General features: G+C 36.3%; 1 protein-coding gene across 1 annotated transcript; it reads left to right on the top strand.

The window, feature by feature from the left end:
- Positions 1–28,689: 28,689 nt before the first annotated feature.
- Positions 28,690–59,290, top strand: LOC125663050 (zinc metalloproteinase nas-17-like). Its single transcript, XM_048895368.2, has 16 exons — positions 28,690–29,226; positions 30,770–30,859; positions 33,664–33,761; positions 34,155–34,277; positions 34,529–34,598; positions 43,605–43,796; positions 44,200–44,326; positions 44,720–44,839; positions 48,137–48,231; positions 48,942–49,063; positions 50,252–50,397; positions 51,857–51,954; positions 52,819–52,942; positions 54,743–54,939; positions 57,371–57,443; positions 59,188–59,290. Exons 1-16 carry the CDS (start codon positions 29,086–29,088, stop codon positions 59,190–59,192), a joined length of 1,821 nt encoding a protein of 606 aa, XP_048751325.1. The 5' UTR covers positions 28,690–29,085; the 3' UTR covers positions 59,193–59,290.
- The last annotated feature ends 12,799 nt before the right edge of the window (positions 59,291–72,089 follow it).

Raw genomic sequence — 72,089 nt, forward strand, 5'->3', positions numbered from 1 at the left:
ATTCGTGAATATGCTGACGTAATATGGGATAATATTTCTACTGAACTAGGTCATAAAATCGAACATCTTAATCAAGAAGCAGCCAGAATCATAAGTGGGGGTACAAAACTTACAAATATACTTAATCTTTACAAAGAATTGGGTTGGGAACCACTTGAAAGCAGAAGGAAAAAACATAAAATTATCCAATTTCACAAAATGGTCCACGTCCTAGTTCCCGAGTACTTATGTAATCTTGTTCCTCACAAAATATATGAATCCCACTCGTATAACACAAGACAAGCTGACAATATTTCACAAACCAAATGTAAAACCACGCAATACAAAAATTAATTTCAGCCCAGTAGTATCTCTCTGTGGAATAGTCTTCCTAACGATGTGAAAAACAACCCCTCAATATCAAATCTAAAAAGGCATTTGAACATAAATATTAAATCCCCTCCGCAATACTTTCTCACAGGTTCACGACAAGCTCAGATTTTACATGCACGTCTACGAATGAATTCCAGTTCATTAAAGTATCATTTATTCCAAAAAAATATTGTCGACAGTCCCTTATGCTTATGTGGTGAATTAGAAGACAGCAAACATTATTTCTTAGAATGCCCATTGTACCATCAACTCAGGGCCAGGCATCTTTTAAATCTAACACAATTGTGTAACATTAACACAAATACTCTGCTTTTTGGAAATTAACACTTATCAGTATCTGTAAACATAACTATATTTCAATCAGTACATAAATTTATTACACAAAGTAAAAGATTTGCTGTACCCTATAAAACCTTATATATCAGCAATACTTTCGCTTGCATTCTAATATTTGCCTTTTGTATATGTTCTAAATATGTTGAAATATTCACACAACCCCATCACACATTATCATCACCATTGTTTTATCATTATTTTGTATGTACATGTAAATGACGAATCGCATATGTAGGTTATTGCCATAACCATAACACGATTCTGATTTATTAATGTAAAATAGGAGACGGATTTATATAAGTGCTATCACTTGTTTCCGAATCCTGTTAATTTTGCATCTGTTTGTATGTTTCATGTAATGCTTCATTTAATAAATATAGGTGAAACCAAATGACAAAATCTTTTGATTTCTTGAATTACTTTAATTTGGAGAACTTAATTTTTTCCAAAAACCCTTAAAATTTGCATCAATTTACTAAATTCAGTTTATTAAAAATGATAGAAATAGTACAAATGACTTAAATAGGAGACACATTCCAAGCCCTATAAAATCTGTAAAATCCAGGAGCTTCCGGGGGCTTCGCACCCTGGACCCACAGACTCCCTGCCTCATAAAGCCCCCCCCCCCCCCTAAACCGCAATTCCTGGATCCGCCCCTGTAGTCCGCTTGCATAAACATATATTATGAAGGTTAAATCGAAGAATTATCCAATAAATCCAATGATTTAGTATATGTAGCTTGTATTTATTTTATTTTTGACTGAGAGGGAGATAGACAGCTAAGCACGTAACATCGTTTTAGAAGGGACTCATTCATTAGTCCTAGCCCGAACCAGCCGAAAAATTTAACATGTAAAGAAAACAATATGGGAAATAAAAAAAATATCAGAATGAAAGGGAGTGGATAATTAATCAGAAAGAAATTGTACTTTCAAGATTTATACTGAACGTATTAAACTCCCCGTATCTGCATACATTCATGAATATTATAATCAATGATTACCAATGCTCTCTCTCTCTCTCTCTCTCTCTCTCTCTCTCTCTCTGTTGCTTTCATTATCTAATGCATCTAAATTTTAAAATGATTTCATAAAGCAATTAAAGATTTTAATAATCGATAGCGTATATGAATAAAAGCAAACAATCGTTAAGGCATTTCTGTTAAATTGATATTAGTCTTTTTTTCATGAACTAGTTGCATTTGACACCGATGTTTTACATCCTTAAATATTGATTACAGGCACATAGAATCGGAGAATGTAGGACAGAAAGTCACAGGACAAAAAGTCATGGACGAAATTACCATGGACAAAAAGTCACAATAAGAAATTTTATTAAAGTCACAGGACAAAAAGTCAGTTTTATAAGACAAAAAGTCACAATTAGAATTGTATGAAATTAGAACAAAATGTCACAAACATATTGATTTTTGATACATATTTGAAAACATATCTGTTCTTTTTGTAAAGTTTAAGAAAATATAGTTTAATTCTTATTGTATCCTTGTCATTCCAGTTGAGGAACGCAAGTTAGTTTTGTATAACCTGGTTTGGTATGTGGACACACCCCCTTGACAACCAGATGTCGGAACTATTTTTTCCCTCTCTGAATTTACATCACAGCACTGTTTTCAGCCTTCTATGGAATAGAAAGTCAACGTGCACAATAAGATACTTCGGTTTGATACACATGTTGTTTTCTCGTTGTCAATATTAGCATCTACTTGTACGCAAATCACTGTTGTAAAACTTCTTTCTCTGTATGTATGGTCGAATAATACATTAAAACAAAGATATTATATTCGAATTAATGTTTTGCCAAGTAAGCATTACCCTGTTCATTTTGAAATACATTTCTCACTGGGGAAAAGTAGGGGGTGGGGGTGGGTGCGTTGTTTCATTTTCAACAAAACAAACAAAAATCCATACGTGACATTTTATCACATGACGTCAGACACATTGACATGTGGATTGCGATTTGTTACTTGCTTACATATTTTCTTGTGTCGGATTTACTATTAGCGACAACATTGCATACAAGGGTAAGGTTTCATGTAGTAGAAGTTTTCACAGAGTTGAATGTCGTAAATTATTGCATTTTCTGATATTGGAAGATTTATTTTGAGTAGGCCTAAACAATGCAATTTCCCGTATTTTCTCAGTGTCGGAGATGAGCGATTTCAAAGTCGATCTCTGTCTCTAAAGGGCAGCGAAATACGCATTGCATGGATAGTCTACACATATTTTCGATCATGATAAACTTCACTTTTGGTGTACAATATTTTGATAAATGGCTAGGTTCCGTAGAACTAAGATTAAAGATGGCGACCTTCGGTTTCACATCTAGACGCTTCGTGTCGCTGTTGCTAAGTGAATCATTGCGCGGCTTAGTCGACTTGTATTTTTCCGAGTTTATGTACATTTTGATACACAAAGGTTAGCATCTTTGTCTTTTGCATTAAATTATAAGGAATGACTTTAATTCTGGGGCAAGTTATACGAGTATAACCTGGTTTGGGTCAGTTTGCGCTTTTTTATAATCCGCTTCGTGGATTATAAAGCGTATATACGAATATAACCTGGTTTGGGTCAGTTTACGCTTTTTTATAATCCGCTTCGCTGACCCAAAACCAGGTTATGCTCGTATAACTTGCCCCAGAATTAAAGTCATTCCTTAAATATATGCAAAATTTATATTTTCTATGATATACTTTTGATACTTTCATAAAATTTCTTATTGTGACTCTTTGTCCATGGTCATTTTGTCCGTTGACTTTTTGTCCTGTGACTTTCTGTCCTACATTCGATGTATGACTATAACAATGACCTGTGTATAACTTGTACATTCCATGCAAATTTGAAGGGGTTTTCGCCTCAGTAGAACAATTGGGGCTCAGCTAATCCGTGTATTTGAAATCAACAGAAGTGCTTGGCTTCTTGCGGAAAGTGTGAAATACATTGGGTCGGCGCAAAATAAGTCAAAACCCAAACTAGCTAACCGTAATTTAGTTATACTGTGACAAAGACCCTAGAAATTTGCATGGTATATACATGTACTCATTATACAAAAATCATTGCATTATCCAGACACTCCCGATGAAATTGTTTTTTTTATCAAAACCTCTATCAAAGTACATTGAACATATTAAGTCTTGGTCAAATGTATTTTTAAAAATAAATCATTCAATGGTTTGTATTTTTGCTTCTATTAATTATGTAATGAATTAATTCCAATTTGTTAATCATCGCCAATGCTCCAATTTCTATATTGGATCAAGTTATATTTGTCAAGATGCATATTAACACAATATGATGGAAGTAATTATGGTAAAAGACGCATTTGTCAGAGAGAGAGAGAGAGAGAGAGAGAGAGAGAGAGAGAGAAACACATCGGTAATTATTAAATATCCCTATTACATGTTGTACATGTATGCTTTTCTGAAAATACTAATTCGCATTGAAAACAGGAATTGCCCGCATCATTTAAACATAGAATTTAAGAATATTTTAATGAAGAAAGAAGACTAAAAGAAAAAAATTTCAAAACCAGGTTTTCTCAAAAACATAATATATAGTGTTTGGTATCGTTGGAATTGGCTCAAAATGCTGAAAAACAATGTAAGTATCAGGGGGGAAACATGGAATTTTTCCTTTTCTTAAATCATGTTTTTAAGAAATTGTGTTATTATTAATGTGAAGTATGGACATTCTAGGTAGGGGAGCACATTTTATTTTATTATTTTCTTAATGAAAGTACGGAGTCTTCTAAAGGTTTGTTTCAAAGTAAAGATATTTTTAACTTTTATTTGTTTAGGTGATAGCAATTTTATTCTTTGCTCATATTTCATCACAGTTGAGTACATAATGAAATTCATCTCCAATGTAAACATGTATGAAAATACGGATGTATATTTAATTGCTGTTTTAAAATCAAAATTAAGGATGATCTCCCTCACGCATAGCTCTTATCCTTAAATTAATCAAATGACGCAAATTGTAAGGGCTTTTGGAAAAATGTAAGTTCTCCCAATAAAAGGAAATAATTCAATGAATCAAAAGATTTTGTCATTTAACAAGGAGGGGGGACTCATGTATGAAACAAGTGCCTGTGGTTCATGACCCTTCTTTTATTTGGTGAAATTGTGCTGCACGTGCCGCACGTTAAACAATGTCCTGACGAGTGGTGGGAATAAAACAGATGTTTATATACAGGATGTCGAGAATTTGGGCGTTTCATAAAAAGGTGTGAACGTCTGCAGGGAAGTCTACATACGGATATGTACCGAAAACACCAACGTATCTACAGGAATTTAATTTTCTAAATATAAATGGGGGGGGGGCATGCATGCTGGCCAAGCGAAAAGTTTTTTTGGGTGAATCATTTCGGAAATTATTTCTTTGTTTTATCACACAGAGGTACACGGAGATCCTCCGTGGACTTCAATGTCTAGCTCGCGCGGAAAAAATAGGACTTCAAAGGTGCCGACAATTTTAAAGGTTCACCGTGTTTGGGGCAAATTTGTTCCACTGTGTTGTGTCGTAGGCATGCTTGCAGAAGGTCTGAAGTTGAAAATAGTTGGAACTGCATCTGAACGAAGTTTCAATATCTTACAACAACAACACCCCCCCCCCCTTGTGATTTTATTTTTAGAGTGTACGATACTGGTCCCCATTACCCCCCGTAAAATGACTGTCACATAACCATTGTGTTAGCTAAGATCCGCCGTTGCTAGTGTATGCATCAAGTTGGTATCTTTTTACGTCTCCAATGACCTTTCATGAAAGATGTAGATTTAAAAATGAAATACAGCCCAACTGACTATGCCACAAAGGGGAGTCACCCTTTGTCGGTTCATATAAAAGAAGAAACCTGATACCATATAGATCATTCTTTATAATATTCTGATATTTTTCATGCTGTACAGTAATTAGAAACATGGGGAGTTTGTCTTGATGTGGAAAAAAATTACCGAAACGTGCCGACTTGTTGTGTGATCTTCATTGTCGGCTGCTGCACACACGGTCTGTATGTCGCCGTATATCTTCATTGTCGTCTGTTCCATACACGGTCTTCAATGACGCCAGATTCATGTCGTTGTCTCTCTGACGCTCTCCGTGCGCTTTGGATAAGACATTAAAGGTAGAGGAGAGTGACCTGCGTGTAAATACGGAACCGGAGCGAACCTTTGGATCCGCCATATTCCGCGCACTTTGCGTCCTTCACAACGCAGCGCGATCATTAAATTCAAGAATGAAAACCGAAATCATATTTTTTAAAAATCGAAACATTCAGCGATAATTTAAAATGTTTTATTAATTCGAAAGTTTTATAAGAAATATTTAATTTATAGTTTACGTTTTTTCATTCGTTTAATGTTATATGATGATATATTTTCACACCCACTTAGCTGTTTTTAGATTTCAAAGGGAATACAAGTAGTGTTTTGTATATATTTACTCTAAGCGTTCATGAATATATGCCCATATTTTTGAAACACAAGGATATTTCCTTTTAAAAATTGGTATAAACATATTAGGGTGACATAATATGCACAATTTGGGAAAAGTTTTCTAAGTTGCTAGAACTTGTAACTAATTCTTTTGAATATTTATACAATAAAATATGTTCAAATCAAACTTTGGGATCGATTCATGAACGAAAAATGGAATTTTGTCTAATTTTACGTGGAAACATACATACTCGCAATAAAGTACATTTTCACACACTTTAATGTAAAATTAGGGTTTTAAAGTTATACGAGTTCTGAAGAGCATCATTAGCGCTAATTCATGTGTACGATGATAGGAGGTCCATGCACGTTGTATTCTTAACTAGACGTGATAATTGGGGTTTAAAACCACAAAAATATTATGGTAACCTGTAGTTGACCTTTTTTTCTATATACCAACCCATTTGGTCTGTATATTACGACCTTGAACCAATAGTTATGATAATTATATTTTTCTAGTGTTTACAGTTTGATGCAAAAGATTAACAGATTGGTTGATGAAACAAGCAAATACATGTCTAAGGGATCTCAACAAGTCCCTTCCTACATGTGAGACACCAAAAGTTCGACCTGTTCGCCAGCCCGAGACCAACAAATGATCAGGAGAATCGATATCGATAAATTCATTCGTTGTGTAGGGAAACAAATCGTGTTTGTTTGTGAGAAACAAGACCTTCACCCATTATAGACCTGGTATAAAACCTAAAATTTGAAATATGAATTTATGATATCAATAGAAAACTGTTTTATGAACGAGGTAGTAGTCCTACATCTCACGATACCCACCTCTGTACGTGATGATGGTTTAGACGAAGAGTTGGATGTTGTAAAATAATATTTGGAGAAAGCAAAAGGATGATAACTCTTGGTTTCTTTTATTTCTCACTGTCTAATATCTCTGAATATTCTAAATCTTTCGAAATTTGCATTTTGATATATTTCAATAATAATTCTAAGCAATGCTTTAACAGTTTGTCTTTTATCACCAGAAGGACGGATAAATCTGGTACAGGATCATATTAACATGGTAAATGGTCCATTTGGACAATTGAGTTAATATACTGCGAACACCGATGATCTTGCTAAAACTTCCTATAATAATATGTCCTTTGTTACCAACATGAAAGCAAATACCCCTCAGAAAGCTAGTGATACCCTCACAGACGTTAGGCTTTAAATCAGTCCAATTAAAAATTCCAATAATTATAGGATTTGTACATTTTGTAACCTAAATGAGTTAGAAGACGAATTTCATTTTCTTTTAAAATGTCCTTTTTATAACGGTTTAAGAATTTAAGAATATATCAAAAAAAATTATTACAAGAAACCCAGTGTCTTCAAATTAATAATTTAAAACTTCTTAGTGTAAATAATACAAAAGATCTCAATAATTTAGGAAAGTTCCTACAACAGGCTACAAAGTTTCGATCTTCATGTAATTTATGAATTCTGTACTTACTTCGACATATCATTCACGTGTATTGTAATATGTATGTTGAAATGCATTGCTTTTATATCCTAAAAATTGTATCTGTATGTCTACTCACCCTCTACTATCTTATTTGTATATATTTTGTATTTATAACCGATGAGCTGTATAGCTTAAGGAAATAAGAATCTGAATATTCCCGGCACTTTCAGTTTTAATTAATTATCCAGTAATCAGCATTCCCGGGACTCGGGAGTCTTAATAAATTATCCAGTAGTTAGTATTCTTGGGACTCGCATTCTTAATTATCCAGTGATCAACACTCACGGAGCACGCGGTCTTAATTATCCAGTAATTAATATTTCCGAGACACACCGTCTTACTTAATTATCCAGTGATCTATTCTAGTCATTGTTTACTCTTATAAACCAATAAGTACAGGGTATAGAAATGTCTTCAAAATAATTGATACACACATTTTATTTTGGTCATGGAAAAGCGTGCAAAGGAGAAGATGATGAACAGTGATCAATCTTATAACTTTTATAAGCAATACAAAATAGAGAGTTGAGCAAACACGGACCCCTGGACACACCAGAGGAGGAGTAAGCATCCCCTGTCGACCGACAATACAATGTATATGGAAACAAAATATACAATGCACAAATTATTCGGGAGGACAATTTTCTCCTCCTCCTCTGGGATTCTATTCAGAAGCAAGTTATATTTCTTTGACCTGTTCTGCATGTCCAGAATTTGATCTTTAAATTCTTGAATTTCAATTTCGGATTTTAATACGCCCGTCAAAGACGGGACGTATTATGGTATGGCGTCGTCCGTCCGGACCTTGTGGGCAGGATACAGACCGATCCGTAATCTCCAGGATTTTACAATTTTCTACATTTGATCACCATGATCAGAGAATGCCTATTGTTTTTGAAGGTCAGACGTCATGGACGTAGTATCATTTAGTAGGAAACCCTTGTGGGCAGGATACAAACCCAACCGGAAACTCTAGGATATTACAACTTCGTATATTTGATCACCATGCTGAGAGGAAGATGCCTATTGTTTTTCAAAGTCAGAAGTCAAAGGTCAAGGTCGTATTATTACTTAGTAGGAAAACCTTGTATGCAGGATACAAACCGTACCATAATATCCAGGATATTGCATCTTGGTACATTCAATCACCATTATAAGAGGAAGACTCTTATTGTTTTTCAAAGTTATAGCTAAAAGGTCAAGGTCGCAGTATCACTTAGTTGGAAAAACTTGTAGGCAAGATACTAACCGAACCGTAAGCTCCAAATTATTGAAATTTAGTACATTTAATCATCATGATGAGAGGAAGATGCCTATTATTTTTCAAGGTCAAGGTCACAGTATCACATAGCAACCAAACATTGTAGGCAGTATACAAACCGAACAGTTGGGGCTAGGACCATCAAACTTTGTACACATACACTTTATGCCAAGTGGAGGATCTCTATTTCTATTGCTTCTTATTGTTAAAGGTCAAGGTCATAGTGGCAGGATGGAGACCGATTCGTCGGGGGCAAGGACCATTAAACTTGGTACACATACACCTTATGCCAAGTGAAAATGTTACATAGAGACTACATGATTTGTCTTGTTTGTTCGATGCAAAGAAAGTATGTCACACCATGATGATTGCTGATACTACTTGAAGCCAAGTTCTACAAATCATGCTGTAAGAAAAACGCCCTATATTAGCTTTCATGGGCGTATTATGTACCGTTGACGGTACTCTTCTTCTAATTCATCGTCAACCATTGTTTGTTTGGTTGAAACACGCTGACAATCTCAGTCATCAGATACTATTCAACGTGTGAGTTTTAAACACGGACGGCCTTGTATCTATTTCATTCATTAAAGCCAATACATTCTGCATAAGACTCTGTATCTCCGTATCGTACACTATGAGAGGTGAAAATATATCTGATCAATCTCACCTCTCCTCTCAGGAATACAATAGAGAGTTGGGCAAACACTTGGACCCTTGGATACACCAGAGGTGGGAATACAGGATACAAAATACCCATGTATTCTTGTAACACATTACTTAAGCCACAGAGTGTTCAACTTCACCTTTCTTGTTTTTCTTATTAACCGCCGCCATGTGTTTTTAATCAGATAAATTACAGGTGATCCAATTTTTTAAATATTAAGATAATCCTACGCGATCAATATTTCAACCAGCACAGTACCACAAATAACTTCCGACATAAGAAAAACATAATCCGATACTATGAACACTACTCACCATTAACATTCCTGGGACTCTCAGTTTTACGTCTTTAATAATTACCCAGTCATCAACATTTCCGGTATTTGCCATCTTAATTAATTATCCAGTAATTAAAATTCGGGGGACTCACTGTTTTGATTTACTATCCAGTGATCAACAATCCGGAGACTCGCTGTCTTGATTAAGTATTCAGTGACCAACATTCTCGGAACTCCATTGACAGTTAACTAAGCTTTGTCTGGGAGCCATTACCCAAAGGATCACTTATTTTCTGAGTGAACCCTGCCATGTAGCCATTCCATGTGCCACAATCTACATGGGGCGGATCCAGGAAATACGAACGGGGAGGGGTTAAAGACTTAAGATGACACCTTTGTTTCCCCAAAATAGCACGATTGCAGACCTCTAAATCGCTTAGAAATGTTCAACCAAAGAGGTGGTGCAAAACCTGTATTTCTTCCTGATCCGCCACCAATATTCATTAAAGAAACCCATGTAACCAATAAGTTAGCCATATATAAAGTATTAATTGCACAACACCGGTTTTAATAAGTCCTATTTTCTATAACCCTGGCTTGAAACAGATCCGTGTTAAACTCGCGCTTTGAATTAAGATGGACTCACTCTGGAATATCGCCGTCATACTAAAGAAAGGCAAGTGGTTATAATAATTCAACTAGAGGCGGAACAAGTGGCCCATATGCCTTATCGGTCACTTGAGGGTTGAGTTGAAAGTATCGCTAGTCCCAAGGACTTCGAAATTTATTTTTTAAAAATCACCGTTTTGTGTATCTAAGTTTACTTCTAATAGTCGGCAGCATCATATGGTAAGATTTATTCTTAAAACACAAATGCTCCCGAAATTGTCCATACTGATAGAAGAATTTATGTAACAGGGGATGCTTACTCCTCCTAGGCACATGATCCCACCTCTGGTGTGTCCAGGGGTCCGTGTTTGACCAACTATCTATTTGGTATTGCTTATAGGAGTTATGAGATTGATCACTGTTCGTTATCTTCACCTTGCATGTAGTATAATAATATATATTGTATTTTATAACACTATATAACTATTTTGGACCCGCTCTTGATATCAAATTTCAAAAGAATTACAAGGGTCGTTATCAAGGAGTTAAAAATGTTAGATGACGATGGCCAGTAGTTGTAGGTCATCTGAATGTCGCCTTATAATGTAAACAAAAATAGCCACACTTTAATGATCACGCACAATATATATTGCAGTCAGTAATATGTTGCAGAATTGGGCATGCTGCTGGTCATGTGATTACTTACTTTGTGTTAAGGGAAATCAACGTAGCGTCATTATAATTGTTGTATGCCTCCGTTTGCAATGGTAATTTATAGATAATGACATTTTAAAGCCTGATCTAATGTGTTGTTGAATAATCTACGTATTATGACCACATTACAAAATCAATCTTTTATTTTTCATTCAGAGTAATTTGTTTCGTTCCAATGGACTCTAAAAACAGAAAAAATAACCCAGAAGCGATCCTTTAAATATCATTGGAGGTTACGCAAGGTTCAGGGGTAGCTTGTATCAATAATTTAAGTTTGGAATTATTTATACACAAGACCCATCTTGTAATGTGAAAGAAGAGTGCACAAAGTTTAATTATACAGCCGTTCATGACCCCCAGCGGGAGGGAAGGTGTTCACATGTTTGTGAAATTAACCGCAAGATGTCGCTCCATAAAATATGAATAAAATCCATTATTAATGACTTCGATACGTTTCATTTTTATCAACTTAATTATATGAGAAGGGAAACGGAGTTTAAAGACTTTTTATTGCTTTTTAATGACAATTAGTATGAAAAAAACGATATCAGTTTCATGATCCAGCTTCACATCTATAAAAAGATGAACAAAGGACATCAATCCCACACATCCTATGAAAATACGAACTCGAGAGTTTGACAAACACGGACCCCTGGACACACCAGAGATGGGATCAGACACCTATGGGGAGTAAGCATTCCATGTAAGATCACACCTCATATACGATACAGTCTGTGACATAATGTGAAATACTTATACTGAAAGCAAACAAAAGAAGCATTCTGGGAGTATTGCATAAGCAACGCGTGTCCCCTTCCGGCACGCTATTAATTGATGGATTTAGGAGACTGCACATTTTATGTTGGTTGATACTGCACACCCGCGTCTTCATCATGTAAACGGGGTAGTTCGTAATCTAAATCTGTGTGAATAGAACAACTGGTGTGATAAACATTAGTCAGTATTTCAACCCAATGTCAGTCTGCATCAACAAAATAAATTTATTCTAACGCCAATAGACGTTGCGAAATGTTTAGTGTAAAAACCAAGACTATTGAAACTCAACATCAACATATATGTACTTGTCAATAGCATCTCGTGGTTCAGTTTTTACGGTTTTACACTGTTGTTTGTTGTTGGGGGGGGGGGGGTAATATTTCAGCCATTTTACGGCGGTTAACTAATTGTAATATGTTAATTTGTGAGTGTAGGAGCTTCCCTGACGGCCCCTAGTGGGTCTATTCTGTTTTCAAAAAATACCTTTTGCTTGCCCTTTTGTGATCCATAGCGCAGGACACCTGCTTGCATCCCATCCGACGGACATAAAAGTTATAAATACGTAAACAGGTAAAATACTTATCATTTCGTATATATAAACAGTTGCATTATCAGAGTATTCAAATTTTTCTGTAACAATATTATTCTTGTAATTATTGTATAGTATTATGACTATCAATGCATTGAAGATGTTCTTACATAAATGAGCTCACGCAGAACATGCTCGTGTGTATCAGGCATTTGAAACTACTGTTACGAATTCGCCACTATAAAAAATCCAAGGCAAACACGGACTCATGGACACACCAGAGGTGCCTGGAGGGAGTGAGCATCCCCTGTTGACGAGTCACATCTGCTATGAGCCCTATACCTTGATTATGTAAACAGTCAGAATAATGTATGTAAAGTTTTATTTTTCGAGAAATCCAGGTCTGGGTATGAAAAAGTCGACATATGGGCTCACCCACTTAAAATTTTCTTGTCCTTGCTCAAAACAACAATTAGTTTTGAATATGCATATATTTTTTGTACTGAATGACATTAAATAAATGACCAATGAACGTTTACGAGAACGACTGACTTCCACAGTCAACGGCTGACTTGGACATTTAAACCTGAATATTGTATGCACGATATCGTTAAATATATGTAATGTCGAATTGTTGGACATGATATAGGAAACTTCTGCCTGGTTCTTGAGCTAGCCTTTTCAGTGTTTTCTCTTGATCACGCAAGTTAAGTAAAGACGAGCTTGTTCAAACCGCTGCACGTTACAAAATGGTGACAGTGTAGTGACTCTGGTGTTTGACTGTCCAGAGGCTTGCTTCAGGTAGAGTATGATTGAAACTCTGGGACTGTATGTCCATGTTTGCACGTGGTTTCGTCCTGGGACGACGGCGGTTGTCGTCGTGAACGGCAGATGATGTTGCTGAAGAGGTGCCAAATATCTTAGAAAACCCATGCTAAGCTTCGGGACGAAGCTTCCTTGAACGGGGGAAGTGTAGCAGACAGTATGTAGGGAATTTCTACGGCCTCGCTAGTGAGCTAGCTTTTCTAGTGATATGGTAGAGTCTCTCTCTAAGCAACGGTGTGCGTGTTCAGATCGCTGCACGTTACAATACTATTACAGTAGGCCTGTTACGTTTCAAACCACTTGAACTTATTTCATTTATCTGACTATTGTCAAAATATAAAAACACAAAGCTATTGATTCATTTCAATTTGCATGCATACCTGGGTGTAAAATTTTAACTCTCACAGATACCTTGATCCATTGTTTAAACTTTACAAAAAGTCATTGCATCATTATAAATCGAATGTAATTTTATTATGCAGGAGTTTTGCGTTTTATTTTATCATGAAAAATGTATGAAGTTTATTCAATCGAACACACACAGGCACAGCACAGAACATGATGAACGTGCCTACACTTCGGAATTACATGTGCATCTGCACTAATGCAGATTTTTAGCTCTCAGAGAAAATATTTGGACATAACAGAGAGCTACAAATCCACCCATTATAAAAACTTTCGATTTACGGCGCAGGTCGTTTTATCATTGCATCATGATATACAAAAAAAAATGCCTACCATATTTTCCCAGCATATTTCTGTCCAAACATTTATTAAAGCCGCATGTGAACCGAAAACTCATATCTTAAATTGATTTCGTTTGTAGAAATGGCCATGTTAGGCAGTAGTCAATTCGAACCCCGTTGATTTTTATATCTATTCATTCTATCCAATATGAAGTACGTAAATATTGAAAAGTAATCCTAGTACGTTATGAAAACCATAAGTCTGGTCCCCTTTCTCCAATTAATCTTTTCGTTACTGACATATAAGAACGGAGCTGGAATAATTTCATCTAAAATATTTAATAAACAAGAGGCCCACAGCATAGCATTGAAGAAGATATATGCTATTTAAATGGTTTACACATAAACACTAAATACTAGTACCTAGTTTGACCCCATCCTAGAGTCAGAACGCCTACCCCGGATATCATGAAATTTACAATTTCGGTAGAGGACTTCCATCTCTACATGACCAGATCTTCTTACAAATGTAAGGAAGATTTTTTAACATTGATCAATTTTTGCTCCATCCTTAAGGCCCCGGGGGTGCAGAAGTCCTGAAATTTATACTTTATACCCCCTTGTCCCAAAGATGCTTCATACCATTTGAAAAAATCAAATAAATGGCAGTTATCAGGAAGAAGTTAAAAATGGTCAAGCGTTCACGCACGGCGAACGACAGCGGCTGCTGACCAATTCCATTGGGTAAGGTGACCTAACAATATTTATGGGGATATTAGATCACATATACTTTACTGTTTTAGAAACAGTACGAGTATGGAAATGAACCGGAACAGCTCCATAATGTTTGGACAACTTGACCATTTCTGTACATTGCATCGGTTCATACAGACATGTCACGAAAAGGTTTCCGTATTATATGCTCATGTCAAAGTCAGCCGTTGACTCTAAAAGTCAGCCCATCTCGCAAAAGTCCACTACCAAGATTGTGATCGTCACTTTGTTAGAGAGTCGGAACTAAATTATTTCTTCACGGGAAATACATCAAAATATTTGAAAATCCTCTTTAGTTTTAAACATAGAGTGTACAAAATGCGAAAAGACAATCTAATAAAACCGTGAACATTATTCAAAGCAGAAAAAAAATAAATTACATATCCTAATGAGCACGAAAGTCACTAAAAAAAAAACAACCGGAAATGACACCCAGGCCGGGCTACATGTACTCTGAACTGAAAAAAAAAGAAAAGAAATTGTGTTTGAAATTTTTGTGATACAGGAGTATTATGAATAATCATGATGTTACCCACAGGTTTTCCCACGCGACCAGTGCCTCACATTGTACCTTCTCACGCCCATACGATAAAACCTGAAAGATACACACTAATTGTATTTACAATAACATTACTTCATCTACAATGCATAAAACCATGCTGATCGAGGAGAGATTCGTTTATTAGAAAAATCATCAGTTTATGTTTCCAACATTAAAACCTATTTTATTTAAAGATTGAGACACATATATTTCTTTGTGTAAACCGTTTGGCCAGTTCACGGACCGCGGGAATTAAACCATCTAATCCAAATGAAAACAGATATTTTCAGCACGAAAAGTACTTTTAAAGTATTTAGACGGTTTTAGATAGTTTTTGTTATTCCACTTTATTGATATCTATTATTTAAAAGGTTCAGAGGGTCACAGCAAATGATGATAAAGCATTTGTATTTGATTCAAGAGGCGTGAAATCCCGGTATATATGTAACACAGGCGGGTGAATTCCTGTAGTTGCCCGCTACTGAAGATGAGGTTGACTGTTGTGATTCTGCTGTGCTTGGCGGCTATTCAGCTGGCCCATGGAAGAGCTATAAACTCCGACAAAGGTAAGCTAATTGATTTATTTAAGATTAGCGTCGTGTTGTAATTTTTCTAACATACAGAGTGGGTGTAAATACCAAAAATTGCAATCTAACAAATTTATCATATTGTATTTTCTTTAATATACAGAATTGGGTGTAAATACAAAAACAAACAAAAAAGAAATCTAACAACGTTATTATATCATATACCTAGTAGTGTATCAGCCCTGATATACCTATATTGGCTAGGGTGAGACAGCTGCAAGGAGGTGCGGCTGTCTCGCCCTAAGATGTCTCGGCCCGCTGTCAAGGGGCTGTCTCGTCCTCAAATTTCAAATGGCTATTTCTTCTTTTAATCTTTTGAAATTTAAAAAAAAACTACATGAAAAACTGATGTTACATTCTTCCACGACAAAACTTAATTTAAGCAGAAAAATTAAATAAAAACATTTTTAAAAGCAGCGCTAAATTGTAGCGAGTAAACTAAGCAAAGGGGAGTAACCCAACTACATGTAACAATTGCTTATTTAGAACAATAACTCGTTTTAACTTCAAAATTTTAAAAACAAAAACAAAACAACAACAACAAAATCTTGGCGATAGAAAACAATAGGAAAATTATGGAGGGTGATACTGAAGCATTTTCAGAAATTCCCGGTCTTAATGGAGATCAAATTGTGAATTACGGCAATTTCAATGTAGAAAACCGCTATAAAACGATTTTTGAATCTAAAATCCCGAGGACTCGGCAATAAAAAGAAAGAAAAAGAACAGAACTAATATCTTTCGACGTATTTCAACGACTTATAGATGCTAAACAGATGGGAAACGGTAAAAAAAAAAACGTACTTTAGTATAAGGTAACATTCCCAAAGGAAAAAAAATAGCAGCATCAGATCTGTAAACTTCCCAGTTCATACGATGACGCCACGTAAACAAAGTTCCACAACCCTTACAAATTATATGAAATATTGAAAACGGGCAAGTTTGGTAAATCTGAAAAAAAGAAAAAATTATTCACTTATTTCCAATTTTAGTATTAATTAAAAAAACCCAGGAGCTGCTTAATAGTATATACATGTACATGAATAGCACAACGATAGATGTGACGAGTTTCTCAGCCACGCAGTTCAGTTAATTGAAACGTCCACAGATTCTGGACCACAGGAGGGGATGTCCATAATTAATCATCCCATTATCGTGACCAGCCATGGAATGAAGCTACAAAACCCAGATTTTAGCATGTTTCACAATCCCAACAGTGCTGGAAACATAACCATTAATGTAAATCAACTGAAGGAATGAAATAGTTAAATATCGATGACATTTGTATAGTATATTCATGTTTGCGCCCCCCCCCCCCCCCATTAAAAAAAAAAACTGTTCACATTATTGTATCAACTTGTTGTGTTTTTGGTATATGATATAAACAATATCACACTCTAATGTTGATCTCGGAGCTGTGATTGCCCCTCGAGTGATCTCGGGTCCAATTCAACATTAGAGTGTGATATTCTATATATATATATATATAGAGAGAGAGAGAGAGAGAGAGAGAGAGAGAGAGAGAGAGAGAGAGATCGTATTTTCGTTAATGTACATGTACTGGGTGGGTGTAGATAACGTTGCCAGCTTGTATGTTTTGTGAATTTACACCCACTCAGTAAATTCAAAAATCACAATATAACACTATTGTTGTTAAAGTAAGGTGTCTGCTTGGAGACGTTCTATCTGAATTATATACAATAGTTTTTAAAATCTCTCTCTCTCTCTCTCTCTCTCTCTCTCTCTCTCTCTCTCTCTCTCTCTCTCTGAAACTTATCGTGGAAATGCTTATATTATCTGTGACTATAGACGTATATATATTACATAACATCATGTACAAATGCATTTTATATACGTATATCCATAATGTATTTTGCATTTAAATTTCTTTTCTTAAATACGTTTTACATAAACAGTGTAGAATTTTGGATTTTCCCACAAAGCTGCAATGTATTAAACTTGACCTTTATGCACTTAAGCTTCTCAATTTGTTCGCGTACCCTAGTATTTTGAATAAAGACAGTTGGGTTGTAAGTATAAAACAAGAATTGTCTGAATTGGGATTAACATATTTATGGGAAGAATCGGGATTTGGCCAGAATACATACAAGGTAATTGAACAAAAATTGTTAGATATATATAAGCAAAATATTTTTTCATCTTTTGTAAATTCACCAAAATGTTTTTTATATCAACACCTTATTGATAATTTTTGTTTACAGTTATATCTTAAAAAACCGATTGATCCCAATGGAAAGAAATATATAACAAAATTTCGGACGTCTTCACACTCTTTGAACATTGAGAAGGGTAGGCATAAAAATATTTCAAGAAATAATAGGATTTGTACATTTTGTAATCTAAATGAGTTAGAAGACGAATTTCATTTTATTTTAAAATGTCCTTTTTATAACGGTTTAAGAATTAAATATATTAAAACATTTTATTACAAGAAACCCAGTGTCTTCAAATTAGTAAAGCTTCTTAGTGTAAATGATACAAAAGAACTCAATAATTTAGGAAAGTTCCTACAACAGACTGCAAAGTTTCGATCTTCATGTAACTTATGAATTCTGTACCTGCTTCGACATATTATTCACGTGTATTGTTATATGTATGTTGAACTGCACTGATTTTATATCCTCAAAATTGTATCTGTATGTCTACTCACCCTCTACTATCTTATTTGTATATATTTGTAAATATTTTGTATTTATAACCGATGAGCTGTATAGCTTAAGGGAAAAAAAAATTAAGAAGCATGCCCTCTGTGTAGATATCGGCATAACCAACTGGAATTAATTATTTAGCAGATTTACCACGCCATCACGTCTTCTATCAACATAGATATATAGGAAATACTGATCTCTCAACACTACAACATTTACAGTTTAACATTCAGGGTTGTTGTTTTTTTAATGCTTCTTACGCGTAAGCATTTTGGTTATTTGGCCACTTTCTCTCAGCATCTGAGGTGAACTTTGAAAATGAGGCTTTAAATTAAATAAATGCTACACGTGGGAGGCAATGAATCAAATAAATGATGTGGAATTAAACGTGAGAGGTAATGAATTAAATAAATGATGTGGTATTACACGTGAGGGGTAATAAATTAAATAAATGCTGTGGAACTACACGTGAGAGGTAATGAATTAAATAAATACCGCGGTACTACACGTACACGCTCTTGTTTGATTTCGCGTCATTCTACATGCATTTGAATGAATAAACTCGTATTTGAAGTATTTCCATCTTACATGTATAAAATATCCCAGTTGACGTTCAGAATTAAACATTTACACCTGTAATAAATCTGATTATTATATACTTTCAATTTCATCTCTTCTTTTTTCTTTAAAAGTTTGCGGGCATATATCACACGATATATGCCCGGAAACATTCCGGCCCGCAAACATTACGTCACAATCAAATTTCTACGCCGTTAATTTTCAAATTTTTCATGTTTTTCATCTTTTACTCAGTTAAACCGATAAAGTTATTGTTAAAAATAAGATTATTGTTACTTTCTAAATGAAATTGAAAGTATATAATAAAAAGGTTATAGACATTGTATGGGAAATATGACGACCTCGTTTTTTGTCGCGAACGGACCTCGCAAGCTCGGTCCGTCTACGCGCCGAAAAACTCGGTCGTCATATTTTCCCATACAAAGTCTATAACCTATAATTATTTCACCTCTATATACACTAAGGTTTTTTCCTTTAATTCTTACTTTTAAAAAGTTATCTTTCAATTAAAGGAGCATTAGCTGGCATTTTGTCACCAAAATTTGATTCAATGAGAATTGACCCATCTTATGTATTTCAGTAATAACACTAATACTAAGTATTTAATAATTTCAAACACTTTTTACATTGTAACCTCAAAACAGGCACATGCATATGCGATTTTGGTGATTAAATAATTATTGTCTTGCAAAACAAATAATTCTTCCTTCTTTATTTCTTTACACTAAAAGTGGTGATTTAACGCAGTTTTATTAGATTTTTCTTTTTGTACAAAATAAATGTTTTTATTAGTCATTAATTTGTATTCCCATGCCAATGAGGGAGTTTAAAAAAAACCAACGGTTGCCATCACTTTCACATCTAACGGGGCGCCCCTTTAATACATTTATACCTGTTTAACCTTCGAAAAATTATACATTTTTTCTCACATAAATGGAGATTGGTTTTAATTTCGCTAAACACACATCGCTTCTACTCCGTATATAGATCGCCAGGGTCCAGTGACCTTTAATTGTCAAATAAGTATTGTTTACTATCATGCCTAAATTGACAGCGACCTGAACTGTAATGGGTCTTTTTCTATAACGGCATGTTTCTGCTTCGCAGATTGAAGCGAAATCCATCTGAATATAATTCTTTTATCGTACTTGTATTTACGAGGTTTTAGTTGGCGGCTGACCTGTTACATTTGAGTGCCTCTTCGACTGTCACATCCCCCACCCGCTGTTCGTATGCACGGGTGAAATGTTAAATCCGCGGAAGGAACTCTCGTTGAATAGACATTTACAGATTCATGTTATGGTCCACAGAAAGATTTCGCAATTAATATAATCATCCCAGCGCGGATTACGGAGGGATAATTCAGTGCCCGATACTTTTTGAAATATCTCTTTATTCAAAATTATTCTTTATTTTGCTTATTTTATCTAACTATCCTCACTATTTTTTTGAGAACCTCTTTTAACCTTCAAAATGCAAATATTTAACTTCCGGTACTGATTACGGAATTGATAGCGTGGGAGTAATTTTAGTAGTATTCGCGCTTTTTGTCGCTAGTTCAGGGGTTCGTTTTGATTTAACATATTGCCTAATGCACTGATACAGTAATGCAAACATAACGAGACATTTTCGTGGATTCAGTTGACAAGGGGCTCACAGTGATATTGTGTAGTCCGTGCTTAACCTCTCCCAACAGATTATATCATGTTGCACATGATACAAAGAGGACGTATAGGTAAACTTGTTACCCTGGTTTTGTTCCGTTGACAACAGTGGTTGGTGGGTTGTATGTTGTTTAACGTTCCGCTCGAGAATTTTTCACTCATATGGAGACGTCACCGTTGTCGGTGAAAGGCGGCAGAATTTAGGCATACATGTATGCTCGGCACTAACGGCCTTTAAACAAGAGGTATTTTATTGTGCCACACCTACTGTGATACGTAGTTTCGGTTTTGCAATCTCATCCGAAGGACGAGGGGGGAGGGGGAGGGGGTAGTGGCCTCATGCAACAAACAAGGGGTATCGAGGACTATTTCTAACCCGGTTCCCCACGAGATTTTACAAGTGTAAAAAACACGTACTTGGCGATAAATGAGACATAGAAGATGAACATATTAGAAATGTAATATACCTTGTAGTGTAGCAATTGCAACCGCCATTTTACATCGTACTCAAGTTTTACATTCTATAGCCTTCGATTAACAACTTTGAACAACTCTGTAAAATAAATAGTGAAACATAGAAATTGTTTATTTGACATGGAACTTTTAAATACAGTATGTTGTAGTATATTTATCCTTATGAAATACAAATAGCCAGGTGGTCTCTAGTCCGGGCACTTTTGGTGACGTGGGATTCTGATTTCGCAGATAAAACTGTTCCATTAGTTAGGAATTAATGGCGAAGGTAAACGCTCGACAAATACAGATTTACATCAAATGTCTGTTCAACACCGGCGTCTTTAAGTGTTCACAAACATTGTCTGGACCGACGCCGCAAGTTGTGTCAGGACCCACCCTTACTATATACCCGGATTGCGCATGACTAACATGTGTTTAGACTCCTTCCCGACTTAAGAGATGTTTTATCCACCCTCGCTCTCAACATGTCACATTATATCACGTGAACAACACTTGCTGCACATACACACGTGATCAGAACTGCGTGTTCTTCTTCAAATAAGATCTGTAGCGTGTTTGGGAAGACTATCAGCAAAATATCTTTTAAAAATAGGGTTACGATCTTTCAAAAGTTTCAAGGCAATTTTCAGAGGTGTTTCAATTCATGCGGTGAGAAAAATCACAACCCAATCTGATTAAAATCAGATCATTTGATCCACTCACGAGATCGCAACACAAGGATAATTCTCATTAATATACCAAGCGAAAAGTCATGCGGACATGACCCTCTGTCGGATTACTGGAGCGGATCAAAGGATATGATTTTAATCGGATTGTTCACAGCCTGTCACATGACTTGTGAGTTTCACGATTGGACAAACAACTAACAAATGCGCAAGCAACCAAGATCCTCCCTTTTACCTCCAAATAAGAATAAATCGCCGTACAACGCAAGCAAGAAAACAACTTTACGCAAACTTCAAAGATCTCAGGCCGCAGAAAACGGAAGTTTGTTTTGATTGGACCACAATGATGATATGAATTGTGTACATTCTTTCAGGACGAAAATTGAATTGTGAAGTCATATTTTAATTAAGATATCTTAATTGCTGTAGTTGGATAAGGCATGTACATATATGTTTAGAGTTCTACACTTGTCTGGACTCAACGCCTCCACTGTCACCTCAAGACCACTTGAATATATTACTAGCTAGTCGTGTGAATCCGCAAAATAGTCTTGAATTCACGAAACAATACACATCCTTTTTGCATATTTCATGAATATTCGAATGAATAGATGTGAAGTAGTAAATGAAATAGATTGAACCCGAAACAAACGGAATGTTGTTACATATTTTATGTTAATACGCTTGCTGTATTTCTAAAGAGTATACAACTCGAAGGTTAACATCAACAATAAGTTCAATTCCAAATTAAGTATGTACATGTATAACATTAATTTTTGGAAATAATTTTGAAAATACTTTTACATCAATCAAGTAAAACCGAAAACATTAATTCCGCAGAAACGCATGTTCAGATTAAAAACCGGATCAGAACGGGCTGCGCTCTTGTGCGGTCTGAAATACTGCAGATTCCTTATTGTACGCGATTACCTTGAAATACAAAAAAATATAATTATGGCGAAATGACTTACAATACGTCAAATCGCGTGAACATGAATTCGCAAATTCTCTGCTGATCAGGAGTTCTTACATGTATTTAAGCAACAGAAAATTAAAAGAGAGTAATTTTTTTTCGCGAGTGATGCCTCTCGCGAAATTAAGGATTTTCAGGTGGCGCTGACATATCCATAAAGAGTATGTGCGAAGCGGAGTGGACCAAAACTCCTTGGCCTGCGAAAATGTTCAGAAGACATCCCCAACTTTCTCAAACGAAGTCCACTAACACATAACGGTAACTGTAAAATTAACATGAATTTATAACAAGCAGGAGTTTCTGTTTCTCTTTACAGAATTGACAGAGACGCTGAGGGAATTCTTAAGATATTATAAAACAAGAAACGCTCAGGTATTTCTTTATATAATCAAATGGTTTGCCTTTTATTTAATAAAGATATACATGTATATCGTTGGTGTGCATGTATGTGCGCAGTGACTCAGATGCTCGTATTCATCTATCGCGGGCAGTGTACGCTTTGTAAAAGCAAACATCAGGGGTATAGGTAAAATGGATTGGAAGCGTTCCTACATGTAAATGCTGATATAATTGAGCCGTTCCTACGAAAAATGACCCTTCTCCAACAACATTTTTCAACAACAAAAAAACCCGTCATAATGGGGAAAAAAAGCGCGTGACGTCATTTTTCGCATATTTGTAAAGAAAAAGGTCACGATTACCAATTACGAGTTGTCATTTCTGATTGACTGTAATATTTTAACGACAATCAACATTGCTCTACTATTTCGAGGGATTGTTCTCTATAGTTCACAATTTACCAATAAAATATTTATTTAAGGGCCCCTTTTTGCTAGGAACGGTTCTTGTAACACGGTGCTGAATTACAACACAATTCCCTATCTTGAACGCCCATGTAAGACTGTTACATTCCTTATACTATAGGATTAAACATTCTTTTTGAAGAATGTATCGATGTGTAAACTCCGGACATTTTACTCACAAACTGAATAAAAGTGCGAAGCACTTTTATGTTAAGTTTGTGAGTAAAATGTTCGGAGTTTACACATCGATAAATTCTTCAAAGAGAATGTTTGATTCTTATAATTCCAATTCGTTCACTTTATTAACAATTGCAAAAATTTGAATAGTTTCCCCGCACTATGTTATTTGTTTTCAGGCGTGTATGAATACATCGCGTTTTCGGATTTATTGATGTGTAAACTCTTGTTCAGCTTTATTTTTGTCCAATCAAAACGATTGTAATAAATGATATTGGAATTATACTAAGATGCACTATCGAACACTTTGGACTTTTTGTTTAAAATGAGCAAAAAAATTGGACCTCTCTTAACGTACTTTGCAAGACCTGTTTTATTTCCTTCAAAAACTAAGCAACATTACAATCACATTGATATGTTTGACTGCAAAAAGAAATTAAGTTTAAAGAGCATGATGATTTTTTTCTTCAAATCACGATCAAACAATAAACATCCAAGGAATTCTATTATTTTATAAAAGAGATTTTTTTTCCAAAAGGCATTTCTTGGATAAAGGTTGTCTAACTATGTATACTTTATTCCAGGACACCGAGAACAGAGCCGTAGGCGGTAGGTAACCTATTTGTTATTTTGTCTGGTGTTGCGGATGTCAGCATAGTTGTATCTAGTGTCACGACGGCGAGCACACATTTTTAGTTTTATTTGGTGTTGCGGATGACAGCACATATTTTTAGTTTTATCTAGTGTTGCGGATGACAGCACACATTTTTAGTTTTATCTAGTGTTGGGGATGACAGCACACATTATTAGTTTTATCTAGTGTTGCGGATGACAGCACACATTTTTAGTTTTATCTAGTGTTGCGGATGACAGCACATATTTTTAGTTTTATCTAGTGTTGTGGATGAAAGCACACATTTTTAGTTTTATTTAGTGTCACGGTTGCGAACACACATTTTTACTTTTGTCTGGTGTTGCGGATGTCAGCACACATTTTAATAGTCTTCTCTGGTGTCGTGCCTACAAGCATACATTGTTTAGTGGCGTCACGGCTGCGAGCACACATTTTTAGTGGTGTCGCGGCAATCTAATTAAAATCAAGACTTATTAGATCCGCGCCGTATAATATGCGTAAGAGGATCTGACATAATCCGACTAGGGGTGATGTTCATGTGAACTTTATGTTAGCCAGTCAGCGCATCGCCTATAAGTGATAGAGTGCGCGGAGCATTAGGAATGGTTAACTTTAGTGAGTGGTACATTATTTATACAGTGGTTGACTAGAATTGATAGAGTGCGCGGAGCATTAGGAATGGTTAACTTTCGTGAAAGGTAAAGTATTTATCCAGTGGTTCAGATGTGAAGGCATTATATCCGGGTTCACACATGTATGTAAATTATTGGTTTATCTAATTCAAACTTTTTTATTTATCGTCGATTTTAAAAACCAATCGACTGCTTCTGGGATATTCGTATACTTGTGAAATAAAGAAATGGATTTGTTGATAATGACCTTTCATTTAAGCCGTTCCTAGCAAAAAAGACCCTTATCTTATCCAACAATGTTTTTCAAAAAACGTCATAATGAAAAAAATCTGACCTCTTTTTTTGCATACTTGTAAAGAAAATGGCCATGATAACCAATCACTAGTTGGCTGTCATCTTTGATTGACTGTAATATTCTAACGACAATCAACATTGCTCTAATATTTTGAGGAATGTTCTCTATAGTTCACAATTTAGCACTAATATACTTAAGGGCCCTTTTTGCTAGGAACGGCTCATTTCGTCAATCATCGTATATCGGGTAATTTTGGCGCAATAGATACTGTATCTTGGTCTATTTTTAAAATAGTGGCTCAGTTTTTAAAATAGAAGAGCTAATTTTCTATCCATATAAATGATACACATTTTAAACGAAATCGTGCCAAATACAGCGCTAAATAATAAAACTACTGGGGGGGGGGGGGGGGGGCTCGTCCAATATTCCCCACGTCAAAATCGGTATGATGGAAGACTAAGTGAGACATTAGTTTAAAAATATTTTAAGCTTTAAGATTACTCTAGTTACATTGAGCAAAACCAATTTGTTCATGATGCTGACCATTACTGCAATTATTAAACCCTATTGATGTACAGACAAAATAATAAAAACATTTTCTAAAGATTTCATATTAGCTGTAGATAAAGATTTTATGTTTTTAAAAATTTTATGGAGAGGACTTGTACAAGCATTGTGCCTGCTGCATAATCTCATTTACAATGTATGTATGTATTTTCTATATATACATGAATGAAATACTGTTGAAATGAAAAATAAAAATAAAATGAGATAAAGAATTCATATTAATTGTAGATAAGGTTTTGAACTTTCTAATATGGTATCGGTATTAAATCATTTTTGTTTTGGACTTAAATTTTATTTTTACTTTTGCAACAAAAGTGTTCAAATGTGCATATACATCAGTATCCATTTTAACAGCCATATACAGGCAAATTTATTTATCTATTTACAGGAAAGAAGAAGGAATCAATTGATGTGCAGGTAGAAAGCTTTTCATTAATTTACACACTGTTTTATCAAATCATACAACGACAGTTTTAAGCTAGGTAACGTATATATCTTGTAATTCGCAGTTAGCAATGAAGCTTTTTATCGTCCGTCGTCACTTTTGGTTTGATACGTCACCCATAATCTTTGCGTACTTCTTAGTATAAATTTTTACCAGAAACATTGGTGCAATCACCAAATTTATGGGCCGGAAAATTTTTGGAAAGTGCAAGAACTAAATATTTTCAGAACATGTGTTCCAAAGAATGCCTTTGTTTAAAAGCACGAGAAAATTACAACGTAAAGGCTGCTTTAAAGAAAGTCACGTGTTCAGTTCAACGTTTCATACCATCAGTGATCTTAGTATTTGGTTACAACAGTACCGTACCATAAGTTTAAGAGAAATACAAATATGAAATACCTCTTAGTAATTCGTTGTTTTACGCTCTTTCGGCATTAAAGTCAGACAGCTGCGTTTGATTTTCATACCTCATGCTGGGATTCCCCTGACCCTCGTGGGGTTATTAATAGAATGTCTAATTTATGCATACCCGCTACTATTTACTTTTTTAAATAATCATATCACTGTTCTCTTATACATGCAGATGTTTTCAAGCATGTAATTAAGGGAAAGTTGATAAATGTGAAAACCAGTTAATTTGCTTTAAAGGGATTATGTACAAAAACAATACATGGACATCAGATCATAGTGGGGTTGTATGTGTTTAATGAAATCTAATGTGACTGCAAAATAATCCTAGTCACCGATTTTACTTACGTGTCCATTGTGTGATTTTTATTTTACGCTGGCAGTGCTGGGTCAGGATGTAACACATTCTGTTAATATTAGTCATTTAGTTATTCAGATCAAGATCAAGCTATCTTTATTATAACATCAATTCTTCATTATCAATTCTCAATATTTTGGACGACCTAAACACAATTAGATATGCAGAAATTACATGTGCAACCCACTCTAAATCTAAATAGTGAAGGAGGGGGGTGTGTGGTTAAAATCTCCTGTAAGTTTATGTCATCCGACATCGATTTTCACACACTGATTATTATTATTTTCAATATTCATCAAATCTAGTTTGAAAGGGAAGGGGTGTTAATGAAAACTATGCGAATTTAATTTTGTTTTGGTCAGACATTGAACTTTTTTATCACACTCCTTAGCAATAAACGTTGTAAATTCGTTTGTCATAATTTTAAATTCCTTTTTACATGGTGTTTTTATTTGGTAGTTAACTTATAAAACCCAATGCAGGTGACTAAAAAATACACAAGATACATATGATATCAACAACTTAATTCTCTCCACCCCCCTCCGGAATTTTCTAGATCCGCGCCTGGACAATGTTTATTACATGTACATTGAATCCGTATCTAATGCAATCTTTCCGTTGGAATTTGGGTTGGTTTTTGTTTTTTCACGTGCGATTCAATATTTTGAAAATAACTTTTTATTTAAATCAACTTTTAATACATTAAACATCTCGACCTGCATTGAGTTACGTAGTATTAGCCCCACAGGTGTTCGACATCGTTCTTTTCCCGCTATTATGACCATCTGCCCATTTTTAAAATTCGATCTTTAGGTTGGCTAGTGAGATTTTTTTTTACAAATAGTAGTAGTGAATTATAGTAGAAACATTATCAAATTAACCAAAGAATTGAAATGAAGGATCAACCCCTGTTCTTTTATCCCATTTTTTTTTGGATTTAGAGCTTTAATGCAAGGTGAAGATAACGAACAGTGATCAATCTCATAACTCCTACAAGCAATACAAAATAGATAGTTGGGCAAACACGGACCCCTGGACACACCAGAGGTGGGATCAGGTGCCTAGGAGGAGTAAGCATCCCCTGTTGACCGGTTACACCCGCCGTGAGCCCCATATCCTGATCAGGTAAACGGAGTTATCCGCAGTCAAATCAGTGTGCCAAGAACGGCTTAACAATCGGTATGAAACACGTCAGACAGCATTTGACCCCATGCGAGGTTGTATTGACGAACTAGATCGTTATAACGACCATATAATTTGCGAAATGCTGACTTCAATCGAGACTGTGAAAATCCCTGTACCATCAACTTGTTTGTCAGTAGCTTACCTCGATTTAAAAACTGACTATACCCAGAACAAGCTCTTGCATATCGAATCAGTTGAGATATATAAACACCATATGCAGGTGATAATGGAATATTGCTACATAAATGTGGGAAGTTGACGATGGAGAAGCTGAAATCATCATTTCAGTTTTAAATTTTGCCAAATAAAATTTTCCAGAGAATTGTGAAACCAACTTCTTCTCCGGCTGCCCCCTCCCCTCTTTCCAAGTGTATGTTGTTATTTTTATTTTTTTTTACAGAATACTTCTGAAATTCTCGGGATTCGTATTGTATTACAAGTTTGACAGAAATAAACATTATAATACGACAGTGACCCTCCCTTTTCATCAAACCCTACAGTTTGACGAGATTCTCTGCAACATTTTACGATATTCAATGTATTGCTTCAGTTTGACATATTATGACCGTTTCCAATTCCCCCTTGCAGGGTATTGGGTATACCAGGGTATTAAAAGTAAATGAAGAAACTTGAAATAATTCCTAGAAACATCTTTTTATACACAGTTTCGTATTTCTTTCATCAGAAACTAGACCCAGAATCTGACGATGAAGACGAAGTTGAAAGTCAGAGGGTTGAGGTACCAGGTAAAGAAATAAAGGTAAGCGTGACATTATGGAGAGAAGGGGGTAAGGACGGCGGGGTGGAGATAAGAATGTAAGGGTGTCCAGATGGAGAGAAAGCTAAGCGTAGCTAAATAGAGAGAAGGTTGGTAGGGCCAGGTGGAAAGTAAGTGTTACCAAATGGAAAAAAGAATATAAAGGTTGGCAGATGAGAAAAGAGTAAGGTTGGCCAGATGAGGAAAAAAAGGTTATGGTGAGCACATGGTGGGGGTAGGATAAGAGTGGTCAGGTGGAGGAAGAGATATTATGACGACTGGATGGAGAGAAAACTGTGAGGGTGGCTAGATAGTGCGAAAAGGATAAGGGTGGTTAGATTGAGGGGAAAGTGTAAGGGTGGTTAGATTGAGGGGAAAGTGTAAGGGTGGTTAGATTGAGGGGAAAAGAGTAAGGCAGGCTAGATTGAGGGAAAATTAGTAAGGGTGGTTAGATTGAGGGAAAAGGGTATGGGTGGTTATATTGAGGAAAGGGGTAAGAGTGGTTAGATTGTGGGAAAAGAATAAGAGTGTTTAGATTGAAGGAAAAGGGTAAGGGTGGTTATATTGAGGGAAAAGGGGTTAGATTGAGGGAAATGGGTAGGGATGGTTAGATTGAGAGAAAAGGATAAGGATGGTTATATTGATGGAAAAGAGTAAGGGTGGTTAGATTGAGGAAAAGGGTAAGAATGGTTATATTGAGGGGAAAGGGAAGTTATATTGAGGGAAAGGGGTAAGGGTGGTTAGATTGAGGGAAAAGGGTAAGGATGGTTATATTGAGGGAAAAGGGTAATGATGGTTATATTGAGGGAAAAGAGTAAGGGTGGTTAGATTGAGGGAAAATTAGTAAGGGTGGTTAGATTGAGGGAAAAAGGTAAGGGTGGTTAGATTGAGGGAAAAGGGTAAGGATGGTTATATTGAGGGAAAAGAGTAAGGGTGGTTAGATTAAGGGAAAATTAGTAGGGGTGGTTAGATTGAGGGAAAAAGGTAAGGGTGGTTAGATTGAGGGAAAAGGGTAAGGATGGTTATATTGAGGGAAAAGAGTAAGGGTGGTTAGATTAAGGGAAAATTAGTAGGGGTGGTTAGATTGAGGGAAAAAGGTAAGGGTGGTTAGATTGAGGGAAAAGGGTAAGGATGGTTATATTGAGGGAAAAGAGTAAGGGTGGTTAGATTAAGGGAAAATTAGTAGGGGTGGTTAGATTGAGGGAAAAAGGTAAGGGTGGTTAAATTGAAGGAAAAGTGAAAGTGTACTTAGATTGAGGGGAAAAGGGTAAGGGTGGTTAGGTTGAGGGAAAAGGGTAAACGAGAGCAGCAGGAAGGCAAGACTAAATCTGTTGGAATCCTGGAGGTGGCGTCATTCTTCACAGGTGGATTATACAATGTTAAACGCTGAATCTGTAAATGTTGTAGCATACATCATTGTATATCAGCAAAGAAAGCTTAATTGTGACTTTAGGCATTATTTCTAAATTGATTTTGTTGATAGCAAATGTCGTCAGATTTATGAATATGAAACTCATTAGTAAACATTACATGCATTGATTTGTAGCCAAAAAACATGCAGGATAAAAACAAGGAAGAACAAAAGGAGGACAATAACGATAGAGCACCCCCCGCAAAGAACACCAGGTCATACACGGTATGTCAAACTGTCCGTAACGGACCATATCATCTGTCCCACAATGAACACAGTGCTCTGTTAAATACTGTGTACAGGTAAATATTCACCCCCGTTTTATTTTCCTCCCTTTCGCTCTTTTTGTCAGTAGGCGAATTTAAAACTGAGCGAAATTGTTTTCTCTCTTATCTTTCTTTTAACACAACTGTGTCTGGGCGAATTTAAAACGGAGCGAAACCGTCAGTAAGTGTAGAAAGGCGAAAATAACACGGGGCGAAAATAACTCTGTATACAGTATGCCAGAAGGTCCCAGATAGAAGAATTCGATGACGTAAGCGAGCGTTTCTGGTAATACAGTGCTCGAAATTAACATATGCTTCATACTTAGATATTTTATTGAAAGTAGACATTAACGGCAAACTAACAACTCAACTGTATGACGAACGGGATGATTTCAGCTTCTCCATCGTCAACTTCCCACATTTATGTAGCAATATTCCATTATCACCTGCATATGGTGTTGATATATCTCAACTGATTCGATATGCAAGAGCTTGTTCTGGGTATAGTCAGTTTTTAAATCGAGGTAAGCTACTGACAAACAAGTTGATGGTACAGGGATTTCAACAGTCTCGATTGAAGTCAGCATTTCGCAAATTCTATGGTCGTTATAACGATCTAGTTCGTCAATACAATCTCGCATTGGGTCAAATGCTGTCTGACGTGTTTCATACCGATTGTTAAGCCGTTTTTGGCACACTGATTTTGACTGCGGATAACTCCGTTTACCTGATCAGGATATGGGGCTCACGGCGGGTGTGACCGGTCAACAGGGGATGCTTACTCCTCCTAGGCACCTGATCCCACCTCTGGTGTGTCCAGGGGTCCGTGTTTGCCCAACTATCTATTTTGTATTGCTTGTAGGAGTTATGAGATTGATCACTGTTCGTTATCTTCACCTTGCATATGCCCGTCAGTCGTGACTGGTTAAAAGTCTGGCTGACTGACTGACACTTGTTTTAGTCAGTCCGATGAGACTGACGAGTTAATTTTCTAAAGCATCATTTTGGAAAATATACTTGTGAAATTTACACATTTAGCATGCTTCGATCTGTAGACCTATCAGACAAATCTGATTTGTAAATATAAATCCCACATTTAAGTGTTACAATATTGTTTATGACATATAGAGCTAAATTTCCTTTTAATAACATTAATGAAATGTGTTTAATCATTTCTGGAAAACTATGTTGGACTGGTAAATTTTTCAGCGGACTGATTGAAATTATACCCCATTAGTCCGGCTGGACTGGTGACGTAAAACGTTAGCTTCAAGCCCTGTAATAGTTTGCTTGGCGTCAGTTGTTCTCGATGAAGCTGTTGTTAACGTTTCCCGTGGGGATCCGGTTTAGAATAGATCCTCAGTACCCCCAGCTTGTCGTAAGAGGCTACTAAATGGGGCGGTCCTTCGGATGAGACCGCAAAAACCGAGATCCAGTGTCACAGCAGGTGTGGCACGATAAAGATCTCTCCCTACTCAATGACCTAAAGTGCCGAGCATAGGCATAAATTTTGCAGCCCTTCATCGGCAGTGGTGACGTCTCCATATGAGTGAAATATTCTCGAGAGGGACGTTAAACAATATTTAATCAATCAACCACCGCGGTGGTCTAGAGGTTAGAGCGTTCGCCCCGCATGCGGAAGGCCGGGGTTCGAATCTCGGCCGCGACAGACCTAAGTCGTTAAAACAGGTAGTGACAGTTCCATCGCCAAACACTCGGCATCAGACATGAGGTGTGAATGTCACGGGTCCTCACAGTAGGTGTGGTACGCCAAAGAATCCTCACTGCTCAATGACCGTAAATGCCTACCGGTCTTGCTGAGGTCTCCATATGAGTGAAAAATCTCTCAAGAGAGAGAGAGACGTTAAACAAGATACAATCAATCAACCTGAAACAGAATAGAATGCTTCAATTTCAATATAAAGATGTCACAAAGAATAACGGATATTAAGACGTCGTATTGCTACCTAACAAATGTTAACAAAATAATTGAAGAGGTGACATGGCAGAGAGAATTGACTTTTTTGAATGTGTACCTCTTTGTTGGTGTTCAGTATACCTCCTATTTATGTTCATTTAAGAAACAGATTTTCAAAAATGCATGAACTGTGACGCATTACGCCAGAACACAGAAACAACGCGTTATCAACAGAACTTAAGAACACTTCCCTAAACAACGCGTTATCAATAGAACTTAAGAACACTTCCCTAAACAACGCGTTATCAATAGAACTTAAGAACACTTCCCGAAACAACGCGTTATCAATAGAACTTAAGAACACTTCCCGAAACAACGCGTTATCAATAGAACTTAAGAACACTTCCCGAAACAACGCGTTATCAATAGAACTTAAGAACACTTCCCGAAACAACACGTTATCAATAGAACTTAAGAACACTTCCCGAAATAACGCGTTATCAATAGAACGCCAGAACACTTCCCGAAACAACGCGTTATTAATAGAACTTAAGAACACCTTACAAAAATTAAATCCATTTACCATTCTGAAATCATTAGGCGATAGAAAACACAATTAGTAAATATATAATCAAATGTAAGGTTTATCCTTATAACATTTAAAATATCTTGTCCGTAAAACGTAATTGGACAATGTGGGACAATTGTATTTGATTATTAATTTAATTAATTAATCTTATGACGTCACAGGAGTGTGAAACTACGTTAATTAAGTATCTATTATTGAATTAAGCAGGATAACTTAGGCGAGTGTTGTAACCCAGGAGCCTTTTGTGTCATTTCAGAAAGGCGCTTTTAAGAGAGTCTTCGAGAAGACGGCTTCTTATTGGTCGGATGGAAAAATCCCCTACACCATTGACGCCTCCACTTACGCCGGAAGTGTGTATCGTGTTTATTACATAGTATTATATCGCTAGAATTTTAACCAAAGTAGATCAGTTTAGAATATTCTAGACAGTTAAATCTGTATTCTCGCTACACTTACTTTCATATAGGTTAGTGAGATGTCCAGAAAAGACTTTATCTGTCTGTCTGTGTGTGCCATGATTTACATGGCGTGACACGGTAATCGTTAGATCACTCTATACTTCAGCTATTATTAGTAATAAACACATCCGCGAGTAAACCCTTCAGTTAACTTATTCATAGTATTGTATAACATTAACCCATGTTACAGTTATTCATTAAAAAACAAACATGTCATACCATACGTCATAATTGGCTAGAACTAACTGGCTATACTTAACCACCTTAATTTCTTTCGTTAAGGTGAAAGTGAACTTTCATTACTGAAGGACTTGCTAGCAAATTCAATAAAGCAGATTGAAGAAAATTCGTGCGTAAAATGGATAGAGAGAACGAACGAGGAGAATTACGTCAAATTCATTAACGACAAAGGGTCAGTTGACAAAGAAAGGCTTACGTGAAAGTTAGCAAGATAAGAAGAGAAGAGACTGACTTCTTCTCTTATACTGAATTGTGAAATGACTCGTATTGCATATTTCTAAATAACCACTCCAACCTTAAACTTGTTTATTGAATATTTTCAAAACACTTTATACGAAGTACATGACGTTTAGGTTAATATCGCTATCTATATCACTGTAGGTGTTAATCGTATGTTTAATATTGATATCTATATCACTGTAGGTGTTACTCGTATGTTGGGAAGATTGGAGGTGCTCAACCAATTTCTATCCAGGCTTATGGATGTACCACGGTAAAGTAGACATACAGAAAAAAAATCAGAATTCGTTATTTGTAAGACACGTTGGTGATATAACATTTGTAGGGGTTTGTGTATTGTGAATGTATGGTTATTGTCCTTTGAAAGTTAGGATGTTAAGCCGTTCTTGGCACACTGATTTTGACTACGGATAATTCCATTTACCTGGTCAAGACATAGGGCTCACGGCGGGTGTGACCGGTCGACAGTGGATGCTTACTCCTCCTAGGCACCTGATCCCACCTCTGGTATATCCAGGGGCCCGAGTTAGTCCAACTCTATTTTGTATTGCTTGTAGGAGTTATGAGATTGATCTCTGGGCCCGGTTTTTCGAAAGCTGGTTAACTTTAACACAGTGTTAACTCGGTGTTAACTCCTGTGTTAAAGTTAACCATGCGATTAACTGTTTTTCAAAATGCGAGTTTGCGTTAACACTGTGTTAACGTTGTGTTAACTTTAATCCACCTCCAGTACCTGTGTTAAGTCTTAACACAGTGGTTAAAAATGGCCGCCGACTTCATTTTCTGTCCGCCTCAGACCAAAAATCATGAAAATTTCAAAGGCTTAGACATTCTGAGGTGTGTATTGACGCTGAACTATGACGGTGTGTTGTTTATGTTGTCATAAATTGATATATTCGTCAAATCTCATGAAATTTACCTAAGGGGAACAGCTAATGGAAAAAAAAACTAGTACAGTTGGATGATGGTGTTACACTTTTCTGTCAGTGGCAATATCTTGCACGCATCTATAGATAGATACTTTCGGCAGAAACTTTCATAAGGAGGGGGGGGGTGTCAATAAAACTCGTATTATATTCACTTATATGAAATCCTGCAACAGGACCCATGCTTAAGATGTAAGTTTACCTAATTTTTGGCTTCCAAATGTCAAAGTGCATGCAGGCCCTTGGGTCATGATGATAATCTCCATTGAAACACCAACTTTAAAAACACCGTCTGCACTGGCCTTGACCTTTTGAAAATCCCTTGTATCATTTACAACTGATTCAAATGAAGATTTGCATGCATGAAACGTACATACATGTATTTTCTTTTGTGAAGGCTATCTAATATGAACAGTATTCAATTCAGGCTAATACAGAATAGTTGTTAACACAAACTTAGGAAGAAGAGTTTTTCATTGTTGATATTCCAGATTAATCTCCCTTAGTAGAAATGGAGTGGTGGATCAAGTGTTATGTTTAAAATAAAAAGAATATTAAAATAAATAAATGCATAAAAAGAACAGAGATATAAAATGCTATAGATATGTTAGTGAACAGACTATCATAAGGTAAATTTATTTATCATGAATATTTTTAACTATTTTTGGGGAAAATAAGACTTTTAAAGAGTATTTAAAAAAAAAAAAGTAAGATATTCTTAGAAATTTAGAATTTTTTATAGGCTAGCATCGTCGTTAAACCCCTCCCATAGATTTTGTCCAATTATGAATCAAACAATATAGAAAACCATATGTTTTATTTCCTAGTTCAAAACATGTAGCACCTCACCCCCTTATTTCTGACAACATAAGTTTAATGTTATTTTTACATGCAAAGTCTGACACCCCCCCCCCCTTCCCCGCTTTTTCATATCATAGCACCAGTGATTGGTAGTTGAAATGTAAGCTTGAACTGAACCCGTATATTTTACTGATAAATGATGAAACCGACCCCCTCCCCCATCACGCAACTTAGGATTTTAGGTTCGGCCCGTACAGAACAACTCATTTTAGGGGTGTGTGTATAAATTATTTTGTTTTGGCTTGTCAAGTATTTTCAGACAATTGTGAAGTCAACTTGTTCGACTCCCTATAAACTCCCACTTTGATAAACTATGCAATGAGCCTGCTTTCTACAACATAAGCACCGTTTTTCTCAACTAGATTTCTAAAGGCCTAGTATATATCATTATATCTAATAGCTCTATGATTATTAAAAATGAATAGAATAATAAATGCATTTATACAAGTATAAGTGCATGGCTCACAGTCACTGTCATGTATTTCGAAACTAACCAATACATGAACATTTCATCAGCTATCTCCCAAAACAAGACTTTTATTTACTCCTGCATTTTTATTGTTTACATAGGAAGTACATGTGCATTATGGGTAATCAAATGATTAGCAAGTGGTTAACTCCGTTAACACAGTGTTAACTAACCAATGTGTTAAATTGCTTTCGAAAAACAGAATTTAACCATTGTGTTAGCTAATCACTTGGTTAGGAGTTAACACTGCGTTAAACTTAACCACTGTGTTAAAGTTAACCAGCTTTCGAAAAACTGGGCCCTGTTCGTTATCTTCACCTTTAATGAAAAGATTTTAGGTCACATACCCATTAATCTGCGTCCGTCAACGTCACCACTATCTTTTTGGTAACTACAAGTCTATGTAATTCTTTTAAAATTTAAATCATCTTTGGGACAAGGGGGACTTAAACTGTACATTTCAGGACTCCTACAACCTTGGGTCCTTAATTAAGTGGCGAAAACTACCACACATTGACAAATTTTCAGAAGTAATTTCTATAGCCGCACATCTTTAAGAACAAGAGGCCCATGGGCCTAGAATCGCTCTTCTGATACATTGTAGAACAGGCAAAAATTCTCACTAACCAAGATTCATCAATTAACAAAGTTTGATGATGTTAAGTCAAATAGTACCTGAAAATTTAAATGTAACTGTCCAAAAGTAGGTCACGGTGACCTACTTTTGGTCGACACACTGAAGACTCAAGATGCATCAACTGACAAGTTAAACAGTATTCAAATATAGCCGTCAAATTCCAAAAGAAGGCCACAGTGACCTACTTTTGGTCGACACACTCCAAAGACTCAAGATGCATCAACTGACAAAGTTTGATAAATGAAGTAAAATAGTATCTGAAATATTCAGATATAAACGTCAAATTCCAAAAGTAGGTCACAGTGACCTACGTTTTGGTCAACACACTCTGATGACTCATCAAATGACAAAGTTTGATGATTGTAAGTCAAATAGTATCTGAAATATTAAAATATAGCTGTCAAAATCCAAAAATAGGTCACTGTGACCTACTTTTTAGTCAACACACTCTGAAGACTCAACATGCATCAACTGACAAAGTTTGATAATTGTAAGTCAAATAGTATCTGAAAGATTAAAATATAGCCGTCAAATTCCAAAAGTAGGTCAAGGTGACCTACTTTTTGGTCAACAGACTATGAAGACTCAAGATGCATTAACTGACCAAGTTTGATGATCCTAGTTTTCATAGTGTCCAAAATATGCATCTAAAATTGAAAATGTGAAATTTAAGGTTGGTCCATAGTCCTGGATTTTTGGGATTTAGGTAGCATTTTTTTTGTTTGGAATCAATAGATTAACATTCAGAATAATGAGAAAAGGCAAATTAGTTAAGGATTTCCAGATTTATTTTCATTACAGACACTACTGAAGTAATGTACCCCTATGTAGATTTTTATGAAATTCATTGGAAACAGTTATCTGTTGTTATTTTAAAATAAAAACAGCAACACAAATTTTGAATTGCATTTATTTATCAAGAAACATGTCAATAACTAAAACACATGTCATTTTCAATATGTTCATCAAGTTTTAGTATAATAAGTGCAAAATTATTGAATTAGCCTTATTCTCCAAAATGTTAAAAAAACAAACAAATATGGACACAGTTTCCTTATAGCATGGTTTACATATCATTTTTTCTGTTTATATTAGTAGATGTACATCTGTTATAGTTATTTATGAAAAAAATCCATACCTTTCCCTAATAATTTCAAATCTATAGCTTCCAGAGTATGTATATCCCCATAAAAAACCCTAAGTCTGGCACCATACAACTGAGCTATTCAAAACCACTCATGGATTAAAATTTTATGTAATTTTATGAAAAGACACAGATAATAATTCCTTATCACCTTGGTAAAATGTTTGTGAAAAATATAGGAAATCTATTGCATAATGGACTTGATAAATAATTTAATGAAAACATAGTTATTGTCCTTGGATTCAATATTTTGAAACGCATCATTGACTATTCAAATATAACTAAGACTTTTGAAATATTTTATGGCTAACAAGATTTTTTACAATAACTATTGAAAAAGACTCAAACAAAATTTATGTTCCAGTCATTAGATTATTGACTTTGCACAATCTTATGACGTCATAGGAGTGTGGAACTACGTTAAATGTCTGCAAAATTCAAAATGTAGGTCACTGTGACCTACTTTTTAAAATAAATATGTTTCGAGGCTTCTAGACGCATCAGCTTACAAGGTTTGATGATTCTAAACCTCTCGGTATCTGAAAATAACAACCTAAAATGTATTCATAAATGATTAGCCATAAAATTCAGAAAGTTTGTCATTGTGACATACTATTCACATGACACAGTTTAAGGTCCCATGATCCATCAACTGACAACTTTTGATGATCATAAGCTCAAAAGTGTCTAAGATATGCATCAAAATCCATTTAATAATAATTATCTGCGAATTCAAAAAGTAGGTCACCATGACCTACTTTTGAGACAACATGATATTCGGTCCTAAGATGCATCAACTGACAAAATTTGATTATCCTAGTCCTTATACTAAGCAAAATATCAAAGTTTTAACAAAACAAAATTTAAGGTCAACTTGGAAGTGACCTTGAGACCACACCCTTTGCCCCAGGATGATGCCTTGAATTTTTTTTTTATCTACAACCTATCCTCATCCTTATGCATAAGTTTGGTGATAATTTGCCCAGTGGTTCTTGAGAAGATTTTTTAGCAACCACTACTTTTGTTTGCATTTTCCTAATTATCTTCCCTTGTTAAAGGGTCACAACCCTAGTTTTAATAGAAATGAATACCCTTGGGCCAAGGATACCCTGTGACAAATTTGACAAAAAATTGGCCAAGCGGTTCTTGAGATATAGCCCTTTTCCCAAAAAGCACGCCAGACATATGGCCATATGATTAGCTCTTTGAGCCTTCGGCTCAGTAGAGCTAAAAACTAAATGCCTTGTCATGCAGAATTGGAAGACATGATACAGATAGAGGTTCTGACTGTGGTTGGGGTACACTAGGCATATGATGTTTATGTATATCGTTTAAATAACATCATCTTTAAAGGTCAAGTACGATGATTTTCCTAAAACTTGAGTTTTATACAGAAAAATGTATGTCGTACACTTATGGATTAATTTTCATGGCAATTTTAATAAAAATCACTTGGCGTAGATTACACTGCGCTATCAAACTTTTACCTGAGCAATCGATAAATTTGTTGTGACGTGAGTTATCGCTCGTAGCTTATGACGTCATCTGAGACAACTTTCGATTGCATTGATAGGCTTTTGTAGTGTTTACATAGAAAAGTCCTGCATTTAAGGTACAATGCGCTGCTTTGAACTGCAATGTGAAATCGGGACAGGGATTAAAGACCCTAAATGTCGAAGAATTTGGACACTGAAACTGAAAAGAGGCACTGAGATTTGTGACAAGCCACGAGGATCAGTGAGCGACACTTTAATTAACAAGGATTACGTTTCCATCAACCCTGACGCGTCATCCTGTTTGATTCCAAACAAAGTGCAAAGTGATGATTAACTGGGCATTCTACAAAACAAGTGGAGGGATGCATTTTAATTATAAAAAGTTCAACCCCAAAAAGAGGATGCAATCCATCCCTCTCTACATCCACCACTGAATGCTTTAATGCGACATTGTATGCACTGGGTTTGCAATTGCACATAAAAGTTAATGTCACCCATTACATACTTCGATTATACTAAATGAAATATCTTTCGAATCATACTGTATTTAGAACGGACTCATCACTTCATTTCTTCACTATAATATTTTGAAAAAATAAAATATAGTGAAAATGGAAATGAATTCAGTTTTAAAAACCCATTTTGATAAAACCTTATTTATTGCAAGGTCAGTCCAATTTCCAAAGCTTTTTTTCCAAGATCATTATGCAAACTCCTTTTCCTAATTGCTTTAAAGTGCTTACTCCTCCTAGGCACTTGATCCCACATCTGGTGTGTCCAGGGGTCCGTGTTTGCCCAACTATCTATTTTGTATTGCTTGTAGGAGTTATGAGATTGATCACTGTTCGTTATCTTCACCTTGCATTAATTAATATGAAACATTAAGGCAAAATTTCACACCTTAAAATGCTACAATTCGTTAACTTTGTGCCGTAATATTTCAATCTCGCATTTGACGTGTGTTGTGAAGAAATTACATGTACTAATAGGCCTAATTTACATTTTATGATATTGTATCTACATGTACATGTAGATGTTTTAACAAAGGGGAGGGGGTTTACAAATAACATTATGCACAAAAATTTGTTTTTTGTTTTTGTTGTAAAGGCATTTTTCAATTAAATATATATCTAGCTAAACACATTTGAATCTGAATCTGATCAATCTCATACTAGTAAATCCCATAAAAAATACAAACTTGAGAGTCAATCTAGTTAAAATCAGATCCTAAAATACGCTCACAATCGCTACAATAGAGTATACGGCGAGTATCTATGAAGTCTGATTTTGAGTAGCCTAGATTGTGTAAAATACAAAGGTTATCTTTTGATAGAACATTTTTTTTACATTATCATTCCCAATTTCCTATGGACTGTCCCGGTAAATAATTTTAACTGAGATTCCGATGAGATATTTGTCGAACATAGACATATTGCTATCTGATGGTTTCAAAAGGGGTGCAGGTACAAACATAACAAGAGACCCATGGGCCACATCGCTCACCTGAGTCACCTTGGTCCATATCAGAAGACTTTCTATATATATTTGCATGTAAAACCATAGTCCTTATTATGGCCCCAACCTACCCCTGGAGGCCATAGTTTTTGCAAACTTGAATCTACACAATGTCAGAAAGCTTTCATGTAAATGTGAACTTCTTTGGCCCAATGGTTCACGAGAAGAAGATATTTGAAGATTTTTCCTATATATTTGTATGCAAAACTTTGATCCCCCCTTGTGGCCCCATCCTACCCCCAGGGGCCATGATTTGAACAAACTTGAATCTGCACTATATCAGAAAACTTTCATGTAAATATCAGCTTTTCTGGCTCAGTGGTTCTTGAGAAGATTTAAACAAAAAATTCCTATATATTTGTATGTAAAACTTTGATCCCCTATTGTGGCCTCATCCTACCACAGGGGGGCATGATTTGAACAAACTTAACTCTGCTTTATGTTAGGAAGCTCTTCATGTGAATATCAGCTTTTCTGGCTCAGTGGTTCTTGAGAAGAAGATTCTTAAAGAATGCCCCTATATATTTGTATGTAAAACTTTGATCCCCCTTGTAGCCCCATCCAACCCCCAGGGGCCATGATTTGAACAAACTTGAATCTGCACTATGTCAGAAAGCTTTCATGTAAATATCAGCTTTTCTGGCTTAGTGGTTCTTGAGAAGAAGATTTTTAAAGATTTTTCCAATATATTTGTATGTAAAACTTTGATCCCCTATTGTGGCCCCATCCGATCCCCGGGGGCCAGAATTTTAACAATTTAGAATCTGTACTATATCAGGAAGCTTTCATATAAATCTCAGCTTTTCTGGCTCAGTGGTTCTTGAGAGGAAGATTTTTAAAGATTTTTCCTATATATTTGTATGCAAAACTTTGATCCCCTATTGTGGCCCCATCCGACCCCCGGGGGCCATGATTTTAACAATTTAGAATCTGCACTACCTAGTAAAGCTTATCTATAAATTTCATCTTTTCTAGACCAGTGGTTCTTGAGAAGAAGATTTTTTAATGACCCTACCCTATTTTTACCTTTTCTTAATTATCTCCCCTTGGAAGGTGGCCTGGCTCTTTATTTTAACAATTTAGAATTCCCTTTACCTAAGGATGCTTTGTGCCAACTTTGGTTGAAATTGGCCCAGTGGTTTTTGAGAAGAAGTTAAAAATGTTAAAAGCTTACAGACGGACGGACGCCGGAATACGGGTGATCAGAAAAGCTCACTTGAGCTTTTAGCTCAGGTGAGCTAAAAAGGTTGAATCCCTAAACTCAAGTGTATCTACGGTATTTCACCGTCACTATCCACGGTATTGCTAAAACTGGCAATTTCTCACAGAAATTAAAACGATGATATACAGGCGTAAACAACTACAATTGTCTCAGATGACGTAATAAGAAAGGGCGACAATTCCTTCATTCGTTTCTATAAACAACGATTTTTGAATAGGTATTTTACGCATTTACCTGGATTTAAAAAAAAATTAAACACATCAATAAACTTTTCAAAATGGGTTTTAATGAATTATAAACTTTATTTTCAAATCTATTTTTATTACACTTGACCTTTAATGCTATTGATACTGAATTGAACTAAATGGATATTTAGAAGGGGCAGGTAAATTTCATTATCCCAAGAATATAGGTTTCTTGGGACCAGGGTGGGGCCAAAATGGTCACGGTGATTAAATGCCTTAAAACATTTGAAATGTGTTTCTCCAATTGTATCGGCAGTTGGCTTTCAGAGTAACATGTCTATTCAGTGATATTCATTTCAAATATTAATAGGTATTTCATAAAAATTCGAACAGTGACGTCATAATATCAGTTTTAAAATAGTAGTTATGTATGAAGTGGGCAAAGTTTTATACATCAATTACCAATACCTTCATAGATATGAACAATAAAGTTACTATTAAAGACATTTGCTACAATCTGTTCAAATATGACGAAAACTAAATCGATGTTGTTTTTTGTGAATAAGATGAGTACAATTTACCGTTTGGAATGTAAATTCCAATGATTAATTAAGTCCAAACCAGTGGCATATTTGCTAGATGGATAATATATTTAAACTTTTGTTAATAGAAAATTTAGACGTCCCTTTTTAAAAAGGAATTTTATATTTGTACTTATTACAGTCAAACTAATCCAAAACAATATATAACAACCCATGTATTCATTTTTGTCTAAAGTCAGTGTCCTTAACCTTATGTATATAGGTGCATACAGTTTTACACGAGATGTTGCACGCCATGGGTGGGCAACACGAGCAGTCCCGCAGCGATAGGGCCGGGAAGACATCTATAAACTGGGACAAAATTGATTCTTCAGCATTGAACAATTTTGCAGCTGAAAATACCATGAATGCGCAGCCTTACGATTACAAATCACTGTTGCAGTACGAACTTAGCGTGAGTATCTAAAAATCACTCATGCGGTATGAACTTAGCGTGAGTATCTAACAAATGCTTGAATATATTACAATGCACTTATGCAGTACGAATTTGACTTGAGTACATTAAATCTCATATGCATCACTCTTTTCTTGAATACGAATATTCTCATTAAAGTATATTAATTCAAGTAACCTGAAGTTAACATTATGTTCTTCGTTACACAATATTTGTTTCTACTGTGTCAATATAGTATATACATGTATATATTTTTAAATTTCCCATGTGATACAAGATACGAGGATTAAAGCACGAAATCTCTTTATTTCACTTTTAATATTCAATAACCCGATGGGAAAAATTACAAAGTTATTAATGGTGATATAAATCAATAAAATGTGTACCATAATCCAATCTCCAGTCATTCGGGAAGAGCGGTAACTCGATGGCCATCCCCGACTCAAGCTTTGAATATCTCATCACCAACACAAAAAAGAAACTAAGTCTATACGACATTGGTGAAATCAACAACGCCTACAAGTGCACTGGTAAATAAAATTCTTATGACTGTGATACGAGATAATCCTACCTTGCCACGTTTTAGAATCTCATCTGATAGCATTGCCTCATTGATTCTATCCGAGATAAGTATGAAAGGAGAAGTACAAGTTTTAAATACATATTATATACTGGGAAATGTTCTTCCCCCGTTTTATTTTCGCCATCGAATTTTAAGCCTAGGCGAAATACCCTTCTCTCTGAATTCTCCTTTTAAAACACCTGAGCAAAGGCGAATTTTGAAACAGATAGAAATCGTGTAACAAGTGTAAAAGGGCACCAGAGAAAAACAAACAAATGCGGGTGAAAATAAACCAATATACAGTAAACTGTTAATTAAGGAGTGAAGGTATAATACTCATGTAGTGCTCGTTTTATAACAGCCGATTGTACCAACAAATGTCAAAATGGAGGAGTGGTCATTAAAGGATATGGAAACTGTGGATGTAAATGTCCGTCAGGGTTAAAGGGCGACGACTGTTCCCAGCTGGATACCAGTGACGGTATGTTCAATTATCCATTGCGAGGGGGCCCCTTTTTACAAAACAACTTACGACAAATTCGCAAGTCTTAAATTGTATTACACTGTTATTACTTTGATATTATTTCTTCACTACTTTACATTGGAGTGTATTATCTTACAATAAGTGAGAGAATTCCAATATGTAAAGTTGGTCGTAAGGCGCAAGTTCTTTTGTAAAATGCACCCCAGTTCTATAATAATACGTGTATAGTATTTCTCTCCTCAGCTTGAATGTCTTTTATTTGTGTTATCAGTAGTTTTATCTCATATTTGTGTTATCAGTAATTTATCTTGTATTTGTATTATCAGTAGTTTATCTGGTATTTGTATTATCAGTGGTTTATCTGGTATTTGTGTTATCAGTAGTTTATCTCTTATTTGTATTATCAGTAGTTTATCTGGTATTTGTATTATCAGTAGTTTATCTGGTATTTGTATTATCAGTAGTTTGTCTGGTATTTGTATTATCAGTAGTTTATCTGGAATTTGTATTATCAGTAGTTTATCTGGTATTTGTGTTATCAGTAGTTTGTCTGTTATTTGTATTATCAGTAGTTTGTCTGGTATTTGTATTATCAGTAGTTTGTCAGGTATTTGTATTATCAGTAGTTTATCTGGAATTTGTATTATCAGTAGTTTATCTGGAATTTGTATTATCAGTAGTTTGTCTGGAATTTGTATTATCAGTAGTTTGTATGGTATTTGTATTATCAATAGTTTGCCTGGTATTTGTATTATCAGTAGTTTGTCTGGTATTTGTATTATCAATAATTTATCTCATATGTGTATTATCAGTAGTTTGTCTGGTATTTGTATTATCAGTAGTTTATCTTGTATTTGTATTATCAGTAGTTTATCTGGTATTTGTGTTATCAGTAGTTTATCTTGTATTTGTATTATCAGTAGTTTATCTGGTATTTGTATTATCAGTAGTTTGTCTGGTATTTGTGTTATCAGTACATTATCTGGAATTTGTGTTATCAGTAGTTTATCTTGTATTTGTATTATCAGTAGTTTATCTGGTATTTGTGTGATCAGTACTATGTCTGGTATTTGTGTTATCAGTAGTTTGTCTGGTATTCGTATTATCAGTAGTTTATCTGGTATTTGTATCATCAGTAGTTTATCTGGTATCTGTATTATCAGTGGTTTGTCTGGTATTTGTATTATCAGTAGTTTGTCTGGTATTTGTATTATCAGTAGTTTGTCTGGTATTTGTATAATCAATAGTTTATCTGGTATTTGTATTATCAGTAGTTTGTCTGGTATTTGTATTATCAGTAGTTTATCTGGTATTTGTATTATCAGTAGTTTGTCTGGTATTTGTATAATCAATAGTTTATCTGGTATTTGTATTATCAGTAGTTTGTCTGGTATTTCTATTATCAGTAGTTTATCTGGTATTTGTATTATCAGTAGTTTATCTGGTAGTTGTGTTATCAGTAGTTTGTCTGGTATTTGTATTATCAGTAATTTATCTGGTATTTGTATTATCAGTAGTTTGTCTGGTATTTGTATTATCAGTAGTTTATCTGGTATTTATGTTATCAGTAGTTTGTCTGGTATTTGTATTATCAGTAGTTTATCTGGTATTTGTGTTATCAGTAGTTTGTCTGGTATTTGTATTATCAGTAGTTTATCTGGTATTTATGTTATCAGTAGTTTATCTGGTATTTGTGTTATCAGTAGTTTATGTGGTATTTGTGTTCTCAGTAGTTTGTCTGGTATTTGTATTATCAGTAGTTTATGTGGTATTTGTATTATCAGTAGTTTATGTGGTATTTGTGTTCTCAGTAGTTTGTCTGGTATTTGTATTATCAGTAGTTTATCTGGTATTTGTATTATCAGTAGTTTATCTGGTATGTGTGTTATCAGTAGTTTGTCTGGTATTTGTATTATCAGTAGTTTATCTGGTATTTGTATTATCAGTAGTTTATCTGGTATGTGTGTTATCAGTAGTTTGTCTGGTATTTGTATTATCAGTAGTTTATCTGGTAATTGTGTTATCAGTAGTTTGTCTGGTATTTGTATTATCAATAGTTTGTCTGGTATGTGTGTTATCAGTAGTTTATCTGGTATTTGTATTATCAGTAGTTTATCTGGTATTTGTATTATCAGTAGTTTATCTGGTATTTGTGTTATCAGTAGTTTGTCTGGTATTTGTATTATCAGTAGTTTATCTGGTATTTGTATTATCAGTACTATGTCTGGTATTTGTATTATCAGTAGTTTGTCTGGTATTTGTGTTATGAATAGTTTGTCTGGTATGTGTGTTATCAGTAGTTTATCTGGTATTTGTGTTATCAGTAGTTTGTCTGGTATTTTTATTATCAGTAGATTATCTGGTATTTGTATTATCAGTAGTTTATCTGGTATTTGTGTTATCAGTAGTTTATCTGGTATGTGTATTATCAGCAGATTATCTGGTATTTGTGTTATCAATAGTTTATCTGGTATTTGTGTTATCAGTAGTTTATCTGATATTTCTGTTATCAGTAGTTTATCTGGTATTTGTATTATCAGTAGATTATCTGGTATTTGTATTATCAGTAATTTGTTTGGTATTTGTATTATCAGTAGTTTATCTGGTATTTGTATTATCAATAATTTATCTGGTATTTGTGTTATCAGTAGATTATCTGGTATTTGTATTATCAGTAGTTTAACTGGTATTTGTATTATCAGTAGATTATCTGGTATTTGTATTATCAGTAGTTTATCTGGTATTTGTATTATCAGTAGTTTGTCTGGTATTTGTATTATTAGTAGATTATCTGGTATTTGTATTATCAGTAGATTACCTGGTATTTGTGTTATCAGTAAATTATCTGGTATTTGTATTATCAATAGTTTGTCTGGTATTTGTATTATCAGTAGTTTATCTGGTATTTGTATTATCAGTAGTTTATCTGGTATTTGTATTATCAGTACTATGTCTGGTATTTGTATTATCAGTAGATTATCTGGTATTTGTACTATCAGTAGTTTGTCTGGTATTTGTGTTATCAGTAGTTTGCCTGGTATTTGTTTCGTCGGAAGTTTAGTCTTTGTCCTTGACCCTTTTCTTACGGCTTCAATGGTCCCTTTCATTCACAAACAATAGATGAAGACATCCAGTCACTGAATATTCTTTAAAGAAAAACAAAACATGGGCCAATGTGTACATAATCAGACATTTCGGTACAGAAGATTTTCAAGACTCTGTTTAGATACATTCTCTCTGACTAGAATGAATTTGTATTTAAGATGAGATCATAGCATTAGATATGGTTTACAGGCTGTGGTGGCTTTATAACACTTACCAGTGGCGAGCAGAAGACAATCAGTATGGATTCCTACAAAGGCGGTCTCCTCTGTACGTGGGTGGTCAAGGTAATTGATACTAAATTGGTAGATGAGCCGGTATTACCCCTATATACGTGGGTGGTGAATGGAAATGCCAATGACACCACTACTCATGGGAAATGCATACTATTAGATCCAATCAGTTTGGACATGATATGGAGTCATCCAGAGTCTGAAATGGAAATCCGCATTGAGCGAGACGAAGCCGAGTTCAACCACGGATTTTCATTTCACACTCTGGGTGACTCCGTATCATGTCCAAAACTCGTTGTGAAACGACGTAACCCCGCTGATCCTGAATACCTTCTGTACAGATGTTAGTAACATGTTAAGTAATTATCATTTAGTAGTAGTAATCAAATTGAATACCGTATACATATATGTATCTTTTTGAACATCATATAATCACAATATCAAAACATCAGTAATTACAAATATTAACACAGACTTCATGTAAATCATTCAAAATATTAAAATTGAATACAGATATACATGTACAGGGGACCTTGATTTTTCCGGTCTCGTCCGAAGGACTGCCTTCATTTTGTCGTCTCTTACGACAAGCAAAGGGTACGCAGGACCTATTCTAACCCAAATTCCCGTGGGACTGCATGTTTGGATAGCCATCTGTATTATATAGGAATTAAAACGACGATTTACTGTTGAACTAGATGATTTCAGCTTTATGATTAGCCATGGTTCCACGTTGTTAATGTGACACACAATGTTTATCACAGGGACCTGTCGACACTCGTATCAAGGCTACCATTGAATCCATGGACCTGCCATACAACACAGAAGACGACTGTTATCATTGGATAGAATTTAGGGATTATCTCATTGGCGACAGAGGCAAAGAGTAAGATACAAATATAGTATTAACTATACTTCATTTTAACACAAAAAACCATAACATACATTGCCTGACAGCCAGGCGTGATTGCTGGACGCCCGTAATTTATTGTATTCTAAACACACATAACAGAATTCGCAGAAAAACAAGGCGTTTTTCCCCATATACAAAAAATGAGATAACCTTCCAACTCCATATACAGAATATGAGCAATACATAAATAACAATCACTTTTAAATATACCTCATAATTCCTCCTATATAGCATCAGGGCAGGCCAGGAAAAAAACTAGAAATAAAACGATGAAAATCGCTAAAAAAAAAAAAAAAAAAAAACCTTCAGAAAACCTGTGTCCGTTCCCAAGTGTCGCTGGATACAGGGGTTTGTGAACGAACCTCACAACTTATTTGTAATTTTTTAACCTTTGCAAGGCATGAATGAAAACATAACATTTAACTGTACATTAAGCTTCGTCTATCTCGTGCCGAGCAGCGGCTAGAAGTGAATACCTGAATTGCAGCTCGAAAGCCTGTTTTTCTAACTCACATTCTATTGGCTAAAAATGGATCATTCCATTCTACCTGTACAATATACTGTACCATCAATACATTTTCCCGCTATTACTAACGAAACGCGAGAAAATATAATAAGCGACAGGTGCAGATGGGCAATTTCACTTTAGAGGTGGAGAAGGGGTGTTAACCAATCCTCAGATACGAGGTTCCAGCGAGTCCTGGGCAAAACCATGATAGAGTTAGCGGGCGATGCTCTCGCGTTCTTCAGTATTTTGATTGCAGAATCTAGCAAAGAGTTGTATTTTTGATACACATAGTTATGAATTAAAGATCTTCCATAACGGTGTATATATTGGTTTTACGTAATCTAATTTCAACCTATGCATGCAGTTTCCTTGGCCTGCAAGTACCATATACAAGCTGCGTGAATGTGAGGAGAAATTAACATTAGTCATACATGTACGATATTATAGATACATGAAAAATGAACATGTATTGTCGGAATTACGGACTAAACCAAACGTCGATTTGGAATGCTTCAGTAAGGGTTTTATCCCTCCCATGCGGGAAAATTTCATTTTAAGTACATACAATTCTGATTGTACATTTAAGCTGCCGTGGCCACCCCCCTTAAATCCGCCACTGAGCAGCCTATTAATGAACTTTCTTGTGATGGTAGGAGATGCGGTACACAAGGAGGGTCTAGTTTCACCAAAGTGATGAATGGAGACCCCTCAAGGATGATGGTGCGCTTTAATAGCGCTAAATACAAGGACGAAACTCCCGGAAAGGGCTTTTCTGTCCAGGTGGAATCACTGGAATCAGGTAATGTAATCTCGTTAGAAGTAACGGTTCAGGACTATGAGTTGATCGTGACTGTAAAGGCTGAAGTCAAATACTGATTGCTCAATGTATAAATCAAGGCACATCGCTAAACGTGCGAGTTTAATCGCGATCTCTGTTTGCTAACGGAAGTTACTTGTGCAAAGTATTGACGTCTTTAAGTTGTAAAAATGCTATTAATCTGTGGAGAACTTATTTTATCCTGCTTAAAAAGAATATGGTGTGTACATTCATATTTTCATGTGTTTGTGACCGCTTCAGCGGTTTGAGATTTGGGTTCTAGAATGTGCACCTCATGTTCTTTGTATCTAAATATTTTCCGTTGTGTTAATTAAGATTATATGAAGAAAATAAGAATAAAAAAGGTACAAAATGAAGAAAATAAGAATAAAAAAGGTACAAAATGATAAGTTTCCGACATTCTGAATTCGGGGACAAAAAAAAGAAGAACTGAACAATAACAGAAGTCTCCAAACTTCGTTCAGGAGATTTAATAAATAGTCACCTTTGTATCAAACATTGAGTAACTGAATTACAGATACCCGTATCAACCGAAATTACCCAAAATAGTTGGGCATGTGAATCATACTCTAATTTTCAAAAGTAGATACGTCATGTGCGGGTCCGGATTAGAATAGGTCCCAAGTACCTCCTTGCTTGTCGTAAGAGGCGATTAAATGGGGCGGTCCTTCGGACGAGACCGCAAAACCCGAGGCCCCGTGTCACAGCAGATATGGCACGACTAAGATCCCTTCCTGCTCAATGGTCATAAGCACCGAGCATAGGCCTAAATTTTGCCGCCCTTCACTGGTAGTGGTGACGTCTCCATATGAGTGAAAGATTCACGAAAGGGACTTTAAACAATATTCAATCAAACAACCACGAGAAGAAACGATTTAGACTGGAACTCAATGATATACACGTGGGGATCCGGGTTAGAATAGGTCCCCAGTACCTCCTTGCTTGTCGTAAGAGGGGACTAAATGGGGCGGTCCTTCGGACGAGACCGCAAAAACCGAGGCCCCGTGTCACAGCAGGTATGGCACGATTAAGATCCCTCCCTGCTCAATGGTCATAAGCGCCGAGCATAGGCCGAAATTTTGCAGCCCTTCACCGGCAGTGGTGACGTCTCCATATGAGTGAAATATTCTCGAGAGGGACGTTATACAATAAATCAATCAATTATAACCCAGTAATATTGTTTGTAGTAATTAAGGTGGTTGTTACTTTCTTCCTTAAAGCTTGCAGTAAATCACCGTGCCAGAGCGGAACAGCGTGCACGGATAAAACTGACGGCGGCTACCAGTGCACATGTACTAACGGATTATCCGGGGAAAAATGCAACACTGTCAAAGGTACTTCTAAATTTAGATTCAGTGGTACATTTAAATAATTATGATTCTCAATCCCCTCTCACGGGTATATTTTATTTTTAAAACAGCCAGTGCCACAACTATCTGTGATTTCCAAACGGACTTCAAGGGTTGCGTCTTCCAGCTTGACAAAAAGAATTCTCAATTTGATTTAACTTTGGCCAGCGTAAGTTACGACTACATACACTAAGACAAAGCAGTTCAAACAATTATGTCTGTCACTTCAAACTTAAAATGAACTTTGACAGCGAAATACATGGCCAGCGTAAGTTACGACTACATATACTAAGACAAAGCAGTTCAAACAATTATGTCTGTCACTTCAAACTTAAAATGAACTTTGACAGCGAAATACATGTCCGAAGATAAAAATGAGGTGATCTTTATTTTAGTAGAGGTTACAATCAGTCCGTACTTGAACGATATTTCAAGTTGACTGAGCCGCTGCGGTGGTTTATAGGTAGAGCGTTCGCCCCGCATGCGGAAGACCGGGGTTCGAATCCGGACACGAGACCTAAGTCTTTAAAACAGGTAGTGAGAGTTCCATTGCCAATCGCGCGACATCATGTGTGAATGTCACGGGTCCTCCGGGGGTGACCTTGAAAACTGATTTCCCGTGTCACAGTAGGTGTGGCACGCTAAAGAACCCACACTGCTCAATGGCCATAAACGCCGAGCATAGGTCTAAAATAGAAGTCATTCACGGTATTGGTGACGTCTCCATATGAGTGATTTTTTTTTCGAAAGGGGCATTAAGCAAGATAACAATCAATATCAATCAAGTTGATTGTTCTATGCCCGACGGATGTGACGTTAAAGGGAACCCTGTGTCAAGGATCAAAACCTCCTTGGCACACAAAAGACAGATTTTTTAATTTTCGAAAGAGACTAGCTTCAATGGGGGCTGTCAGGGAAACTCCAACACTCGAGCTCACATCCAAACATAATTCATATTAACCATCATAAAATGGCTGAAATAATGCACAAAACGGCTAAACAACATAATCAATCAATACTCTTTGTTTTCTAGACTGGCAATCAGAATTACCCTGGGGCTGGGAATGAGAACGGCTACCAGTTCCTGACCATGGCGAATTATAAATCTTCCATGCAATACAGAAAAGCGTACTTAGTGACATCTGCCAGCTTTGAAGGTACCCCTTATTTATTACACACACTCTCTTCTGGCATGACCAGCAGTGCTTTTTTTTTCTTTTTGGTCCCCCCCCCCCCCAAAAAAAAATTAAATACAAAGCACTTTATCGGTAACGTTCTTTATATTAATAATAAAAACTCTAGAACAGCTATTTAAAAAAGTTGCTGTCCTTTAATAAGGCATGGACCTTGGGCACCAGTTTCTAACAGAAATTATATATTTCAGGTGGATATAAAAATGTATTTTATAACAGATTTTTAAATTTTGAAATACACTTTTGCAAATATTTCGTTACAAGTCTGACTGCTAGATCTGATGTGACATATATGCTTAAAGATGTAAATATAATGTGGTAACAAAATTTTCATGGTCACAAACTTGCATGCTGTTTTTTTTTTATATCCAACACTCCGTGCAACTTCCCAAATGATGCACATTTTCAGATAACAACATACCTGATATTACACCTTTTGTTTAAAGTCGCTTGGGTGAAAATGTTGTCAGGTTACCAAGAATGAACGAATAAATGAAACTCCTCGACAGGAAGTGTTTTATTAAGAAACATAAAATCTGCTTTTCCCCAAACCATACAAAATATATTTTTCATTCCCGTTACGATTGTTTAGAACTGCTGATTCTGACAAACACGCACTTGTGCATACGAAAGCTGTATACGAAATATCTATATCTTCATCCATGTTTGAAAAGGAAGTCAGCCATTATGACGATTTAGAGTATCTTCTTATATATTATCTCCATTGACCTCGAGGTCCACATGAATAGAGAACACTTGTCTCAGGCAAAATGAAATTTACGAACGGAAAGGATTATATTTTCATCTGAGGGTTAAAGCTTAAAACACCACACACAACGAACAGGTCATCTGTGCTTCAACAAGCATATACCTGAACATAATGCACGATATTGTCCCGACTTTTTCATATCGATTATAAGGTCGTCCGAGGCACACTGATTTTAACTGCAAATAACTCCGTTTACCTAATCAAGATGTAGGACTTAGGCGGGTGTGACCGGTCGACAGGGGACGCTTACTCCTCCTAGGCACTTGATCCCACCTCTGGTATGTCCAGGGGTCCGTGTTTGCCCAACACTCTATTAAGTATTGCTTATAGGAGTTATGATATTGATCACTGTTGGTTATCTTCACCTTTCATTATAGAAAAACCACATACTGATCACACCTAGGAAGGATCTGAAAGCGAGGATTCATTCCGGTTGACGATATGAAACTTAAATTCATGAAAAGTCCACACATTACACATTTCTTTGAACAAATGGAAGAACGTTCATAATTGTCAGGTTCCAACGATGTCTTTAAAGAATATCGTGGAGTATATATTAAAACAACAACATTGGACACATTTTTCACAACCAACGACCTTTAACGTGGAAAGCCTGTAGACCTTTTTCTTCAGCTACATGCATTCCAGTTTTCCATGACAGACCTGGAGATTCCAATGTCGCTGTCCGTATCAACATTTAACGCTTCATACCATGTCTTAGCGGGTTTTTTGTTGTTGTTGAAATTCCAATGCCTTTCTTTCTGTCAACTCGTGTATTTCATTGTCTTAATCAAGGGAATGGGTATCTAATATCTAGAAGTACAAACAACCGTGCACATTTCACACTCGACTACAATGTATTGGTAAATTCGTGATGTTTAATTCTACCGAATATATTTCAGTTAGTAAACGGCTATAAAATGGCTGACACATTGCCGAAAACGGCTAACAATAAAGCCTAAACCAAACAACATGTTTGCTTTCTTATTTTTCAGAATCGGAGCGTTGTTTGAGCTTCAAGTATCTGTACACAAATCAATTTTATAACGACTACGAGGACGCTAAGTTCATTTTTCAATACGAGGGTTCTGATGGAGAGAAGAAAACTCTATACACCGTGGGTACCACTGACGTCAAAATCGGTTCTTGGCAAACAGTGTCGAGCACAATACCAGCCACAAACGGATTAAAAGTAAGGACTTTGAAATATAGTCAAATGGTTTCTATGTAACCTGTAAAAATGAGATTTGATTGGTTGTCATGACAAGGTAGGTATAGACAGTCGGACGTCACAATGCATGACCTCCATAAAAGCAACAACAACAAAAAACTCCTTAACTTTCTCAGTGTTCATAATTCTTAACCAAAGAATGAAAGATCGATTTTAATTCATACGTTTCTCAGCTGAATGTTGGTATGGAATACAACCTGGATAATTTTGTGCATATTTGATTGGACCTGTGTAACTTGTATAAAATAACATTCAGATGTATAAAAAATATAGTACGTTTAATTTGGACAGTTTACACAGTGAACTCTGAACTTAAACCTCGTTTCCTATAAATATACGATTTGGGATTAAAACAACACTTCATACTTTACTGTAGACCGCGAACGTATATCTAATAAATAATGTATATGTGATTTGTCAACAAAGGATGGATAAACCGAGACCCCACCTCTGGCGTTTACAGCGGGCCTTGGTTTTGTCAATTATATGTAATTATGTATTCTTTATAGGGTTGATCATTGTTCGATTTCTTCACTTTTTATCGTACTTTCAAAACACCCTGTGATTTCTTTTCTTTTGTTAGCGTTATGCCCCTTTGAGAAGTCCTGTGGGGATTCGGGTTAAAGCAGTTCCCATAGGCGAATCCAGGAAAATGTAAAGGGGGAGTGGGATCCAGCACTTAATCTTTTATATACTAATGTACGTAACCTCTTAAGCGAGATCTGGAGATAAAATAATACATGAAAGTGCTTAATATGTACTACTTGTTTCCAAAATTGAAGTCGATCTAATCGCAATACTCAGACCTAATTTCGCAATGAAAATAGCCGATTTAAAAGTTACCCCCAATAGGTCGGGGGGGGGGGGGGGGGGGGCACCTAGGATCCCAGAGGCTCTGGGGTATATGGTGCAAAATCCTGCATTCTAAGCAGTTCTTTTTTTACTTTCAAATTGTCTACTTCTAAAGCAAAACTGTTATGTTACTCATACTATTTAAGAATTCTCAAGTGTCACGTGTATCTGATGAAAAGATTGTAAATATATATCGTCTTATTTATCCTAGAATTAAATGATAAAATGCCTTGGGTCCTTAGTACACCTTGCATGCCGTAATAGGCGATTAAAGGGGACAGTCCTTCGGATGAAACCACGAAAACCGAAGTCCTGTGTCTTCCCTGCTTAAAGACCGTAAGCGCCGAGCATTGACCTAAATTTTGCAATTCTTTACCGGCAATAATGACGTCTCCATGAGAGTAAAAACATGTAGGGCGAGAGAGAGATACGTTAAACTACAACCAATTGATTTGGGCGAACATCATAGGGTATACTTACTCGTATATGGATATTAGAGTTTAAACAATCTCCTTGGATGGACAAGGCCACAATTGCAGCCATTAAAAAAATTGCAGCCATTGTTTATATAGACATATTAACATAAAGACATATTTTGAATCTTAATGTATCAAGTATTACGAGACAGTGAACATGTAATTTTTCAAAACCAAGAACCCATGAATATTATGCTTTGATTATTTTAGGGGGATATAGGCAAATTTCCTTTCTCAAAAACCACCAGCTTTTAATTTGTAAAATTGGTATCTACTTATTATTCTCTTGTATTGTAGACTGCAAGTTTAACAGATGAATGTAACTGGTTTTCATTGCACATTTTCTCAAGACCGTGACCGAGTGGTTAGGGCATCGCAGTCAAATTCACACGGTCTCTCCCCTCTGGTCGGCACGGGTTCGAATCCCGCTCGCGCCGGTAAATGAGAAAGTTTCCGAGTTTACTTGCGGAAGGTCGGTGGTCTCTTCCCAGGTACATTGTCTGGGTTATCTCTTCCACCAATAAGAAACTGGGCGCCACCAGATAACTAGAAAATTGTTGAGTGTTGCGGAAAACAGCAAACAATCAATCATAATATCTCACGAAACACTCGACTGCAGTTTGTAAAGTCACCATGTTACAAGTCCTTATTTCTTGAGTCGGGGCCAAAGAATGTATATGAACACGTGAAGATAAGGAGATATCATAATTTCTATAAATAATACAAATTTAAGAGAGGGGCAAATACATGTATGGGCCCCTAGACATATCGTAGGTAGAACCAAGTGCGTAGGATGAGTTAACAGCCCTTGTTGACCGGACATCCTGCCGTGAGTCCTGTGTCTTGATCCGGTAAATGGAATAAGAATAGTTTAAATCAGGATGTGCAGAACTGCCGAACAATTACATGTAGTATGAAAAATGGCAGACAGCATATTCATGTGATTAGATTGAGTTTTATGGTCTATGGACCTCGATGTTTTAAATGAAACTTCCAGATATATAAAGTTTAAGTGAATCATTAAAACACATTTCTGAAAAGCAGATCAATTATATATTTCGCAGATAACGATTGAAGCGGTAGAGGGATACCAAGACTTAGCACTGGACGACATTGCATTAAAGCCAGGCGCATGTGGTGAGGAAAAACTTTACGATTTTACAATATTATACCATGAAATGATGAAAGGTTATGTGGTGTTCGAAAACGTGATCGACTCATTGTGAGCCACCAAAGTCGCGCAAAAATAATATGGGGGCAGATCTGCCTGTAAGAACTGTATTTAAATTGTTTATTAATGTTCCTTCCTGTTTTCCCCATTTACACTGAGAGGTCACTAATTGTAGGATAGGTAACACAAATCTTACTCTATGCATGACGAGGATCCTGTAACGCCCGCCGCGAGAAGAAATCTAATTTTCTTAGGTTACATCCATAAAGACACGCAACTTGCTTCTAGACAGAACGATTGGAGCAATCATATAGTCTTGGGCTCGACGTGACCTAGGAATTGAACTCGTGACCTCAATGTTACGAAGCGAAAGCATATATTTCTGGTTGATTGGTGGGTTTTTACGTCCCGTCAAGAATTTGTTTTCGCCTAAATTGAAACGACACCAGCTGTGGATGACGTACCACACCTTTTGACTCATGCTTAGTGCTCAGGACGTAGCAGTAAGGGTTCTTTATCGTGCTAAAATCTAAGACTTGTGAGATTAAAAAAAACTGCCCAATTGAAACTTGCGAATTATTGAAAAAAAATCAGGAGTCTTACTTTTGTTGCCTATAAATATGCTCAGTTACTATTTGTGAGGCATACGTCAGCTAGAAAAGTACCATATGTAGTTGATCAAATTGCACTGGTCACCATTTTGAATCGAGAAATTTTACAGGAGTTATGGGACTTTGTTAAATTTGTACATGTTAAACTACAGGAATAATTTGTGGACGCATTTCCTCCGATTCCGGTTAATGGATTTTGATCAAATTTTGTAGGATCGTTAGTCAGCATATGTAGTTCATCATAATGCGCCGTCAGTTTGATTCGAAAAGTTGGGAGAGGAGTTAAGGAACAAGTGTTTAAACCTTTTTGCGGCGGTAAGGGACGTGGCTACGCGTAGCAGTCTTGTTAAAAAAATTTAGGTATGAAGCGGTCATGGCACGAATGGGGCTCGAACTCACGACATCCTGGTTACAAAGCGAATGCTCTACCACTGAGCTACCACGACCGGTCATACACATGTATTCCTGAGCTACCACGACAGCTGTGTGGAGATTTTAATTGCCGCACTATAACGTCCCGGTAGATTGGTCATGTTCATAATATGTAAATGAAAATTAACCTAAATATTTACTATCCTTGGGTTTGAAAGAAATTTTCGACATTATTACATGACCGGTCGCGGTGGGTCGCTGCTTTAGCAAACCGGAAGTTCCAGGATCGATGCTTAACCCCGGCGCCGAGTGAAATTCAGTCCTAAATCATAGGTAGTGACTGTACCGTACTACTCAAAGCGCCCGGGGTTGTACATAATGGGTACTTCGGATATATCTGTATTCATGCGTGTTTTCAAGTGAACTGGTAATCTCAGAGGTGTTATTTTTCCTCTTTTCAGAGGAAATTCTCTCGGTGGCTCAATTATCGAAAAAAAATATGAAACATTCTGAGGTTTGATCTAAAATAACAGAAAATTATATTTTTTCCGGGTAGGGTGATGTGATTTCCCCCTTTTTTGACCAAATTTCCTCTGATTTCTATAAGGAATTCAGTCACATCCCTGATTCTTTATCCGAACAATTTTAAAGAATCTCGTATGATCTATTCCGTGATGTTAAAGCCATAGTTTTTTTTAACAAATTTTAAATTTCTTTCCTTTCATAGCGTGAAAAGCAAGACGGTAAACCACACACAATGACAGCACGAGGAACCCTCAAAGTCCGTCAATCTCACAATTCGCCTCTGTAGTTTGTATTATTGCAGTAGATCATCATTATCAATGTTAGATAGAATGAAATATAATATTTCCTATGCAATAAAGTTTCTTTCACTACGCATGTCATGTTTTCGTTTGTTTAATACGTACACAATCTCCCGCGACGGAAATTCGACATTAAGGTAAAGGGCCGTTTCAATATTAAGGGGGCCGAGTACAATTATTTCTGTCCTCGCGATTTCTTTAAAATTTGTATCAATAATGAATTGTACTTTGGACAATTTAGCAAGAAAATAAAACATGCTTTTGCCCGTACAGTATTATGTTGGGGTCGTCTCAAAGTATCAGAACCTTTACTGGGGGATCTTATGAGATTTTCTCCGACAATATAGAACTATTCATATTTCTGCCCTAGCATTTTCAACCATTTTAATATATGAGAAAGTCTTTATCATATAATATAATGATTGATTGAATATTGTTTTTCGTCCCTCTCGAGAATATTTCACTCATATGGAGACGTCACCACTGCCGGTAAAGGGCTGCAAAATTTCGGCCTATGCTCGGCGCTTATGGCCATTGAGCAGGGAGGGATCTTTATCGTGCCACACCTACTGTGACACGGGACCTCGGTTTTTGCGGTCTCATCCGAAGGACCGCCCCCATTTAGTCGCCTTCTACGGCAAGCAAGGGGTACTGAGCACCTATTCTAACCCGGATCCCCGCGGGACATACCATAAGACATGGTTGTATCACCATGAGACTAGGTGTCATGTACATTCATGACATCTTTAGGAAGGTCTGTGGTCTCTTCCCAGGTACATTGTATCTGGGTGGTTTTCTTCCACCAATAAAAACTGGGCGCCACCAGATAACTGAGAAATTGTTGAATGTGGCGGAAAACAACAAACATACAATCCTGAGTTTTGCAGTAATATGTCTTGTCAAAACATTGCTCTGACACAAGAAATCAAGGCTAATTTTTTTTAGGTTGTACTCCAGTTGAAGTAATTTGTGCAGGAGAAAATTCTGTCAACAGGATAGCCATATTTCCAGCATGTAAAACAAGCATTTGTAAATATAAGCAATCTTCCGAAGCATCATGACCCGAGTAGGATTTGTAAAGGAAATTTGAAACTAGGCTTTCCTCTTTATGATTTGGTAATTCAAGGTAACGCTTTCTTTAAAAAAAAAAAAATTGGCGATGTATCAGCAAATCATACAATATATGTACAAAAATAGATCCAAAGATTGTAAAATTTTAGATAATAGTGAAGAATGATTGAATCAAATTTATGGTTGTTGTGAGCAATCAAAAGAATATTTTTGCCACATGTCATCAAAAACGGAATAAATCGAAGACATTAATTGGATGCACATGGATAACTGATAAATCATTATGTGTCATAACATTCTGCATTTCATCATAACAAATTCCTGTCACTCTCGAAACTTCTGGTGATATTGGGGTCGCAGGTGTAATGAATGATACAAACGTTTGATCCATACATTTTGCAGATAGATGGGTAATGGAACTATCTCTCCCTAATCAAAATAAACAAAAACATCAAAATCTGATTCAGTACTATATTCTTTGTCAAACAATATGTCCCCAAGGCACATATTTTTACAATGTAGGTCAAAATAATAATATAAATTGTCTATGAAAAAAGAAATCACATTTTAACATTAGATATAGTTCATAAACTTGTTGAAATTTCTTCTATTTTCATATTCTTGCTTCGTATTTGTGTAAATGCCAGAGGTATGATATAATTTATATATGCTTATAATACTTTGTTAACATCTACAGCTATATGTATATCAAAATTATATTACTTAATTACCAAATTCTGTGGTATCCAGATCATAGAACACTGTAGTGACCTCATTCTGGGTTGTTTCTAAAAAAAAAAATTAAGTATGAAAGGTGAAGATAACGAATAGTGTGATCAATCTCACAACTATAAGCAATATAAAATAGATAGTTGGACAAACACGGATCCCTAGACACACCAGAGGTGGAATCAAGTGCCTAGGAGGAGTAAGCATCCCCTGTCGACCGGTCACCCGCCGTAAGCCCTATATCCTGATCAGGTAAACGGAGTTGTCCGTAGTCAAAATCAGTGTACCAAGAACGGCCTAACAATCGGTATGAAACCCGTCAGACAGCATATGACCCAATGATAGGTTGTATTGACGAACTAGATCGTTATAACGACCATATATGTCTATAATTTATTTGTCTCCAAGTTAAAAATATCTTGGAAAAGAAAAACACAATCAAGTGAAGTTAACATTCAAATATTCAATTCAATGTTATGCATTACTGAACTCTTCCAAATCAGTCCGAATCATATATATAAACACACACATGTTAAATTTCTTTAAGGGAATAGAGACACAGTTTACCATTCAAAGTAGCTATGGACACATTCTCTGGCATCTGAATACAATCATCATCTGGGGATGGAATTATCTCCAAGGCAGGCTGTAGTTGCTGGTCTGTAAATGCAGGCTGTAGTTGCTGGTCTGAAAATGCAGTTTGGTGATAGTAATTAATCAACATGTGTTGGGTAAAATATATAACACGAGCAGGGTTAAAACTCATGACCTCATAGTTACGACTCAAACTATCTACTACTGCAAGGATACTACACTTATGGTGCAGGGTCCGATTTTTTCATTTGTAAGTCTGACTATGTGACCTATACTTTATGCATTATCTGATGATCAAGTACTGTTATTGAGTTTTTAGCTCATCTGAGCTGAAAGCTCAAGTGAGCTTTTCTGATCGCCTGTTGTCCGTCTGTATAATTTTTACATTTTGGACTTCTTCTCCAGAACCACTGGGCCAATTGCAACTAAACTTGGCCAACAGCATCCTTGGGTGAAGGGCTTTCAAGTTTGTGCAAATGAAGGGCCATGTCTCTTTCAAAGAGGAGATAGTCGCCAAAATAGGGTGGGGTCATTAAAAAAATTTCTTCTCAAGAACTACTGGGCCAGAAAAGCTGAGATTTACATGAAAGCTTCCTGACAGTACAGATTCAAGTTTGATAAAATCATGACCCCTAGGGGTCGGATGGGGCCACAATAGGGGATCAAAGTTTTACATACAAATATAAAGGGAAATTCTTTAAAAATCTTTTCAAGAACCACTGAGCCAGAAAACCTTAGATTTACATGAAAGCTTTCTGACATTGCAGATTTTTCAGTTAAAATCATGGCCCCCGGTGGTAGGATGGGGCCACGAGGGGATCAAAGTTTTCCATACAAATATATAGGGAAAATCTTTAAAAATTCTTCTCAAATACTACTGGGCCAGGAAAGTTGAAATTTACATGAATGCTTCCTGACATAGTGCAGATTCAAGTTTGTTAAAATCATGGACCCCGGGGGTACGATGAGGCGACAATAGGGTATCAATTTTTACATACAAATATAAAGGGAAAATCATCAAAAATCTTCTTCTGAAAAATCACTTTGCCAGGAAAGTTTACATTCACATGAAAGCTTCTTGACATAGTCCAGATTCAATTGTGAAAAAAATCATGGTCCCCGGGAGTAGGTTGGGGCCACAATAGGGATCACAGTTTTACATGCGAATATATAGGGAAACAAGAGGCCCAGGGGCCTTATAGGTCACCTGAGTATCATGTAACAACCTTCCAATGTTTGAATTAGGTTTGTGTTTAAATATAAGAATTTTACTTTTGGATGGAAGAAACATTGAATAGCTATGTGGTCAGACCCGCCTTTGCACCAGAACCCCTGACCCAGGGGCCATAAATTTCAGTTTTGAAAAAAGCATCCTTGATCATCATTATCATACTATTAGTTTGTCTACTTAATACCCAGCAGCAGAGGAGAAGATTTTCAAAGAAATAAAATGCATTTTCACTATATGATCAATAGGGCCCCACCCTAATACCAGAACCCCTGACCCAGGGGCCATGAATTTCACAATTTTGAAAGAGGCATCCTTGCTCATCATAACCATGCTATTGGTTTGTCTACTTAATACCCAAGGACAGAGAAGACGATTTTCAAAGAAATAATGCATTTTCACTATATGACTTATAGAGCCCCACCCTAGCACCAGAACCCCTGATCCAGGGGCCATGAATTTCACAATTTTTAACAAGAGGTACTGTGAGCAATGCTCACTAAGAATACCCCCCGCTTACCCCAATCTCCCAAAGGGTGTTGGTAATAGGTATAAACTATCTCTTTTCTGAGTGTTGCTACTTCGATGTCCAGTGCGCATGACCTTTGACCTTTTGACCCCAAAATCGATAGGGAACATCTTCATCCCATGGGTAGTCCATATGTATGATATGGTGACTGTAGGTGGAAAGGATAACGCTTTAGAGCCCGGAAACCATATTGCTACTTCAATGTCCAGTGCGCGTGACCTTTGACCCTTAAATCGATAGGGATCATCTTCATCCCATGGGTAGTCCATATATATGATATGGTGACTGTAGGTTGAAAGGATAACGCTTTAGAGCCCGGAAACCATATTGCTACTTCAATGTCCAGTGCGCTTGACCTTTGACCTTTTGACCCCAAAATCAATAGGGAACATCTTCATCCTATAGGTAGTCCATATGTATGATATGGTGACTGTAGGTGGAAAGGATAACACTTACTTTGTTAAACACCACTCTGATTCCACGCACAAGTACTCTGAAGTTGAAATAAAAAATATGCTAGAGTTCCTCATTGACAATATCTTCGTGGTCCTTGGTGATCAGGTCTTCCAACAGTCTGTTGGAATTCCCATGGGCACGAATTGTGCTCCTTTGTTAGCTGACCTGTTTTTATATTGATATGAAGCAGAATTTATTCAAAAACTTCTCCGTGAGAAGAAAAAATGTCTCGCTGTGACCTTCAATTCGACTTTTAGATATATCGATGACGTTTTGTCTATTGACAATGATAGCTTTCATTCATGTGTCGATTTGGTGTGTCCCTGTGGGCTCGAGGTGGGGGGCACCACGGGGTCGTCCGCTTCTGCTTCGTGCTTGGATGTCTTGTTGGGAGTAGACATTAACGGCAAACTAACAACTCAACTGTATGACAAACGGGATGATTTCAGCTTCTCCATCGTCAACTTCCCACATTTATGTAGCAATATTCCATTATCACCTGCATATGGTGTTTATATATCTCAACTGATTCGATATGCAAGAGCTTCAACTGATTCGATATGCAAGAGTTTGTTCTGAGTATAGTCAGTTTTTAAATCGAGGTAAGCTACTGACAAACAAGTTGATGGTACAGGGATTTTCACAGTCTCGATTGAAGTCAGCATTTCGCAAATTCTATGGTCGTTATAACGATCTAGTTCGTCAATACAACCTCGCATTGGGTCAAATGCTGTCTGACGTGTTTCATACCGATTGTTAAGCCGTTCTTGGCACACTGATTTTGACTGCGGATAACTCCGTTTACCTGATCAGGATATGGGGCTCACGGCGGGTGTGACCGGTCAACAGGGGATGCTTACTCCTCCTAGGCACCTGATCCCACCTCTGGTGTGTCCAGGGGTCCGTGTTTGCCCAACTATCTATTTTGTATTGCCTGTAGGAGTTATGAGATTGATCACTGTTCGTTATCTTCACCTTGCACTTTAGAGCCCGGAAACCATATTGCTACTTCGATGTCCAGTGTGCTTGACCTTTGGACCCCAAAATCGATAGGGAACATCTTCATCCCATGGGTAGTCCATATATATGATATGGTGACTGTAGGTTGAAAAGATAATGCTTTAGAGCCCGGAAACCATTGGTCTACAGACGGACAGACGGGCAACCCGATTCCAGTATACCCCCCTCCCCCCCCACAACTTGTTGCGGGGGGTATAAAGAGGCATCCTTGCTCATCATTACCATGTTATTAGTTTGTCTACTTAATACCCAGAGACAGAGAAGAAGATTTTCAAAGAATTTCTACATTTTCACTATATGAAGTTTGGCTTCTTGGTGTCCAGGAGTAAAGAAGAAGATTTTTTAAAATTACACTCGTTTTGATGGTTTTTGCCCCACCCCTCAGGCCCCAGGGGGACAGGGACCACGAATTTCACAATTTTTGTTCCCCTCCACCCACAGATGCTATATGCTAAAATTGGTTGAAATTGGTTCAGGGGATTCAGAGAAGAAGCTGAAAATGTTCAAATGTTAACGCACGACGACGGACAAAAATTGATAGCAATAGGTCACCTGAATGAATTCAGGTGACCTAAATATTTAAATATGAGCCAAGGTGACTCAGGTGAGCGATATGGCCCATGGGCCTCTTGGTTAGGTCCATTTCTTGAGTTGCGTAAACCGACCACCTAGATTAATGCTTAATTTTGTTTTGAATTCTTTAACATTGATAAGCAATACATGATAACAGTGATTCATTGATTGATGGTTTCCGCCACACTCAATAATTTTTCAGTTATCTGGTGGCGCCCAGTATTTATTGGTGGAAGAGAGAACCCAGATACAATGTACCTGGGAAGAGACCATCAACCTTCCGAATGTAAACTGGGAAACTTTTTCACTTAACGGTGTGAGCGGGATTCGAACCCGCGCCGACAGAGGTGAGAGGCCGTGCGATTCTGAGCGCCATGCTCTAACCACTCGGCCACGGTAACACTTTGTTTCCACACTCTCTCATTTTTCAATTTAAGTCTTGTCCGCTGTTTATAGAAATTTTACATTATCTATATTTCATGAAATACATTATCAAGGTGAACTTGACTCTGCCTATAAGGCCTTAAAACATTTTTGTTAATGTGTATTATTTGTTTTCTATAACTTACTAAAGAGGTTTGAAAATAATCCGTATCAGGTTTAAATCAGGTGTCATTTCAACAAGTTGTTGTCTATTTTTATTATACTGTTTGACGAAAATGTGTGATTTTCCGATGTTGATGTATGCTTCCTTTTTTTTGTATGTCTGACATCTTTAAAAAGGTGGCAACATTTACATTTTCTTATTCAAATCAAACTATATTGAGTGGAAATTAATAAAGTTTTTCCACTTTTAACCATTAATATTGATAAGTCACATGAGGATGGAGCTACCATAATTGACTTCGGTAGAAACAACAAGAAGTACTGTGATGCTCACTAAGAATACCCCCCGCTTACCCCAATCTCCCAAAGGGTGTTGTTAATAGGTATAAACTACCTCTTTCCTCATGGTGATATACCCATATATTATGGTATGACTATGTCAAAACCCTATTATTAATTTTCACCTTGACGTCAAAGTTCAAGGTCATATAGAAGTCATGAAGGTACCCGACACATCGTCTCATGGTGATACACTCATGTGTCAAATATGGCATGCCTATGTCAAAGAACAAATAAGTCATGGTCCTGACACGAATCCATTGTAAAAACCTTTAATTTTGACCTTGACGTCAAGTTCATATGAAGGTCATGAAGGTACCCGACACATCGTCTCATGGTGATACATTCGTGCGTCAAATATGGTATACCTATGTCAAAGAACAAAGAAGTTATGGCCCGGACACGAATCTCCACAGACAGACAGAGTGATTCCTACATGTATATACCCCCCTGAACTTCGTTCGGGAGGGGGGGGGGGGGTATAATAAAATGTATACTGTCAATAGCCAAATACATAGGCACATAACATATACAATACAAAACAAATACAAAGGGGATTGAACGTTGTAAAAATAGTACTGAATATTATTTGTTAGCCAGTGTACATATTTTTGAGATGTTCGATGAGTTTGAAGTTGTTGATTTTTTGCAATTTATTTTCTGATGTACATAACTCTGTATCATTTTCCTTATACAGCAGTAACAGGGCAACTACAAAAGAGACAGGTGTAAATCACTCAAGTGTAAAATTGTGGTATTCAGACAAACACTCTGATTTTATTGACAATGTTGAAACGCTCACTGTAGAAGACATTGAAGTTAGACTTGATGAGATGTATAGTGAGAATGGAATGGAACACTGATTGTGACTACGGATAACTCCGTTTACCTGATCAGGATATAGGGTTCACGGCGGATGTGACCGGTTAACAGGGGATGCTTACTCCTCTTAGGCACCTAATCCCACCTCTGGTGTGTTCAGGGGTCCGTGTTTGTCCTACTATCTATTTTGTTACAGGATTTATGAGATTGATCACTGTTCGTTATCTTCACCTTTCATGGTAACAGAAGAAAACATCAACCACATAAGTTCTATTTGCGATGTATTTTCCAGTGCTACGAAAGAAACATTTGGGTATATAAAAAAAGAAAGTTATAAGTGCAACAAATAACAAACCATGCTTTAATAGGGACTGTAAACGTACAAGGAGAAATTTTCATTCGGCTAAAAGGAAAATCTTTAAATATGGGCTCAAATAAGCAATGTGGCCCATGGGCCTCTTGTTGTATGAATACTCATGGAATGTAAATTTTGAACGATATATTAATTCATTTCTTATCAGTATTAAATGGTACATTTTTTTAATCCACCAGATGAAATTCAAGAAATAATTATACATTTACAACAAATTCCAGGATAAAGTGGTGTCCCTAGTACACAGGCTAGGAATGTAGGTGGATATACCAGTGATTATGCGAAGTGTGAACAAATTTGCAGCAAGAAAGGTTGTTGATTTCCGATCGCAAACAAAAGTAAAGGCTTGTACATATTTGATGATATCCGTGTTTGCCCAACTATCTATTTTGTATTGCTTGCTGGAGTTATGAGATTGATCACTGTTCGTTATCTTCACCTTGCATCAAATTCTTTCAGCTGTGATTTGGACCCAACTAAAAGTTAACATACAACTAATTGATAATCAAATTTAACAAAATGTATTGCAGTTGCTGTCAGGGAAAAAGGACGATGGAAATCTGAGTGTTCAGGACCTGGGGAAAGAGTTGTTCCAGAGATTCATTTTTACAGCCCGTCTTTTGATTATTATGGTACAGTGATGTATATACGTCCGTCTGTCTGAGCGTTCTTTCAGGGTTTCCTATTTCTAAGTTTATTTCTCTGTCATACATCAAGCTGAAACTTGCTATGTAGCTTTTTGTGGATCACTCAAGATCATCTTGCAATTTTGATCCATTTGAACTCCTCTTGTAGGTGTTTTGCCCCTTTATTTAAAAATTATTGTTATATGGTGGGTACATAAGTTGTCCTCTCACAATTTTCAAGCGAGGACCATCATGTTTTGCAGAGGGTTTTTTTTAAATGTAAGTTGTCTACTATAGTGCTAATCATTTCAGAGAGCCTTCTGCCATAAACGAAAGCTGTTCAAGAAGAGACGAAATGAGGTTTCCACCTCAATGGACTTCTGGGCTGAGTTTTAAGACATTCAGAAGGACGGTGGAGGAGGACCAGGGTCCATTGAAGTGGGAAAGGCTGATGGCTAGAGAAGAAAAGAGGTTTGAGAGATATCAAAAGCTCCTCTGTGAGTTCATATTTTCAAATGTTACATTTTTACAATTAAGAACTGGACAATTATGCCTACTATAGTTTTGAAATCAAATTCTCTTGGGGGGGGGGGATATATAAGCAAACTTCGAAAAGTTTATTACAATTTGACAGTGTGCATATACATATAGACTACTCTTTCAATTATTCTTTTATACAAAAATATTTCTATTTCAGAGATTAAAAGCAAGAACAAAGATATATACACAGTGCAGTGAACACAAATAAAATTTAAAATTATCTTGATCAAATGCCTTGAGTTTTGTTCATCTTAATCTATATTCATGACTAAATAATTTGCAGATTATTAGAATCCACATCAATTTTATGTATTGTTTTTCTCCTGATAACAAAAAATTCATGTGAAGTTAATGTGAATTATATGTGAAGTCCACGTCAAAAATGATCATGTGAATTTCACGTGAATTGTTTTTACATGTGAATTCACTTTTGATGCTTTTTATATGAAATTCAAGTGATAATTTTAACGCGAAATTCATGTGAATTTCACGTGAGGTACAATTGCCTGGATACCAGAGGTGGAATCAGGTGAATAGGAGGAGGAAGCATCACCTGTCGACTGGTCACACCCGCCGTGAGTCCTACTAGATCTTGTTCAGGTAAACGGAGTTATCCGTAGTCAACATTAGTGTGCCAAGAATGGCCTAACAATCGGTATGAAACAAGACAGGCAGCATTTGACCCAATGATAGGTTGTATTGGCAAACGAGATTGTTATAACGACCTTAGAATTTGCGAAATGCTGACTTTAAACGAGACTGTTGAAACCCCTGTAACATCAACTTGTTTTCCAGTAGCCTGTCTCGCAGAAAAAGCTCGTCCGTTTCGAATTAGTTGAGATATATTAAGATCATGTGCAGGTGGTAATGGAATACTGATACATAAATGTGGGAATTCGACGATGGACAAGCTGAAATCATGCTGTTTATCATAAAAATGAGTTTCATTTTTCTTTTTTAAATTGATTGAAAGGTATGTGTTTATAAGACTTTATAAACCTTAATATTTTTTTTGTTTTTTATATACCAGTTATGATGACATTTTATTCAAAATTATATACATGTATATGTAAATGAGTGTATTGTAGAAAACTACTTAAATGAAGAATAAAATACACAAATATAGATAATGCATAAAGGTTGATCAACTTTAAATCGCACTTTAACGTAACCTGTTGGATGCAAGGTGAAGATAACGAACAGTGATCAATCTCATAACTCCTACAAGCAATACAAAATAGATAATTGGGCAAACACGGACCCCTGGACACACCAGAGGTGGGATCAGGTGCCTAGGAGGAGTAAGCATCCCCTGTTGACCGGTCACACCCGCCGTGAGCCCCATATCCTGATAAGGTAAACGGAGTTATCCGCATTCAAAATCAGTGTGCCAAGAACGGCTTAACAATCGGTATGAAACACGTCAGACAGCATTTGACCCAATGGAATTTTTGCAGATAATGTATTATGGATACTATTCTTCAACTTGATGAGGAGTGTGAAAAAAATTCTAAATGAGGTATATCGGGACGGGGTGGTTTTTCCTTTACAGGGCATGAGGTGCCAAGTGTTGAAATGTGAGATAACTTCAGGGTTTCTGTCATTTACCAGTTCATGAGGCATTGGAAAGAACACCACAATCCGTTCACTGTACAGTTCTGGTGTTCTTTCTGTGGAAGAAAATAATCTACATGAATCCATGCAGTATCATCATGCGTCAGACATCCGCACAATAAATAGTACAACTAATATTACATTCTTGAAAACTATTTGGATTTCAAATGTAAGTTATTGTGATTCTGCTTGTGTTGCGATTCCCAGATTGTATATTTTCACTCGTATAGAGACGTCACCATTGTCGGTGAGGGTCGCCTCCCACACAGAGCGATGTGCTGCACAAAGACAATTACAACGGAAGTATGCATACGACAGAAGAGAGGAAGAAAACACCTTAACAATGTCATCCCCATATATATAAGGAGTTTGTGTCGCGAGATGATTTTGTAGCCATACGTTTCAGGGAGGATGGCACAGCGACTGTGTTTATTTACGTCCATGGACGCCCAGCAGAAACGTATGAGCCTCAACCTTCAGGGATGGACCGTTACATGGCTTCGATATAAACTGTTAAAACGTTTGCTATTCACTATATTTTGTACAATATTTATACCAATGATTTTCATGGGGAAAAGGGGGGTGTACTTTAATTTGTATATACTAGCTTGTTTAGTCAATGTATAACATTCGTCTTTCACGGGGAGGAATGTGGTAGTTTTAGTTTGACTTTTACTTCTAAATTTCCATCTCGATGTACAAATATCTAAATCACTCACTCGTTGTATTTGACCATGCTAACTTTATCTGTCCGTCACTTAAGGCGACCATAATTTGATTTAAAGTTTTACGGATCCGCCGACTATATTTTTTCGCATTTATTGCAAGCCACTCGTGTCAAACCGGCGTTTAAATAGCTCCACAGCAGTAACACAATGGCAGTGCATGGTTAGCAAGTTCACACAAAGAAACTTAGCACTGCTATTGGTAAATTTTGCAAGTGGTTGAAAAGGCCATCCGGTGTTGTTGGTATTTTTTCATTGCACAGAATGGGCGAAAATTTGAGTTTCCTGATTTGATGTCTGCATTATCATAAAATGTGAAGCCCTGTTTTGTGAGAGTGTTCTTAGATTTACTGACAGTATTCATGTTCTGAGAAAGCCCTCCATGCACAGTCATCATATAAGCTGGGGGATTTAGCTACGATGTTCCTTGGGACTTCTTATGAGGCTCACAGTGCAATAGAGGACGTGAAAAGCCTTGATAAACTTATCTCTCACACGAAGATGAAGTTCCTGCTTACAGTTTCATAACCAAATAAGTTCAACAGAGAAAAGGCAAAACATATAAATTCATGGCACCCCTGCAAAAGGTAATATAATGATGCCCACAGCTGGACTATGCCTCAACCATTTGGTACCGTATAAGTTTTACATTGCTAGGGGATTTTATTTCCTTCATTTATGTAGGAAAATATTAACTTTTATTTAGTGATGGAGTTTATAGGACATTGCATCGTGTATTTGGTTTACTTTTTAAGCTCATATCCCCATGAATTCATTCTGTTTGATAGCATTCATATTGTAACAAGACTGCATTAAAGTACAAGTGCATGGTTATTGATTAAGCAGTGATTACACTGTATATATATAAATTTATATTGTTATAAAGACTTCTGTAAACTAGAAATGTTTATAGCAGTAATATATTATTAATGAAAGACATTTTATATGCCACTAAAAGTGTATTTTTTCTTTAACATTGAAGAATTGATACTAAAGGTCAATGTCGTTTCAAGGGCATTG

Source organism: Ostrea edulis, chromosome 8 (assembly GCF_947568905.1).
Source record: "Ostrea edulis chromosome 8, xbOstEdul1.1, whole genome shotgun sequence".
Lineage (NCBI taxonomy): Eukaryota > Metazoa > Mollusca > Bivalvia > Ostreida > Ostreidae > Ostrea > Ostrea edulis.

Coding starts and splice junctions, on each gene's coding strand:
- LOC125663050 (XM_048895368.2), top strand. CDS start 29,086: ATGAAGAAACTTGAAATAATTCCTAGAAACATCTTTTTATACACAGTT. Junction 30,860..33,663: donor AGAACACCAGGTCATACACG/GTATGTCAAACT, acceptor GTGTCATTTCAG/AAAGGCGCTTTTAAGAGAGT. Junction 34,599..43,604: donor AGGCTTATGGATGTACCACG/GTAAAGTAGACA, acceptor TTATGTATATAG/GTGCATACAGTTTTACACGA.